Below are 72,089 nucleotides of genomic sequence, written 5' to 3'. Positions count from 1 at the left end.
GAAGGGGCACTGCCCCTAACCCCGCAAGGGGCATTGTCTCACGATCGTGCCCGAAAATCGCTAAACGGGACCACCGAGGAGTTATGACTCATAAAATTGATAAAACAGTAGTAAAATTATAGAAATTTATGTAAAATACATAATTTAGAATTATGTATGATATTGTGATGGTCATGGCCCAAAAACCCCAATGTGATTGGTTAAAATTGTGTTGTAATTCATAATATGGCATGTGCGCTATTTTAGTATTGTGTGTTGTATATGATATGCGACCTGCGCGTCGTGCCTCCCTTATTATATTCCTATTGTAAATAGATTTTAGACTCGAATGTAACTCGAGTTTCATATTTGTAATGTACAAAATGAAGCGGTGGAAGGTCTACTCAAGAAGGAGTTACGAAGAGGGTGCTGTCAACACATGGCGGTCAAAAGGAGGTGCTTGAAGAAGTCGTTAACCCTAGGTTGACCGTCCGATCTTTTCATTGGCTTGAGAAGATCGTAGTAGGGTCATGACCTCATCACAAATTAATTAATAAATGTATATATATATATATATATTCATTGCTTATGTGTATATGATGCATGTTAATGTAGGGTAATTAGTGCCTTAATGCGTATATGATACACATTCATGATTAGATTAGATCTTAATCAAGTCAACTTGAAATGCCTACCAAGTTTTGATACTCATTACTACCTCGATCATTTGTTGTTGTTGAATCTGCCAAAGCAGAGCAACGCATATTATCTTTGTAGGGTGCGGAGGGACAATCTTAGTCCCGCCTATCAAAGCTTGGGTGAGAACAAACTCAATTAGATTGAGTATAACTAGTTAACTCAATTAGATCGGGTAAAACTATAGGCATTTTCCAACAGTTGGGAAGATAGTATAAACAAGAGTTGCATAAAGATGTAATTGGTAATTAGTTATCTACCGATCATACTAAGTCTTGGGCGATTTAGCCAAAGCTAACTCAAGGCGTAGTATGATGTGGATCTTGTCCCGCGAGAATTATAGCTAATTGGTATGAATGTAGTGTGGTTTGACCACATCCATGACTTGATTCTACAAAAGCCCTATAATTCAATGGGAGCATCATTTAGTTAAAGGCCTAATTAAATGATAAGTGGAATATGATATTTACTTTCTACTTTATTTATGTTGTAAATTGCCATGTCGACGAACATGAATATTTTCTCCCTGCGTTTTGTCCTTGACAAGGACAAGCTCAATGGAGCTAATTTCCTGGACTGGTACAGGAATCTGAGAATCGTTCTCACACAAGAAAGAAAACTGTACGTCCTGGAGCAGCCCATTCCGGAGGCACCTCCTACCACTGCCATGCGAGCCGACCGAGATGCTTATAAGAAGCATCAAGATGATGCATTAGATGTGTCATGCCTCATGCTCGCAACCATGAACTCTGAACTTCAGAAGCAACACGAGTTGATGACTTCTTATGATATAGTTGAACATCTTCGTCAACTATATCAAGGACAAGTAAGGCACGAGAGATTCGAGATCTCTAAGGCACTGTTTCAGTGCAAGATGCAAGATGGGGCTCCCGTAGGTCCATCATATGTACTCAAGATGATTGGGTACATAGAGAACCTACAGAGGTTGGGATTCCCACTTGGCCAAGAACTGGCCACTGACTTGATCTTGCAATCCTTGCCAGAAAGTTACAGTCAATTTGTTATAAATTACAACATGAATGAAATTGATAAGCCACTGCCTGAGCTGCTAAGCATGTTGCAAACTGCTGAGCTCAACCTTAAGAAGGTAAAGCCCAACTCCATTTTGATGGTGCAAAAGCATAAAGGCAAGGGCAAGCCTAAAGGTAAGGGAAAGTCCCAAGCCAAGGGAAAAGGCAAGGTAATGAAACCTAAACGAGGGGTTGCCAAGGATGCTACCTGCTTCCACTGCAGTCAGACCGAGCACTGGAAGAGGAACTGCAAAGGATACCTGGAAGATCTTAAGAAGAAGAGAAATGAGATTTCTACTTCAGGTATATATGTTATAGAAGTCAATCTCTCTATTTCTTCATCGTGGGTATTAGATACTGGATGTGCTTCTCACATTTGTACTAGTGTACAGGCGTTGAGAAATAGCAGGGCATTGACGAAGGGCGAGGTGGACCTACGAGTAGGCAATGGAGCACGGGTTACTACTGTTGCTTTAGGAACTTACTTTCTATCTCTGTCCTCTGGGCTTGTACTAGAATTAGATGAATGTTGTTATGTGTCTGCTCTCACAAAGAACATCATTTCAGTTTCTTGTTTAGACAAGAAAGGCTTTTCATTTATAATAAAGAACAAATGTTGTTCTGTTTATTTGAAAGATATGCTCTATTGTAGTGCACCTCTGATGAACGGACTCTACATTCTAGACTTAGAGAACCCCATCTATAACATAAGTACCAAAAGGTTCAAGTCAAATGAAATGAACCGAACCTATCTCTGGCATTGTCGCTTAGGTCATATAAATGTGAATCGCTTATCCCAGCTCAATAAAGATGGTTTGCTGGACTCATTTGCTTTTGAATCATATGAGACATGCGAGTCATGCATACTGGGCAAGATGACCAAGAATCCCTTTAGTGGGCACAACGAAAGAGCAACTGACTTGTTAGGACTTATACATAGTGATGTATGTGGCCCTTTCAATGTCACTGCCAGAGGTGGTTATAGGTACTTCATTACATTTACTGATGACTTCAATAGATATGGTTATGTGTATCTGATGATACATAAGTCACAATCCTTTGAAAAGTTCAAATAATTCAAGAATGAAGTACAAAACCAGTTATGCAAGAGTATTAAAATACTTCGATCAGATCGAGGTGGTGAATACCTTAGCCATGAGTTTAGTGACTATCTAGCTGAGTGTGGGATTCTATCTCAACTCACTCCTCCTGGAACACCACAGTGGAATGGTGTATCTGAAAGGAGGAATCGTACCCTATTAGATATGGTACGATCTATGATGAGTCACACAGATCTTCCTATATCTTTTTGGGGATATGCTCTAGACATTGCAGCCTTTATACTTAACCGTGTTCCATCCAAAGCTATGATAAAGACACCATATAGGATATGGACTGGGAGAGATGCCCAGATATCTTTTATGAGGATTTGGGGTTGTGAAGCTTACGTTCGATGTCACGTCTCGGACAAACTGGGACCCAAATCCGATAAGTGCTATTTTATAGGATATCCCAAGGAAACGAAGGGATATTACTTCTACATTCCCAGTCACCACAAAGTGATTGTGGCTAAGACTGGGTATTTCTAGAAAAGAACTTTGTTTCTAGAAAAACTAGTGGGAGTACGTTCGATCTTGACGAAGTTTAAGATATGGACCATAGCACTGAAGTCTTGATGGAAGTTGAACTGGAATCACAAAATGTTGTGGATGATGAGATTGTTGCACAAGGAGTTGAGGAACAACAACCAGTTCAAGTAAACCTACCTCTTCGCAGGTCTGACAGGATACGTCGTCAGCCTGAGAGATACTCATTTCTCTTGTCTGACCATGACGATGTTATGCTCGTTGAGAATGAGCCTACCTCCTATCAGGAAGCTGTGATGAGACCAGATTCTGAGAAATGGCTAGAGGCCATGAAATCCGAGATAGAATCCATGTACACCAACCAAGTATGGACTTTGGTTGATCCACCTAAAGGCGTCAAACCCATTGGGTGTAAGTGGGTCTTTAAGAGAAAGACTGACATGGATGGACTTATGCATACCTATAAGGGTCGTTTGGTAGCTAAAGATTTCAAGCAAATTCATGGTATTGAATATGATGAAACTTTTTCTCCAGTAGCGATGTTTAAGTCCATTCGGATCATGCTTGCTATTACAGCATACCACGATTATGAGATCTGACAGATGGATATCAAAACCACGTTTCTGAATGAAAACTTGCTCGAGGATGTGTACATGACACAACCTGAGGGTTTTGTAGATCCACTGTATATTGGCAGAGTATGCAAGCTGTATAAGTCCATTTATGGACTAAAGCAAGCTTCTCGGAGCTGGAATCTTTGATTCAATGATGCGATCAAACAGTTTGGTTTCATCAAGAATGAAGATGAACCCTGTGTCTACAAGAAGGTTGTTGGGAACACAGTTGTCTTACTTGTATTGTATGTGGATGACATACTACTCATTAGAAATGGCATCCCTTTGCTGCAGTCTGTAAAAACTTGGCTGGGGAATTGTTTCTCAATGAAGGACTTAGGTGAAGCAGCCTGTATTCTAGGTATAAAGATCTATAGAGATAGATCGAAGAGATTGCTTGGCCTAAGTCAAAGTACGTATATTGACACGGTATTACTACGGTTTGTCATGCAGTGTTCCAAGAAAGGATTTCTGCCGATGTCACATGGTGTGAGTCTTTCAAAGACTCAAAGTCCCTCTTCTAGAGAGGAGAGAGACCGCATGGATAAGATCCCTTATGCTTCAGCCAGAGGATCTATCATGTACGCCATGCTATGTACTCGTCCTGATGTTTCGTATGCTTTGAGCATGACGAGCAGATACCAGTCAAATCCAGGTGAGCATCACTGGATAGCAGTCAAGAATATTCTTAAGTACTTGAGAAGGACTAAAGAATATTTCTTGATATTTAGAGGCGATGGCGAGCTAGCTGTAAAGGGTGAGAGTGATGCCAACTTCCAAACTGACCAAGATGATTATAGATCGTAGTCTGGGTTCGTGTTTTGCTTGAATGGTGGTGCTATGAGCTGGAAGAGTTCGAAGCAGGACACAGTTGTTGATTCTACAACAGAGGCCGAGTATACTGCTGCATCAGAAGCAACAAAGGAGACAGTTTGGATCCGCAAGTTCATTATTGAGCTTGGGGTGGTTCCTAGCATAGCCGATCCTATAGAGCTCTATTGTGAAAACAATGGAGCAATTGCGCGGGCTAAGGAACCTCGCTCATAATAGCAGACCAAACACATACTACGGCGCTTCCATCTCATTCGAGAGATCATCGATAGAGAAGATGTGAAAATTTGCAGAGTACCCACAGAGGCTAACGTCGCTGATCCCTTGACCAAGGCTTTGGCACAGAGAAAGCATGATGGTCACACTAGGTCATTGGGTGTTAGAGCCTACACTAATTGGCACTAGTGCTAGTGGGAGATTGTTAGTGAGAGCCCTAGAGCCGATCATGTGATGATTGTTGTATGGACTCGATGTATCATATTCCTATATATTTATAAAGTCATTTCTTTATGTTATTAAACTTACTTGTATTGATGTCAAATAACTGAGTATAATATCGCCCTTAAGTAGAAGGTTCTTATCTATATCAATCGATTGGTTGAATTGATAATGAGATGATACAGAGAACACTACTCTTAATCATTCCTGGTCAAGTATTAACATTCAAGGACAATGTTAATGCGATGAGACTAGCATGTAGGTCAACTTGATGACTTGATCTCACAAGTCATGGATATTAGATATCAAGTTGACACATGGGTATGCATTGGAGAATGTATACTGAATGACCCGCCATGAGAAAGTATCATGGATCGTTATATGAGTGTCATATACTTTCTCATGTGACTATTAGTATGACTATCAGTCCTTGGACCTGAAGTCACCATCGTTCCCTACATAAGGAGTTGCATACTTTGGCTTCGTCAAACATCACCCGTAAATGGGTGGACTATAAAGGCGACAACTGGATATGTAACAAATTATGTGGAGGGATGTGAGTGATGTAGAATGGATCTATCCCTCCTATATGACGAGAGTGATATCATGATTCTTGATAGAGTGAGACCACTAAGTGCATGACCATGCCCAAATAAGTCAATATGAGATATTGAGCTCATTTGATTAGAGTGAGTCTACTTGGAGTTCAAGCCATAGATTGATTAGAGGATGACACGGTCTATGCCTCAATTGATCAATTTAGATGTCAAGGATAGAAGGACATTATCACATATTGTGAGAGTCACAATTAGTAGTCACAATGGTGATGTTGGATTTCAACATTCTTATAACTTGGGTAGTAATGATGTGTTGCTAGATACCGCTCATTGCTTATGTTTCTAAATGGGTTTAGAAGCATTGCTAACGTTACAAGAACCTATAGGGTCACACACAAAGGGAAGTTAGATGGAGATTAGGTTCATATGATGGACCAAGAGGATTAGGTTCATGTGATGAACCAAATTGGATTAAGAGTAATCCAAATTAGACTAATTGAGTTGGACTCAATTTGATTCATATGTCGAATGAGTCTAATTTAGACTATGGTTCATTGAGTCAATTTAAACCAATGAATAGAGATTCATTAAATTAAATTGATTTGAATCAAAGGGTAAATTTGATCAACCATGGGAGATAAGAGGTCAAGTTTGACTTGACTTGAGAGGGAAGATGAAGGGTCAAGTTTGACTTGACTAAATGCCACCTCATTGTGACTTGGCATGGGTCGGCCAATGATGATGTTCCACATCATCAAGGCTACATCATTGTGTGCCACCTCATGATGAAGACCAAGAGCCATGACTCTTGGTATTACATGGAGGTATAAAGTGCTCTAATAAGTGGCCAGCCACATTGATTGAATGAGAAAGGGTGATTATTCAAGGTCTCTTCTTCTTCCTCTCTTGCTTTCTCTCCTTCTCCTCCATTGCCGGGACCTCTCAAGAGTGCTAGCACACTCTAAGTGGTTCTCTCCACCTTTTGTCCGTGTGGATACGTGTAGAGGAGTGTACACTTGACACTCTACGAGATCCGGCAACCATTTGGACGAGCTGGATAAGTGAAGGGCATCGCTACAAGGGTAATACTTTTTTTTTCATGTAGATCTAAGGTAGATCTAGTGTTGACAAACATGTATATGAATATTTTATTTATCTATCTTCACATGGATCCATAGCTAGCTTCGAGGTTTCCGCAACGCAAAAAGCAGTTTTTGCGGCTCGAAAGTTCTAACATCTAGAACAACCAATTTTGAACTTATAGGTTATTCTGACTCAGACTATGTTGGCTGTAAACTAGACCGTAAAAGTATAAGTGGTGGATGTCAGTTACTTGGCCCATCACTTGTCAACTGGTTTAGTAGAAAGCAACATTGTGTTGCCTTATCTACTGCTGAGGCAGAATATATAGTAATAGCAGAATGTGTTGCACAATTATTATGGATGATGCACACTCTAAAAGATTTTAATTTAAACTTTACTAAAATAAAAATACTAATTGACAACGTTAGCTCAATTAATTTAACAAAAAATCCTGTGCATCATTCAAGAACCAAACATATTGAAATTAGACATCACTTTATCAGGGATCATGTCACTAAAGGTGACATTGAACTCAATTACATTAAGTCCAAGTCAAACTTAGCTGACATATTCACCAAACCCCTCCCTAAAAGTGAATTTAGCAACTTACGACGCCAGTTAGGAATGTGTTTAGTAGACTAGGATCAATATGTTTAATATTATTTTCAACATTTCCAAACTCTAGGGTAAAACTCTTTACTTATTTTTTAAAATTCTCTTATTTTTAGAATTTTTAAAATCAATTTTAACCTTAGCCTAGATCGAACCCATAGAAAGCATGTTCCTATAGATTTATGACTTGAGCATCTCACCAACACATTAGTGTTACCTTGTTTGTGTATTCCAAACTTAGAAAAGGGTGAGATGTATAGGCAGCTTACCTGAACTTAAGATGCTTATATCAGTGCATTAACATAAGTCTGGGCGTTAAAAATCAAATCTACAGCAATCAAGTTAAGTAATCCAAGTTAGTCAAACACTAACTGGATACAAAGACCTAACCTGACTAACCAAGTGAACACTGCTATCTTCTGATAGTTAGCTAGTAACTAACGGTTGATTAGATTATTTTAAAATAATGTCAGGCTCAGGGGAGGAAAAATAAGTCATCAAAATTTTAAAAACATTCCATTTTTTCATTTTATTACTTGTCTTAAAAAATTATTTTGAAAATTGTTTCAATTTTGTTAAACTACTTTAAAACAAGTTTATATATTGCAGCATTTAGCATTTTAACCTTTTGCTTTTAAACTTTTAAAGTTTTTTCTTTGGAAAAACTTAGCAAACCTTAAAGTTTCCAAAGTTAGTAGATTTTAAAAGCATTTTTCAACTTTATCGCTCTTGTAAAAATACTAACATACAATGTTTTTAAAATTCATTTTGAAAAGTGTCTTTAAAATATTTTTACTTTTCAAATAAGTTCAAATAAATTCGTGTTGAACAAGTTCTTTTCAAAACTCATTTCTTTACTTTGAATTTTTTTTGTTTACGTTATTCTCTTTATCATTTTGAAAGACTGAGTGGTTTCAAAACTAATTTTAAAAAAAAATTTTAAGTTTTTATGGTTATACATTTTTTCTCCCTCAAAGTAGTCCTGAAACATATGTTTTCTTACTTTTTCTAGCAACTTTCTGTCTATTCATGTTTTTTGATGAATGCTAAAGGGAGAGGGTTAAGGGGTTAAGTTGAAACAAATTGAAATCCTAATAACTTAAACCAAATCATGTTTCTATTCATACTTGTATTTTTTTTCCTAACTTAACCCAAGTTGTCATTACATCAAAAAGGGGGAGATTGTTGGTGCAGCTTGTACTAATGGTCTAATCCGAGTTTTGATGAATGATAAACAAGTTAAGTTAGGTTGTGTTGTGATCTAAGCACTTAATCAAGTGTGCAAGAAATCCAGCTAGGTCGACGGACCGACCGGATAGCTGGTACAAAATCCAGCTAGGTTGACGGGCTGACTAGATAGCTGGTATGAAATCCAACTAGGTCGACGGGTCGACCGGATAGCTGGTACGAAGTCCAACTAGGTCGACGGGCCGATCGGATAGTTGGCACAGAGCCTAGACAGGTCAACGGGCTGACCGGATGTCTGGCAAACTGGTAAGTTAAGATAAGTCACTGGAGGAGAGTGACCAAGTGAGGACGCGCCCCGGTTGAAGAGATGGTAGGCATCGGTCCAGTTTAGGTCCATTGGGGATCCCTAAGCTGAGACCTTGAATAATTCCTGGTCCTGTGAGATAGGAACTAATTAATACTACTCTTTATTATTATTAAATTGTCCTAATACTTGTTTTGCAGGGTATTTTGGACTAACATTGTTTTGCAAGGCAAAAGGAAGAAAATTGCCTTCGAATGAATAGTGTCCGAAGGCGCCTTCAAGCAGTGAAGGCGCCTTCGTACTGTTCATAGAAGGCGTCTTCCATAGCTATGGAAGGCAACTTTCGCAGGATAAATGTTGCCCAAAGTCATGGATAAGCATTGAACTGATCGGGATCGATCTTGCCTCATTGGAGGCACCTTCCATGCCTTTTATAAGGCCATCTCTAGAAGGCATTGAGACACAACGATTAAACGGGCTACTACGCGTTCTTTTGATATTCTGATTGCTCCAAGCTCCTGCTACCACTTTGCTACTTAGTTGTTGTGCCCAACAACTGCTCCAAGGAGTTTCAATCATGGCCAGCAGACCGACATCGACACAAGCACTTCAACATCAATCTCTAAGTGTCGGTAAAATTTTATTTTGTGTATTTAATTACTACAAAAGGACAAGTGCAGGGTGTTGGACTTGTTCTAAAATTCTTTGTATTCGATTCCCTCTTCTGGAGGTACTGAAAGAGATTTTTAGTGGATTACTCGATGATAGGTCCAAGGGACCTGGGTCTTGGAGTAGGAGTCGCCGAAGGCTCCGAACCAAGTAAACCCGCTTGTGTTTTCCTGTGCTGCTTCCTTTTTAATTTCTATTGTGCATACTCGTGTTTAAAAAAATGTTAAAATAAGTTTTTAAAATCACATTATTCACCCCCCTCTCACGTGCATAATCGATCCAACAGAGAACAACGAACTTTATTGTGGTGGACGCTCTGTCTACTTACAACGTCATATTAAGTTGACCGACGCTTAATGAATTTCGAGCGGTCATCTCCACATTCTACTAGAAAATCAAGTTCCCCATGGTGAACTCGGTCAGGAAAGTAACGGATGACCATCTGGTGGCCTGTCGGTGCTATGTTGAAATGGTGAAGACTGATGTGCGGGCCGCCCAAAAAGCCCAGCGGCTGGACGTGAATACCATACTGGAGGATCCTCCCGCACTAATCTACGAGGAAAAAGAGGAGGTCTAAGTTCATCATAGATGACTGGAGGCCACTACCTTTATAGCAGTCGATCTAAGCATGGAGAAGAAGGCAGAGTTGGTTGCCTGTCTAAGGAAAAATTATGATTTATTTACCTGGGTAACTCACGAGCTCCTGGGTATCTCGCCAACCATAACACAATACGAATTGCACATCCAACCAAATGCTATGCCAATGAAGCAAAATAAAAGAGATTTCAGTTCAGACCAGAATCAAATCATCCTAGCAGAGGTGGAGAAGTTACTTGAGGTCAGGCACATTCGCGAAGTTCAATTCCCAAGCTAGCTCGCCAATGTGGTGTTAGTCTCCAAGCCGGGCAATAAATGGTGGATCTGCATTAACTTCTGAGACCTGAACAAAGCCTGCCCAATAGAATACTACCCGTTGTCACGTGTCGACCAGATGGTGGATTCCACGTCTGACTACGAGCTGATCTGCATACTGGATGCGTACCAGGCCTACCACCAAGTTCAATTTACTAAAGAGGATCAAGAGAAGGTTAGTTTCATCACGACCGACGGGACCTTCTGCTATAACGTGATGTCGTTCAGACTGAAGAACACCAGAGCTACCTATAAATAGTTGATGAACAAGATGTTCTGGAGGTAGATCGGCTGAAACATAGAGGTATACGTCAACAACATTTTGATAAAATCTCGCTGAGCTATTGATCTTTATGCAAACATAGAGGAGACCTGTCAAACCCTGAGGGAGTATGGAGTCAAGCTCGACCCCCAACAAGTTCCTGTTCGGAGCAAAGAGTGGATGATTCCTCGATTACATCGTAACTGAGTGGGGGATCAAGGAAAATTCAAGCAAACTAAAGGTATTCCGAGACATGCCTCCTTCGCACAACTTGAAAGAGGCTCAGCGACTGACTAGACAGATTATAGCCTTATCAAGATTTATCTCCAAGTCGTTCGATCAGAGCCACCCATTCTTCAAGGTTCTGTGCCGAGCTACAAAATTTTAATAGGATGCGGAGTGCGACAAGGCACTAGAAGAACTCAAAAGTTATTCAACTTCTTTACGTGTCTTGGTAAAGCCCATCGTCGGTGAGCCGCTTTGGATGTACCTGTCGTCCATAGAGTGAGCAGTCGGATCGGCGTTGGTGCGACAAAATAACTCTGAACAACAACCAGTGTACTTTTCAAGCCGCTTATTGAAAGATGATGAATGTCACTATACTTGTCTCGAGAAACTAGCGTACGGGCTAGTCCATGCCGCTCGAAGGTTACGCCCATACTTTTTATTGCATCCCATAATTGTGTTAACTAACAACACTCTAGGAAGAATCCTCCTCAACCTGGAAGTGTCCGACCTGCTAATTAAGTGGACCATGAAGCTGAGCGAGTTCGACATATAATACCATCCCAGATCGACGATCAAGGCACAAGCCACAAGCCTTAGCCGATTTTGTGACTGAAGTGCAGAATGTCGAGCTAGAGGCAACTTGGAAGATATATGTGGGCGGGTCCTCCATCCAGCAGGGCAGTGAAGTAGGCATATTGTTGATATCACCACTAGAAGAGTAGTGCAGCTATACGTTCGGCTGGACTACTGAGCTACAAATAATGAAGCAGAGTACGAAGCACTAATCGTTGGTCTATAAGCAACTAGACACGTGGGGCCCACCCAAGTGTTTATCCACTCGGATTCCCAATTGCCAACACAGCAACTCTCAGGTACTTTCGAAATAAATAACATCAGGTTGAAATTATATGCTGAGGCTTTCGAGAAGTTAAAGGCAAGATTCCAAGAGGTAATCGTGTAAAAAATCCCCCAAGCGGACAACCAGTACGCGGATGAATTGGTCAAGTTAGCAAGTTCCTTAAGCCCTGTGGTGTTGGAAGAACCAATTGAGTAGGTGATGTTGGTGTCTCATATTGAAAAAATGGCAGGATTGGAAGCCCCCACTATCTGGAGGACACCTTTGATCGAGTTCCTCTGATCGGGTAGTGCTCCAGCCGACTGGGAGCAAGCTCGGTTAATAAAAAAGAGAGTCAGGTGGTTCACACTAGTTGAAAATCACCTGTACAAAAGAGCCTTCTTGAGACACTTACTGAAGTGTATCATATCAGAAGACATTCAATACACCCTACAAGAAGTTCACCAAGGCTCTTGTGGTAGGCATCTGGGCGGTAGTTCATTGCCAAGGAAAATCCTGTTGGCAGGCTATTCTGGCCTACTTTGCATGATGATTCTGTTTGGACGGTAGCAACCCGCTTGTCTTGTCAAAAATATCAGAACATACCGCATAGACCTATAGAAGAGCTGAAGGCATCTATTATCTCTTGTCTTTCGACTAGTAGGGCATGAATATTGTTGAACCTTTCCCCTTGTGATTAGATAAAGGAAATTTCTCCTTGTGGCTGTAGATTATTTCTCTAAATGGGTGGAGGTCGAGCCGCTCACTAAGATAATCAAACATATGATCATCAAGTTCTTGTGGCAGAATATTGTGTGCTGGTTCGACGTCCCTCACAAACTTGTCTCCGATAATGGGAGGTAGTTTCAAGGATGGAAACTCAGAGAGTGGTGTGTCGGTTATGGTATCACGCAAACCTTCACTTCCATAGCTTACCCCAAAGCAATGGCCAGGTGGAAGTTACCAACAGAGAAATTCTTAGAGGACTCTAGACTCGGCTCGATCACAGTGGAGGAAGCTGGGTGGATGAATTGTCAGGCTTGTTGTGGGCCTACTGCACCACACCTAGAGAACCCACCGGCATAACCCCATTCCACTTAGTATATGGGGGGAGCAGTAGTGTCGTTCGAGATAAGAATTGAGTCCGATTGGGTGCAACTCTACGACGAGGAAAATCTCAAGTGGCACCTTATGGAATTAGACTTATAATAGATGAAATCTAGGATATAGCAACCGTTCGGCTGATGACATATCGATAGAGGATAAAGAAGAACTACAACAGGAGGATAATCCCAAGGTCCTTCCAAGTCGGCAACTTAGTCTGGAAAAAAGTAAATCGGCCAACGATGTCAGCAAGCTAGAAGCACCTTGGGGAGGACCGTACAAAGTAATCCAAAAGCTCAATTCAAAATCCTATTATTTATAATATGAAAATGGAAGGAATCTAAAACAGCCTTGGAGTGCAAACCATCTGCAGCCCTACCAGGTTGGGTAGTAAGTTTGTGATTAAATTCATGTAAATTATAAAAAAATATTTGTTCTATAAATGCAGGAAAGTTTAATCAAATATTCACAAAGTGTCAAAGAGTTTCGACCCATTTGGGTAAGTTATAAGTAAACTAAGCTCTCACGCCTCCAGACTCTTGAGTCATTCGGCCAAGTTATAAGCGAACAAAACCCTTACGCCTAAGTGTCAAAGACTCTAGACTCATTCGAGCAAGTTATAAGTGAGCTAAGATCTCACGTCTCTAGACTCTTGAGTCATTCGGCCATGTTATAAGTGAGCAAAGCCCTCATGCCTAAGTGTCAAAGACTCTCAACCTGTTCGGGTGAGTTATAAGTGAGCTAAGCTCTCATATCTCTGGACTCTTGAGCCATTTGGCCAAGTTAAAAGCGAGAAAAGCCCTCACTCTTAAGTGTTAAAGACTCTCGACCCATTCGAGCAAGTTATAAGTGAGCTAAGCTCTCACATCTCTAGACTCTTGAGTCATTCGGCCAAGTTATAAGTAAGCAAAGCCCTTGCGCCAAAGTGTCAAAAACTCATGAGTCGTTTGGCCATGTTATAAGCAAGCAAAGCCCTCACACCTAGGTGTCAAAGACTATCAACCATTCGGGCGAGTTATAAGTGAGCTAAGCTCTCATGCCTCCAAACTCTTAAGTCGTTTGGTCAAGTTATAAGTGAGCAAAGCCCTCGTGCCTAAATGTCAAAGACTCATGAGCCATTCGGCCATGTTATAAGCGAGCGAAGCCCTCGTGTTAAGCGTCAAAGACTCACATGCTGCTCAGCCGTGTTATAAACGAATGAAGACCGCGCGTAAAGTGCTAAAGACTCACAAGTCGTTCGGCCATGTTATAAATAAGCGCAATCTTGGTTCTACATATTACACGAATGAAGCAAAAAAGCTAAGTCTCCAGTGCAACAAGTAAGCTAATAGATTGCAAAGTTCTAAGAATAGAGGATTTAAAAGCGCTAAACAAGCATGCATGGATGCATACTTAGATAAATTTTTACATGATGCCTTGAGCAGATACAAGAAGCTGCCAAATTTACAAATAAAACTATGCAAGGTAGTCGAGCACGTCATCTTGAATTCACATTCTTCTCCCTTTTAATAATGTTGTTTGAAAGCTCGGGGGAGAGGTAGTTGTCGTCCTTCAGCTGTTGGAGGGTGTCGTCAATATGGTAGTTAAAGAGACGAAGAGTCCGATCGATGAATATTTAGTTGAAATCGGGGGAGTGAACGTACTTCACCCTGAAAGATATTGGCCGATAAAGCTCCTCGTCCTTAAACTTGTTAAGTTCTGCCTTGGACGCCTCCAATTCAGCCTTCAGTGCAGCCAGCTTGGCGTCTTTCTCACTAATTATTCATTTATACTCCCTGAGCTGGAGCTCACTCGCCATCTGCTCAATGGTTCAGCCAACCTACTCGGCTGCTAACTGATAAGCCCGATTTTGTCATGATTTGGGTATCAAATAATTTCACCGAACTCCTTTCTACACTAATGCAGTATAAGATGACTCGGATCGTCTCTCTCAAGGAATGTAAACAGTAGGATGATAGTCTTAGGATCAATTATTGTTGGCTTGGGTTTTCTAGACAAATTGGGATTTAAGAAATGACTTATGAACAAATAGAAGAAATAAGAACCAAAATTTATGCTACATTTGCAAATTCAATTCATGGAAAGTAACAAGAAAAGAATCTACTAATCTAAACTACTGCATTGAAAGAAATAATAACCAAGAATAGCCTATTGCAACCATTAAGCAAACCTAAATTGTTTAGACATCAAGAACAGTACTCTTAATCGAAGGTTTCAAAGCAATAGCAAGAGAATTTGAATCAACTATTCATTGATCAACTACAACAAACTAAAATTCAAACAGAGATAAAGAAACTATCATTTAGAGGATTCACACTAATCAAATTGGAGAAACCCTAGCTTGGGTTCGGTCTACATCAGATGAAGAACTCGGCGTTGAAGACAAACAAAGTAACTCAGCTGGAAATGGATCAAGATCAGAGAAAAGGAAGAATCAAACACTTTCGATGGTTCAGATGGGTGCGGAACTTCAGGAAAGGAAGATCGCCGGCCGGAAGACAAAAGAATCGGCTGAAACCACAGAATCCTTCACCTTCGCTGCTTCTTCCTTCTCCATGAAGTCGCGGCAATGATTGGAGTCAGATCTGGAAAAGAAGTATGAAGTGGCATCGCCGGTTGCTAATGGATGGATCTCAGTTGGAGGAAGGGATGCCCTTGACCTCTCCTAGCCACCGGCGGTGGAATGGGTTGAGGAAGGAGATTGCCGGAGCAGATCGCTCCTCTGTTCCTGACGCTCAGTCCTGTAGCAATTCACGAACGAACTGTAGCTTCTCTTGTGATTTAAATCAGATCTCAGATCTATGATAAACGGCTGTGATTCTTTCGAATCGATCCAACGGTGGATCTTGCTCCAAATCTGATCCAAATCTTCAGATCTTGATCACTGGTTATGATCTACTTCCCCTTTGCTTGGATGGATCAGATTCTTCACGGATCTATCAGATCTCTCTTAATCTTGAACGAACGGTTCATGTGGCTTCAAAGCTTGATCTTCCCATTCAAGCTCGGATTTGAGTTCAATCTGGTTTGATCAATCTCGGATCCATGATCTCTTGATGCCTACAAAGATTATATCCAAATATTAGCATCAAATACCACAAATATGATATAATTTGTAATTAAGTCCACAAATGACTCTAACTCATGAAACATGGTGTAAACATGACTTTAACATATGAGAAGATTAAAATGTATGCCTATATGGATCAAAATGTTATGATAAAATGATAGTTATCAAATTCCCCCACACTTATTCTTGCACGTCCCGGGCAAACAAACAAAACAAAGAAACAATTAAAAATCATCTCCATAATAATCTCCTAGCAATACCTAGAAGATAGTAAAAAGAATTTAACTAAGACCATCTAAAAATCACAAACAATCATGAATTCAATCCCTACAATAATCAGTAGGTATGATGGTTCCAATCCAATCGAAAAATTAAGCAAGATGCCATCTCACAAGGTATTTACCTATCTAACTCTCACACTCAAACATGAATGAAAGTGGAGCTCAACTCAATGTCACTCACAACATTTCACTACCATAAGCTTGCTTATTTTCTACTTCTCCACCACCATAAAACATAGCATACATGAATCAAAAGAATTTTATTAAGAATTGAAATAGAATTAAAAGGACAAGTGGAATGAATGTAAAAGGCAAAAGAAAAAGAATCAATGAAGAATTAAGAGCATTGAAAAAATAATAATAATAACTTGATGAGTTGACTAATTTGAGATGTATCAAAGAATTTATTATGGGGAATAGAGAACACCATTTGTCGATGCCAAAACAAAATATCAAACCAAATTCTTCTTCAATTTGATCACTACCATAGAATCTTGGCACACTATCCTCTCTATTTGATACTCTTCTTTGCTACTGTTTTTGTTCTTTCCAATTCCAAACCTTATGAAAAAGAGCTCATGCATCCCCCCACACTTAAAATATTGTCCGTCTCGGACAATGGAACATATTATGCTATCCAAATACTTATACACCTCTAGTTGTGCTAGTGTTTTCTTTCCTTCCTCAACAAGGAATCATCCCTGCCTTCTATTTCTTTTCTCTGTACATACTGATCAGAATTCTAAAAATTTTGACAAGGTCAGAAAGAATCTCCAACGATCACAAAAGGGCATGAACTTCTTCTGAAGTTATCATTAGAATAGAACAGAAATAAGGTTCGGCAAACACATATTCAACTTGATACATACTCCACATCTCAAAAATATGATTCTGTTCTTCCATGTGTGCTTTTCTTTTCTAGCTCTTCTTTTCCTTCTTTTCTGGTATCAATCAGTCCCCATACAGCTTGAAGATGTGTATATTACATATGCCTAGCTTTACTTGAACCTTCCATTGATTTAAGAATTGCAAAAGCAACGTGGCAAACAATAGTTGATACAGATTATGTTTTCTGTAATGCAATTTATTCCTGTGTTCCCTTAGCATCAACAAGAAGAGTGTGCATTTCATTAATAATTTTCAATGAACTTAGCGTAACAGGTTTCAGAATATACAGCTTAGAATTCAGGTCCAAGGAAGTTGCAGGCTTTGAGTCATACAGAAGTTGAACTTCAATTAAAACATGAACCAAGTGCTGAAATAGTTCGAAGTTCTGAAATAACCATTCTATTTCTACATTTGCTCAGTAACTCATGTTTCATGAATTTTATAAGTTTCAAGTTTGCAACTCTAAAAAACAAATTTGCATAAAATTGTAAGCATCTATATCTCAGTTGATTCCTCAGGAACCTTTTAAAGACAGCTAGGTTCTTAAAAGTCTGAGAAACTGAATTTTCAGCTTCGAAAATGTTAAAACACTTGCTCTTCCTTAGGATCTGAGAAGTATGTTTTACATTATTTGTTTTATTGACAACCCAAGAATAATTTCCTTCAAATTAACTAATGTTTACTTCAAACAACCTAACCAGGTTGTGCTTCTTTTATTCCTGAATTATGATCAGTACATTAACAGACCAAGGAATTCCAGGTTTGGCATCTTGACATGATAGAAAATGTTGTAACACCATGTTGATACAATCCTTCAGGTTACTGAGAGGGTCAAATTTAAAAAATCAAGTTTACATCTACAACAAAACTTGAATATAACTTCAGGTTCATTAGCCCAACCTAACTAATACAAAATCACAGCTTGTGCAATTCAGCAATTAGCATCCAGGTTCAGAAATGGGAACTTGAAGGAATTTTGATTCGAATTATACAGGATTAAGTTCAGAAATGGATTCCACTTGGCATTAAATCTATTGGAATCTGAACTTCAAGTGATGGTGATTAGAAACTTTTCCAATAATTGTCACAAAAGTGAATCATGCTCTTCTATGTTAATGCATAAGAAAGTAATGCTAATCAATTGGAATGTCACTTTATTCAGATTTTTTTTCCTTTGTAGATGATGCTCATCCCTTAATTTGCTTAGTGGGTTGGTACCAAATTCTTGTTGCCAGAAATCACCAATCTCATAATTTCTAATTGATTTCCACCTCCATAAACTTCCAACACATAACATCCCCCACACTTAATCCTTTGTCCATCTTGCAAAATCTAACTCATCAAGAATTCAACTAAGCTCTCAAAAGAATGAAGGCAAAGCAAGTATGGTGGAAAGTAAAATGTTGAGTCTATAATTTGAGAAGGGAAGAAATCAAAGAATTGAAAAAGAAATATCCTTCATTTCCATGCATACATATGCTATTATGATTTTGAAAAGAAGCAAAGCAAGTTCTAGAGTTTAATTTGCTATGAGTGCATGCCACACAAAAAAAAATAATAATAAAATAGTGTGTAGGCTTAAAGTGGTCCTCTCTAGGTATATTTATGCAATCTATCTCAATTGATCAAATTGGAATCCACCACCAAATTAACCAATATCATGCAAGTAAAGTATTCAATCATGTCCATTAACCTAAAAATTGATGGTCAAACTTAAAGAACTTTTACCATCTTAAAAGTATTACTAGAACAATTCATGGAGAGTTTTATTCAAAATAAAATGCTATGAAGACTACAAAATGCAAAGCATTAAGCAAAATGAAAATGTAAAGTATGAAACTAATGAAAAATATAAAGCAAAAAGAAAAGTAAGGAACAAACTCCCCTTTATTCCGAGTGGTTGCAAACGATTTAGAAGTAGAATCCATGACGGTAGTGCAATGGACCTTCCCGGTGGTTGGAGTCGGTTGAGGTACAAAATCCAAGTTGGAAGTGGAATGTTATGCTTTGAAATTAAAATCTCTCCTTCCACCATATGCTCTTTGAAAATTTGCCCCGACGGTTGAAGACGGTTCAATTTAAGCATCCACTCCGGTAGCCTATAAAGATGGAAGGTAGACATCCCTCGCAAGCATATAGGGTAAGAAAAAGATGTAACAAAATTAGTCCCTATAAAGCATGTGTCAAGAAATGCATCACATCCAATAAAGTCAATTAATGGCACCTCTATGAAATTCTCTGATGAATTACAAGAAATACTAATCTTTTCATGTTGAAAGGTACCTGGAAATTTTGGAATGGTAACTGTGACCTCATCATCATCAGATAATAGTTCAAGCTCTGGCTCAGGTGGTATATCTAAGGGCAGTGATTCTTGGGGCTCTGCTTCCATAGCGTAAGTCCCTACACTCTCATCATCAATATCTAGTTCATGTGATTCTTGGGGTATTGCTTCCACTATACAATCCCCTACACTTTCCTCATCATCCACATCAGTACCTGCATCATCAACAACATCTACAAAAATAGTATCAGTAGAGTTAAAATTCCTTACAATTACAGAATCATAACAAGAAATACTAGAGGAGTCTTGTGAAGTAATAAAATCAAGATCAGATCTGTCAAAAACACTACAATCCCTTTGCTCAGGCACTTCTACATCCTTAGGAAGAATCTCATCAACTCTTATGATAACTGGTTGTCCATTTCTAAATTGTTGAGGGTTGACAACCATATTTTCCAAAAGTTTAATAGCTTCATCAAGAGTCTTGTCAATCAAAGGCCCTCCACTAGCTTTATCCACCATGTACAAATCAAACGGTGACAATCCATCATAAAAATGTAAGATAAGCATTTGATCACTGATTTGATGTTGAGGACAACTAGAGCAAAGTTCCTTAAATCTCTTCCAATATTCACTCAATGTCTCCTCCTTGAATTGTTGAATACCACGAATTTTTTTCCGCATAGCTATATAATCATTTTGAACTCCCTATGGTCTTTGATATACTGGGTATGACTCATCAAATTGTCCTTGTGCAAACTCGTATCTGAAACTTGCATAATCCACAGGTGGGTAGTACTGATGTTCAGACTGATAGAACCAAGTCTGAGGCTGATAGTATTGATAATATGGATCCATGGTCAAATAAATTCCTGTTCTTACACTGAAACACTAGCAGATAAGATCAGATAATGCAGGAGCATAAAAGATCAAACACATGGATATATGAATATGAAAGCACTCAAACAAAAAAAAAATTAGTTTTCAAAATAGAGAACAATCCTAAGATTATCAAACACCGCTACAGTCCCCGGCAACGGCGCCAAATTTGATAAGCTCGATTTTGTCGTAATTTGGGTATCAAATAATTTCACCGAACTCCTTTCTACACTAATGCAGTATAGGATGACTCGGATCGTCTCTCTCAAGGAATGTAAACAGTAGGATGATAGTCTTAGGATCAATTATTGTTGCCTTGGGTTTTCTAGACAAATTGGGATTTAAGAAATGACTTATGAACAAATAGAAGAAATAAGAACCAAAATTTATGCTACATTTGCAAATTCAATTCATGGAAAGTAACAAGAAAAGAATCTACTAATCTAAATTACTACATTGAAAGAAATAATAACCAAGAATAGCCTATTGTAACCATTAAGCAAACCTAAATTGTTTAGACATCAAGAACAGTACTCTTAACCGAAGGTTTCAAAGCAATAGCAAGAGAATTTGAATCAACTATGCATTGATCAACTACAACAAACTAAAATTCAAACAAAGATAAAGAAACTATCATTTAGAGGATTCACACTAATCAAATTGGAGAAACCCTAGCTTGGGTTCGGTCTACATCAGATGAAGAACTCGGCGTTGAAGACAAACAAAGTAACTCAGCTGGAAATCGATCAAGATCAGAGAAAAGGAAGAATCAAACACTTTCGATGGTTCAGATGGGTGCGGAACTTCAGGAAAGGAAGATCGTCGGCCGGAAGACAAAAGAATCGGCTGAAACCACAGAATCCTTCACCTTCGCTGCTTCTTCCTTCTCCATGAAGTCGCGGCAATGATTGGAGTCAGATCTGGAAAAGAAGTATGAAGTGGCATCGCCGGTTGCTAATGGATGGATCTCAGTTGGAGGAAGGGATGCCCTTGACCTCTCCTAGCCGCCGGCGGTGGAATGGGTTGAGGAAGGAGATCGCCGGAGCAGATCGCTCCTCTGTTCCTGACGCTCAGTCCTGTAGCAATTCACGAACGAACTGTAGCTTCTCTTGTGATTTAAATCAGATCTCAGATCTATGATAAACGGCTGTGATTCTTTCGAATCGATCCAACGGTGGATCTTGCTCCAAATCTGATCCAAATCTTCAGATCTTGATCACTGGTTATGATCTACTTCCCCTTTGCTTGGATGGATCAGATTCTTCACGGATATGTCAGATCTCTCTTAATCTTGAACGAACGGTTCATGTGGCTTCAAAGCTTGATCTTCCCATTCAAGCTCGGATTTGAGTTCAGTCTGGTTTGATCAACCTCGGATCCATGATCCCTTGATGCCTACAAAGATTATATCCAAATATTAGCATCAAATACCACAAATATGATATAATTTGTAATTAAGTCCACAAATGACTCTAACTCATGAAACATGGTGTAAACATGACTTTAACATATGAGAAGATTAAAATGTATGCCTATATGGATCAAAATGTTATGATAAAATGATAGTTATCACTAACCATCTTCTGCGTCTTCAAGTTTCTTTGTCAAGACCCGAGCCTCCTTGTTTCTGATATCCCGGTCTTCAATGGCTCGAAATTTTCTAGCGTTGGCAGAATTTATCTTTGACTCAAAATGATGAGCCTCTTGGTTAGCCGATCAAGTTGGAGGGTCTAATCATGATTCTTGTTCTTCTCCACGGTAAGAGCTCGCTCAGACCCCCAATAGCTGCTCAGAGCTCATGTTTAAGTCTGTTTTGAGTTGGGTCACCTCCGCAGTTAACTGCTCAAGCCGAGCCCACCGGATATTTGCTTGCTCGATCAAGGCTCACAACTGCTGGTTCTCATGTTCTAGGAACGCTAGCCTCTAGCACATAGGCAAACTCTCCACCCAGAACTACAGTCGGAAGAAGCTAGTTAGCGTCGATTGGGAAAAGTAAAGAAAAGAATATGTTAAACTCACCCAATTGATTTCTGAGTGAAACCATCAACGAGCTCCCCGGGTGGAATGGTCGCAGCTCTGGTCCTAGCGTCTGCCTAGGCCTACGCTAGGGGACCTTGTATTTTAACTTGGTTCTTTAGGGAGCACAACTCGGCGTCATCTGGATGGCACCACTGGTTGGTAGGCAAGCGGATAATGGTCATGATGTGTCTACGACCGCTTAGATCCGAAGGCTTTGAGGTAGCCTTGCTCGGGGGCTTGGACATGGGGGAGGAACTTATTGGATCGGAAAGACGCTAGAGAGGGGATGAATAGTTTTCATTGCTTTCTAAAAAAATGAGAGTACGCAGCGAAAAAGAAATATGAAAATTCAAACACTAACACAAATAATTGTTTATTTAATTCAGATCCTTCGACGACTTCTACTTCAAGGCCCGCATGTGAGAGTGCTTTCGATAGGCAATCATTATCAGTTCATAAAAGAGTTACAAGGATCTGAGTACAAGAATTGAAATGTAAATGTTACCAATAAATAGAAAGGAAATTGAAGAAGACTTTGTTCTTCAAAGTTCGGAGTAGCCTTTTGGTGTCATCGGAGCCTTTTCGGAGCAGCGCACAAATATTAAAGTCATAGAAGATGATTATTTGAAGCTGCTAGTCGAAGGCCTTTATATAGGCCCATTCCAAGTGCCTCTAACCCCTTCGAGTGCCTAGACCATTGCCGACATAGCGATCTCTTGTCGAAACTTGATCCGTCAAGTTTATCCACCTCCGAGCGCCTGTACCCCTCCGGGCGCTTAGACCGTTGACGTGGGTTTGGCCAATCATCACACTTCAACTTAGCTTCTGGATGATTTTTCTGGTCCGGGCGCCTAGACCAGCTTCGGGTGCTCGGACTGCTTGGGTGCCTAGCCAAGCCACTCGGGCGAAGTTGGTCCGAGCGCCCAGAGTCTAGGTGGCTATATCACTCTAGGCACTTGGATACCTTATTTTTAGCCTTTTCCCTTTTTTCCTACAAAAAGGTTAGCATACAAGAAATAATAAGAAAAAGGAAAAGTAACAATTTGACAGTCTCCAGACTGTCCAGTCTTGGCCTTCAGTTTCACTGTAACCCTCAGGTCGGACTGATGTCTACTATTCCCTCGATCGAGAATGTGTCCTCACTGGATCTCTCCTCTAGTTGTTTGCCTCTTACTTATCAACTGCAATCGTTTGACTTGTCTTACTAGGTCTTTCTACTAGTTGTCAGGTCCGCAGACCCAACTACACTTTGGACAATTGTTAGGTTCCATGGACCCAACTGGACTTCCCACTAGATATCGGGCACGGGGACCTATCTGGACTTCGCACTAGCTATCAAGTCTCGTGGATCTAGTTGGATTTTAGCCTAGTATTAGGTCTTCTAGATCCGTCAACTCCTGCACACTTGGTAAAGTAATTAGATCACAAACACTCTAATTTTAGTCTACTTATCATTCATCAAAACCTGAGTTAGATCATTAGTACAAATTGTACCAACAATCTCCCCCTTTTGGATGCAATGACAACCTAAGTTAAAGTTAGAAAAAAAAATAATATTGAAAGACAATATGCAAAATCCAAATAAATGATCTAAGTTAGTTTTTAATTTGATTTACTTGATCAATTGTGTTTATTCTTTTTTTCTACATTAACCCTTACCCTCCCCCCTTTGGCATTCATAAAAAAAACTAAGGTAAAAGATATACATAAGCATAAGTAATGTCAAACATTAATCCAGAAAATAGACAATGCATAAGATCAGAATGAAAAGGAAGTAGCAAAATATAGCAAGCATAATAGCATGTCAATAGTCAAGGTGCGTCATAGAATATACATTCAAAATTAGCAATCATAAGAATAGAAGAAAAGATAGCTAAGATGACTAAGAAGATGATGAAGAATGACCTGAGCTCCTAGAGCAAAACATATCCATCAGCTCAATATGGCAAGTCCTCTCCTCCTCTTGAAGACTGGAAAGGTCCTGTCGAAGATTGGAAACCTCCTATCTAAGACTCGTCATAGACTCCTAGAGTCTGGTAACTCTATAGTCTAGAGTAGGAGTTGGAGGCAGAGGCGGTCCAAAAAGATCAACAATGATATCATGTATCTCTACTTCCTCTCTTGGAGCTAGGTCAGGCTGAGGTCAGGCTGTGGGGTCAGGCTGTGGCTGGGTTGCAGGGTTAGGCTGATGTTAGGCCTCTCTCCTCCAAGATAGTACACCCTAATCATCTATATGGATGTCAGCTAAGGACAAGTTCCTAGCACCTATTTTGTCAAACTCATTTAGGACTCTGACATCACTCATGGTGACATCAATACCTAATGATGCTAAGTAGGAAGTTAAAATATGACAATAAGTCATATGGACTCGTCTGCTAGTGGTAATACCCGCTGAATAAATGATAGCATGAAATATATGCAAACTAATGTCTATGTCAAGCCTCTGATATAATGCATACAGAAGGAATGAATGAAATGGATGCATCATGACTACATCACGGGTAGTCAAAGGTCGGATGCACATGAGTAGGACCCTATAGAGAAGATAGTCCTGAATCCTAAGGGTGACAAATTTAAATTGGGTCATAGTAGGTACACGCTATCCCCCTAAAAAATATGAATATATTGTATCAAAAGTGATATATGAATAGGGATCATCAAATGATAGATCCCTAGGGAGTAGCACAAAAAAGGGCATGCAGAGGGTCACAATCCTAAAAAGTCTCTAATGATAATAGGAGATAGCGTAATGTCCATACCGACGACCTTAGTAGTGTATGTAATATCATTGACTTTAATTAAATTGTTGTAGAATTCAGCACACAAACCTATGTTTACTAAACTAGAACAATACACTAAACTCTACAATGTATAGTAGTCAATGATCTCTACACAGGGAATGCATAATCGCAAGAAGAAACCCCCATCTCGATGTCTAGAATGCAACGGAACATATGAAATGGAAGAAAATCTAAGCTTGAGTTCTTCTGTCAGAAACCTAGGGTCTGTATTAGGAGTTTGAGAAGGACCAACATCAGTATTTGGCCTTTTCCTAATTAACAATAAAAAATTCTTGAAATAAAATTCTTAATTAAACAAACAAAATTTAAGTTTAAAATATTACCGACACATTGTGAATATTTATAAAATAAGTGACGACCTCGGTTGATCCTTTACAACATGGCTTGAGAACTGGAGGAGAAAAGTTCAAGGCTTGGTGAAAAAAAAAATCCCTTTTTTTCTTTTAAAGACTCAATGAAGAGCCTTTGCAAAAGAAAGGGGGAAGTGTGAGTGAGGGGGTGCCCCCCCCCCCCAACGGCCCCTTTTATACGATGGTCCAGGTGCTTTGACTATGCGTATACTAGACCGAGAGGCGGTGTGGGGTGCTCGGATAAGGTCCAGGCTCTCGAACCCCTATACTGAGGGCGCCCCAACCCTTATACCAGGGTTGGTTTGCGAAGGCGAGGGCACTTGACTATGTCCAAGTGCCTGCATCAGCGTAAGCCATTTTTTTTAAATGAATTAAGTTGTTACATATTTAAAAACTAGTTAAGTTGTTAAAGTTTAAGTTAAAAGAAACTTACGTTATTAAAAATTAATTAAGTTGAAAACTTAATTTAGTTGGTAAATTATTAATTTAAGTTAAAACAAATCAGTTAAGTTAAACAAAAATTAAGTTAAAAGAAAATTACTTAAGTTATTAAAAAATTAATTTCAAAAAGTGAATTAAAGTTTTGGGGAAAAAATTACTTTGAGTTAAAAAAAATTGATTAAGTAGTAAAAACAATTAAGTTCAAACATATTTTAATTAAGTTGTCAAAACAATTTAAGTTAAAAATTTAATTAAGTTGTTAAAAGTTAATTTAAGTTGTTTAAAAATTAATTTAAGTTAAAATTTAATTTAAATTGTTTAAAAATTAATTAAAGTTTTTTATCATTATTATTATTTATTATTTGTATTTTTAAAGGATTAAGTTGTTAAATATTTAGTTAAAAAACTTTAATTATGTTAAAAAGATAAGTTGTTAAGAGAAATAAAAAAAACTTAGTTTAAAAATACTCATATAAAATTGGTCCTTGAATGTTTAACCTTTAGTTACTAGCTAGCTATACAGAAGATAGCAGTTTTCATTTAGTTAGTCAAGTTAAGTAATATTATCCAGTTAAATATTTACTGAAAAGGGATTATTTAACTTGATTAATATACTGTTGTATTTTTTACCCAGACTTATATAGATGCACTGATATAAGCATTTGAAGTCCATGCAAAAGGCCTACCCATTTCATGTCAGTCTATATTTTTTAATACATAATCAAGGTAGACCTAATGTGTTTGTGAGATGCTCAATTCCTAAATCTATAGGTTCGATCTAGGCCAGGGATAAAATAATTTTGAAACACTAAGAAAATGATAATTTTTAGAAAATATAAGTAAATAATTTTCTTATAATTTGAAAATTATCTGAATAAATATCCTTCCCCTTAACTTAAGGTCTTAGTTTTCAGATAAAACTAATATACTTATAATTATTTGTAAATATGATAGTTTAATAAGTTTAAATGAATTAATTATTAAATTTTAGATTGATTAATTAGAATTAATTATTTGTAAATATATTAATTATAATTATTTGATTAATTAAACAAAACTATATTTTTGAATTAATTATTTGTAAATATGATACTTATAATTATTTATAATTTAATTTAACTTTATTTAACTTATTTTAAATTAATTTAATTTAATTTAATTTAACCTTATTCATCTCACCAATCTAAGTTTTCAAACAAAGGGGTCTTATGATTTTGTGAGATGAGTTAAGTTGAATTTCAGGATTTGGTTTAACTTGTACTAGATTCAAGTTTAGCTTTGGGTTCAACAAACAGACATTCTTTGGATAAACTTTTAAGCTGTGATGAGTCACCTGGACATCATTAGAGTAAATGTTGGGGTTGCAAGGTTACAAACATAGTCCCACATTGAAAACACATGGAAAAGATCATGAGTTTATAAGAAAAAAATATCTCCATTGGCATGAGGCCTTTTGGGTAAATCCCAATAGTAAAACCATGAGGGCTTAGGCCCAAAGTGGACAATATCATACCATTGTAGAGATATCTAAATTCTTTTTGATCCTTCAATTGGTATCATAATGAGGTTTCTCTTCACCGGACTAATCGCCGGAAGAAGCATGAGCCAGAGTCATGATCCAAGATCGAACCATGTGGGTGAAACCTTAAACAAAGTATGGGAGGCCCTGAGCAGGTCAAGGTGACTCGAGGGGAGGCTCTCAGAAGGTCAAGAGTGACCCGATACTTGAGGGGGACCCTGTGGTCCTTTGTTTGAGGGGGGGGGGGGGGGGGGCAAACATAGTCCCACATTGAAAACGCATGGGAAAGATCATGGGTTTATAATAAAAAGATATCTCCATTGGCATGAGGCTTTTTAGGTAGATTCCAAGAACAAAACTATGTGGGCTTAAGCCCAAAGTGGACAATATCATACCATTATGGAGATATCTAAATTCTTTTCAATCGTTGAGTAACTATGCCTTCAAAATTTTTTAAATAGTCCTATCTACTGAACTTAGTATAAAATTTTGGTCTAACCAGCTATGATTAGTAAGGGGTAGCTTTAGTTAGTAAAGGTTAAGCCAAATGCACCAGGTCGAAGTCATATCTTCTTAGACATGCATAGACATAGTTATCCTAACCTACTATCATCTAAAACTTCTCTAGTGATATTTTTTTAAGTTAAACTTTTGTCTCTTTTTAACCTAGTCCTAATTACCCAGTCAGGTAAACTATTATTTTGGAGGTGCCAACTAATTTGGTGCCTCCTCCTAAATTATTGACTTTGGGTTTAAGTTTTAGGTTTATATCGAGTATTTTTATAGTTATAATAAACTTGATTGTAACTTAAGTTTAGTTTAAATTTGTAGTTATTTAATTTAAATTTAGTTTTTCAATTTGAATTTGATTTGTTTGATTTTATTTTACATTTTAGGTTTGGGTTTGAATTAGTTAGTTTATGTTGATTTGGTTTTAGATAGTGAACTTCAATTTTAGGTACATAGAATTGATTGAGTCTTACTTGCTTAGGTAGACAAGCTTTCGGAACCCAAGCTTTGGGTAAAACAGCTTTGGTTTGTTTTACATTTTGACTTATTAATGAGATGAAAGTTTTGTTTGTAAAGCTGGACTTATATATGAGCCTGGACTTATTGTACACAACTTTTTGTATTTTAAGAATTAGGTCTAAATTTTTTGATCATGTGGTAAAAAATTTTAATAATTCTTTGAGTTTATTAATTTCACCTTTTAAAATTGTATTTTCCTCCTTAAGTTTTATAGCTTGATTTAGATTTTTATTTTCAATTCGAGTATTAATTTTTTCTTTGAGGTGTTTATTTTCCTCAAGAAGTGTTTTAGTTTACTTTTCAAATCTAAATAATTTAGCAATTAAGATAGAAGATACCTCGTTCGAACCTTCGGCAATGAATGCGAACTCGTGGCTTGATTCATCTTCGGACTAGTTGTCTTATTCCGTCTCGCTTTCTGATTCTAGTCCGGATGTTATCTCATGAGGTAGTTGTGATGCTTCTGATCTTTGATGTCTGATTCTTCCGAAGATGATTCGTCTCACGTCGCTTTGAGGGCCTTCTTTCTTCTGGTTGTCTTGGGTTTGTCCTCTTTCATTTTTGGACACTCGTGCTTGTAGTGTCCTTTCTTGTTACACCCGCAGCATGTGATCTTCTCCTTTGCGTCGTTTGATTTGATTACCTTTTGTAAGTCCTTCTTTGTGAAGTTGTTCTTCCTTCTTGTGAATATTTTTTCTGACTATGTTCATAAGTTGTTCTTCTTCGTCGACTTCTGAGTCAAATTCATCTTCTGACTTAAACTTGACTTGAGTTCTAGTCTTTGTTTCTTTTAATGGACTTGCAAGAAAAGTCACACCTTTCTCGACCTGCTTTGAGTTAGTCTGTTTGTGGAGTTCAAGTTCACAAAATAGCTCATCTAATTTTAATTTATTCAAATTTCTCGAAATTTTATAGGCATCTACTATAGATGCCCAAAGTGCATTTCATGGAAAAGAGTTCAAGGCATATTTGATTACATCCTTGTTCTCTAATTGGTGACAAATTAGGTGGAGCTCATTCAAATTCTCGAAACTTTATAGGCATCTACTATAGATGCCCACAGTGCATGTAGCTGAGTAGCTGTTTCTCTATCCTGCATTTTAATGTTAAACAAATTATTTAATAATAAGTCACGCTTCGTTACCTTTACATCACTCGTGCCTTCGTGCAATTTGATCAGTTTGTCCCAGAGCTCCTTGGCATTCTCGAATGGGCCGACGCGGTTCAGTTTTTCTTTAGTAAGTCCGCACTGGATTGTGTTTGTTGCCTTCAAGTTGATCTAGGCCTTTTTCTTGTCTTTCAGATTCCATCATTCTAGGTCGACCGATGCTTTTGTTGCTTCGTCTACCGATGCCCTGTATCATCGTCGAATGATAAATCCATTGATTGATGTCGGTCTTTAGATACACTTCCATCCGTTTCTTCCAATATAGGAAGTCATCCCCATTGAAGAGAGGGGACGAACGGTGTTATATCCTTCATTTTGGGCCATTTAAGAATGGAGCCTTGCACACAAAAAAGAGGAAGAAAGAAATTCCAAGACTAGATCTTGGATTAGCAGTGTAGGGGATAATAAAAGTATAAAAAATTTGATTGGTGTTGCACCATTTCAGAGTATTTTGCAAAGAAAAAATTGTCCAAAGAGGTAATTGTACCAATTTAGATTATATCGAAAAGCTCAAAATCGAAAAGAAAAAGAGAAAGTTTAAAAGTCACCCCCTTGCCTGAACGGTGGTTACACCAATTTAGAGCCAACCTAGCTCTAATACCACTTGTTGGATCAGAAAGATGCTAGGGGGGAGGGGGTGAATAGCGTTTGTTGCTTTTTTTTAAAAAAAATTAGAGTACATAGTGGAAAATAAATACAAAAATTCAAACACTAACACAAGTAATTTTTTACTTGGTTCAGAGCTTTCGATGACTCCTACTCCAAGGCCTGCACGTGAAAGTGCTTTCGATAGGCAATCACTATTAGTTTGTAAAAGAGTTACAAGGATTTGATTACAAGAATTGAAATGTAAATGTTACCAACAAACAGAAAAGAAATTGAAGAAGACTTTGTTCTTTAAACTTCAGAGCAGCCTTCCAGTGTCATTAGAGCCTTTTTGGAGCAGTGCGCAAATATGAAAGTCATAGCAGATGATTATTTTAAGATGTTGGTCGAAGACCTTTATATAGGCTCATTCCAAGTACCTGGAACCACTCCAGGGATCTGAACCGTTGCTAACGTGGCGATCTCTCGTCAAAACTTGATCTGTTAAGTTTGTTCACCTCTGGACACCTCGATCGTTGATGTGGGTTCAACCAGTCATTGTGCTCTAACTCATCTTCTAGATGATTTTTCTAGTCTGGGTGCCAAGACCAGCTCTGGGCGCCCGGATCGTGAGGCCAGGCGACTAGATGCCTTGTTTTCAGCCTTTTCCTTTTTTTTTTTTTTTTTTTTTTTTTGCAACAAGGTTAGCACACAAGCAATAATAGGGAAAAGGAAAAGTAGCAATTTGATAGTCTCCGGACTGTCCGACCTTGACCTTCGATTTTGCTGAAACCCCCAAAACTGACGCCTATTATTCCCTCTATCGGGAATGCGTCCTCACTGAATCTCTCCTCTAGTTGCTTACCTTTTACTTACAAATTACAATCGCTTGACTTGCCTTTAACCCACCAGGTCTACCCACCAGTTGTCAAGTTCACAGACCCAACTAGACTTCGGTCGGTTGTTAGGTCACGCGGATCCAACTGGACTTCTAGCTAGATATCGGGTCCCGCGGACCTATCTGGACTTCGCACCAGCTATCGGGTCTCGTGGACCTAGCTAGATTTTAGCCTAGTGTCAGGTCCTCCAGACCCGACAACTCCTACACACTTGGTAAAACAATTAAATCATAAACACTCTAACTTTAATCCACTTGTCATTCATCAAACTCAGAGTTAGATCATTAGTGCAAATTGCACCAACAAAACAAATTATGGAAACATGGGTTTCTCTGCCAACCGACGAGGGCAACAGATAGGAGATCGGTGGTGCACATATCATCCTGACCGACAATTCAAATAGAGAGGATGTCCGATCAGAAGACAAAGGAGTCGGTAGAGTAGCCTCCCTCTCAAGAATCGCAGTGGAAGAAGTCTCGCCTCTCTCGAACGGAGGTCGGGGAGCAGCTGCGGGAATGGGGGCCTGTAAAGTCGAAGTTGCCGAGCATGAGGAAGACTCCACTTAGTGCCTCTTGCGGTGTTGTATTAGTTGGTCGCCAGAGGTGCCTGACTCAGACGGAACCATGGTCGGCACCATAGAGGGGCGCTCGGGCGGCAACTTGCCAATGGTTGTCGTTGCGTCGTTGGGCACCACCTGACTTCTGCCTGCTTTACCGGTCGGCTCTTCAAAATGCTCAATTGGTAGCAAACCGTGACTCTCCATCTCGGCCACTGCTTTGGCATTGATCTCCACATCGGAAAACTTACACTTGCCACTCAGCAATGCTCAGTTCATAATTTGATCTGCAAAAAAAATAGAGAAATCAGTTAGATTCAAAGATGATAGGAAGAAAAAAAGACGTACTAAGAGGGATGGGCAACCATGTTCGGATGGGACTCAACCCGAACATATATAAGATGTTGGGACCTAGACGTCCGCTAGAGGGGGTGAATAACATCTCACCCAAATCTTTCACTTTCTATAATGTTAGTGCACAGTGGAATACCAAACAAACTAACAAATAGAAAGTTAAACTAAAACAATAGAAGAATGAAGACAAGCAAACCTTAAAGATATGCTCGTTTACGTGGTTCGGAGATAAAGCTCCTACTCCATGGTTGTCTGTAAGGTGGATGATTCCCCAAAGAACTTCCGGCTAACTCACATAGCTCCTTGTGGGTGGAGAAACCTCACCACAACTCGCACAAGACCACACTAGATCACTTAAGCACTTAGAGACTCTAATTAGGGTTAACCACCACTAATTTCATCAACCATGCCTAAGCACCCCGAGCTCTATTAAATAGAGTTCGGGAGGAAAACACCAAGCTATTTTTTTGCCATCAGTCGACTGGTAAAAACACCAATTGACTGATCCTAAGTAGAATTCAACTATTATAGGTCAACGGCTCGATATCAGTCAACTGATAAAAATATCATTCAACTGATTCACATGAGTTGAGCAAATAGAGGCATTTTGTTCACTACTAGTCGACTGATGAAAACATCAGTCGACTGCTACAGTAATTACTACAGTACTGCTGCAGTGATTGCTACATTGCTACTACAGTAATTGCTACAGTAAAATCCTAAGCCTAGGATTTTACTCTGAGTACAATCTCTCATACACTCGTCCTTGGTCGCACAACTTAGACTTAGTCTTCTAGTCTCCTCCATCAGCCTCGCGTCCCTCTAATGCCTACCCATCCTTCACGCCTTCTGGAGCTTCCATCGACTTTATCATTATTGTCGGGTCTTCCTTTGCCAAGAGGTCACACCTCCGGCACTTCATCCATTGCCAAGTCACACTTGGACTTACATCGGCAAGACTATATGCTTGGACTTACACCGCCAAGACTCACCCTTGGACTTTCCTCCTTTACCAAGATCACACTTGGAATCTCCTTGTTGTACCTGTAGGTGATCGATGGTCGTCTTGAAGGGGGGTTGGATAGCTAGGTCACCCCCAGATCGATTGCTTCTCCTATAAAGTTAGTGCGCAAGTGAAAATACAACTAACTAATGAAAACAATAAAGAAAGAATACCAAATCGCTAATAAGCTCAATGTAACGTGGTTCGGAGATTGCTTGCTCCTACTCCACGACGTGCCCCTGAGGTGGGCGAACTCTTGATCCTTCGGTGGATCAATCCCTGGCAATCTCCAGCTAGAGCTTTCTCCTTCTCGGTGGAGCAAACCTCTCACAAAGGATCTCTTCCTCTTTACAATGATGAAGTTTAGGTTTGGAAGGAAGAGAGTAGACTTGGAAGCTTTGGGCAAAGACTAAGAGTTATTCATTAAGCATGAGTATCCTCCTTCAAGCCCCAAAGCTTCCTATAAATAAGAGGAGAGGGTTGATCATCATATCAAATTATCTCGACACCAGTCGACTGGCAAAACCATCAATCGACTAGTGCTACCGTTGGAGGTAGCCAACGGCTACTTCGCAGCACCAACGATTTGTCAACGGTCATTTACCAGCTGATTGGTAAAACTACCAGTCGACTGGTAGCTGATGGCTGAGCGAACAAAATGCTTCTGTTCGCTCCCAATCGACTGCACTAGTCGACTGCACCAGTCGACTACACCAGTCGACTGGTCCCAGTTACACACTCACACTCATCCTCTCCGGAGTCGCCCTTGAATCCCTCTTCCTTTGGCCTTCGCCCCTCAGATGCACCCGAGCCCGTGGCTCCTCTCTGTGCCATCCTTCACATTGCCTTAAAGTCCACTTCCCTCGGCTCCACTCCGTTGCTCCTCGTCCGGCAGTCCCTCGGATGTCTTCTACATCATCATTCACCGACTCAAGGATCCGAGCCCTAGGATGAGCTTTCCAAGCTTAGTCACACCAAGTTCCTCATGTGTTTTACCAAGTCCTGCAAGACTCAAACATATATGAAAGTATAACTTAAACTCTTTGACACACACATCAAAACCATGATCATACCAATCAAACTTGGATCGATTGCACCAATAATTTCCCCCTTTTTGATGTGTGACAATATGTTTAAGTTAGACACAAATAACAACATGAAAATTAAAAGCAATATGTAAACATGAAGCATAATACCCAAGCTCCCCCTTAACATATGCTCTCAATCTTAATTTTCAAGTCTTGGTTTCTACCTTAATTTTCAAGTCTTGGTTTCAACCTTAATTTTCAATTCTTGGTTTCTAACTTAAACCTTCCCTTTTCTCCCCCTTTGACGCTATCAAAAATTGTACCAAACAAGTACACATACTATGGTATTAATATGGACTTACAAATACCCAACATTAGTTCCTTAAAGTGCTAGAAAATAGCTACCAGTCGACTACTAACTGTTGCAGTCGACTGGCACGACCTAATCCGAATTTCAACATTCTGAAGCCAACTTCAGAAATGTATAAAAAATTCTAGAAAATTTAAAAAATCATAAAATTTTGAAACATATTTCTTTTAAGGTCCTCTAACTATAAAAAATATATTTTCATAAAAATTCATTATATTTTTGAAATTTTAACCAAATCTCAAAAACCTTGAAAACTCTCAAGCTTGTATCAATTTGAGCCTTAGTTTTGCAATCATATACTTCAACATAACTATACCACAGTAAATAAATCATAGAATTATTTTCAAAACATTTAAAATATCCAACTATGATCTATAGGCAAAATGTCCATTAATTAAACATTTGCTTTCCCTATAGTTGGCCTATGATCACTAAAAATTGATACATTTCATAACTCATCAAAATGTCATAAGCATAAGTGAATTATTTGTATCATCCTATCATCTCACATCTATGTTTAGAAAATAATGCAAGTTATTGTGAGATTAAAGTAACTTCTGCTTAGCCCTCTAGATCATGAATTTCTATCAAGGCTAAGTGCTCCCCCTTAAGGTCTCAAATCAACCATAAAAAAATTAAAATTATTATTTCAATGGTTGACTTGACCTAAAGTCCTCTAACCCTTGAGAATTGATTTTGGTACCCAATAGAAATTCTTTCTAATTGGGTTAACCAAATATTCCTTGGGGATTCATTTTCTATCTATGGTCTTAGTTTTTGATTGTCCCCTAGCAAGTAGACAATGGTAGATTTTTTCATTGTTGGGTTCATTGTATCCTAACCCATTTTTCTTAAAACTTGCCCTTTAGCTCCCAATAATCATGTTTAGGGTTTTAGAGCCAATTTCAAATTTTCTAAGGGCATTGGTAAGGTATTCTATCTTTTCCCTTAAAGCCTTATTTTCTTCTTCTAAACATGAATCATTTAAATTTATAGAAGAAGCATTCATATCATTGTCCTTAGAACACATGGATTCTAATTTTTCATTAAGTATACAAATATCATTTTTCAAAGATTTATTCTTTCTTTTTGCCTTAAACAAATCATCATTTGTACTTGAAATAATTTTAATTAAATCATGGGGAGGAAGATTATGTACCTCACTTACCGAGAAGTCCGAATCTGATGTTTGACCTCCCCCTTCACTTGAGATCCCTTCTTCATCTTCACTTAAGCTCCTTCCATCTTCTTATTCGGATGAGGTGGAGGCTACATCATCAATTCCCATTAGAACAAAATGGGACACATGATGCTCTTCTTCCTCCGATGACGATGGATCATTCCATGTTGCTTTTAGATTGTGAGCCTTCTTCCCCTTTTCTTTTGTCTTCTTCTCCTCTTTCTTCTTTCCTTCCTTCTTCTTCAAGAGAGGACACTCATCTCTTATGTTTCCTTCTATTTGGCAATTGTAGCAAATGATCTTCCTTGTCCTACTTTTGCTTCTTGAACTTTTCCTAGCATGGGATTTGTTAGATGAAAATTTTTTAAATGCTCTTCTCATTTTTCTTACCATATACGCCTCTTGGACGCTATCCAGTGAGGCGCTTGATTCTTCGAAGTCGGAGGATGGTGGGGATGAAGACTTCTTTTTCTTATCCTTTCCCTTGTTTGCCATAAGGCCTACTCCTCTTGATTTATGGGCTTCTCCATCTAGCCCTTCAACTCTAGTTTTGTGGAGCTCCATTGTTGAGAAGAATTCATCTAAAGAAGATTTCTCTAGATCCTTTGAAATGTAGAATGAATCTACAATTGAGCTCCATGTTGAGGTTCTTGGGAAAGCATTGATGGCTTTCATTATGATGTCTCGGTTTGTAAGTGTCTCACCTACACTTGTTAGTCCATTTAAAATTTCCTTAATTCTAGAATGTAAAATTGATATCTTTTCTCCTTTTTCAAGCTTGATATTGGTGAGTTGAGTTCAAAGGAGGTCTCTTCTTGCTAATTTCGCTTCTGATGTCCCTTCATGAAGCTCCACTAGCTTTTCCCACAAGTCTTTAGTGCTTGTGTAGTTTCCAATCCTAGTCACCTCATGTTGGGGAAGAACACTTAGGAGGTGATGCATTGTTCTTGAGTTTGCTACATGCTCTTCCCTTTGCTTCTTGCTCCACCTTACTTTCTCAATTAACTTATTGTCTTGGTCCCTAGGCATCTCACAAACATTTTCTATAATTAGCATTATATCGAAATCAGTTTCGAAGAATACCTCCATCTTCTTCTTCCACCAAGAGAAGTCTACTTCAAATTTGGATGGATGGATGCTTGAGCCAGCCATTTTGATAAGTGCTCTTCTCGGTGATTAGTCCGTTGAAGGTCGTCCTCGCTATGATACCAATTGTAGGTGATCGGTGGCCGGCTTGAAGGGGGTTGGATAGCTAGGTCACCCCTAAATTGATTGCTTCTCCTACAAAGTTAGTGCGCAAGCGGAAATACAACTAACTAATGAAAACAATAAGAAAGAATACCAAATCGCTAACAAGCTCGATGTAACGTGGTTCAAAGATTGCTTGCTCCTACTCCACGACGTGTCCTTGAGGTGGACGAACCCTTGATCCTTTGGTGGATCAATCCCCGACAATCTCCAACTAGAGCTTTCTCCTTCTTGGTGGAGCAAACCTCTCACAAAGGATCTCTTTCTCTTTACAATGATGAAGTTTAGGTTTGGAAGGAAAAGAGTAGACTTGGAAGCTTTGGGCAAAGACTAGGAGTTATTCAATAAGCATGAGTATCCTCCTTCAAGTCCTAAAGCTTCCTATAAATAAGAGGAGAGGGTTGATCATCATATCAACTCATCTCGGCACCAGTCGACTGGTAATATCATCAGTCGACTGGTGCTACCGTTGGAAGTAGCCAATGGCTACTTCGCAACACCAACGGTTTGTCAACAGTCATTTACCAGACGATTGGTAAAACTACCAGTCGACTGGTAGCTGCTAGCTGAGCGAACAGAATGCTTCTGTTCTCTCTCAGTCGACTGCACCAGTCGATTGCACCAGTCGACTGCACCAGTCGACTAGTCCCGGTTACACACTCACACTCATCCTCTCCGGAGTCGCCCTTGAAGCCCTCTTCCTTTGGCCTTCGTCCCTCAGATGCACCCGAGCTCGCGCCTCCTCTCCGTGTCATCCTTCACGTTGCCTTGAAGTCCGCTTCCCTCGGCTCCACTTCATTGCTCCTCATCCGGCGATCCCTCGGATGTCTTCCACATCATCCTTCACCGACTCAAGGATCTGAGCCCTAGGATGAGCTTCCCAAACTTGGTCTCACCAAGTTCCTCATGTGTTTCACCAAGTCCTACAAGACTCAAACACATATCAAACACATATGAAAGTCTAACTTAAACTCTTTGGCACACACATCAAAACTATGATCGTACCGATTAAACTTGGGTCGATTGCACCAACAGTACCTATATCCTATACACTCACAATGCATATCAAATATAATAATAAATCTAACTTAAACCTTTTCTCAAATATCAAAATCTAGGATACCTAGATTGCTCCAACATAAGACTCCCTCCAAAAGCAGCATGTGTATATGGTACTTCTGACCGACCAAACTCACGGCTGCTTGAAGGTAAGTCGACTGGCCTCAATATCTCCCGAGCGGAGGAGGCTTCGATAATTCTATCTACTAACCGGTCAGAAAGATAGCCCGATCAAGTATACGGATGAAAAATAGTGTTATTTCCAGTGCTTATTCGAGGAGGGCATTTTGTCAAAATAAACAGCGCCCACTCGGGCTCGAAAAAGAAAAGTGCCCAACTCGGATAGCTTTCGATAGTAAAAGTAATGAAACATGCAAGGTACCAGGGGAATCTCGTACAGACAGAATAATACAACAATCCCACACAACAATCTAAAAGAATTAGACACTAATTGATACAATGGAATATGAAAATATCTACAAACTTCTAAGAAATAGGATAAATAGTAAAGCATAGGCCGGCAAAGGACTGGTCTTTGAAGAAGGGAAGAAAATTGTTTGGAGACATACAAGTGCGAGAATAGGCAGATGGAATGATAATTTGGTAATCATCGGGAAAATGATAAATTATTTTCATTCTGTTGACCTCATCACCGTTGAATTTGGATTCGGTGGAAGTATACTACAACTCGGGGATAGCCGGGGATGGGGAAGGAGAGACTGCCATGAAACGAAGATCAAAAATCGCATATCAAAAGGTGGAAAAGGAAGAAGGAGCTTACTGGAGAAGAATCGCTGACAACGAGCGAAAGCAGAAGCGAGAACACGAAGGCAACACAATGTATCAAAAGGAGAATATGAAGGGTTCAAAAATCTTAGGAACGACTGCCCTGAGTCATCTGATTCAGGGCTTTGGAAAGTGAGGTTTAATCTTGGTCGTTGATTTTGAAAAGGTAGTCATCGCATCAAATCCAAACAATCGTCTGTCACAACACACATGTGGCAGCAGGGAAAAGTGATGCGTGACATTCGATTACAAGTGGCATTAATGAGGAGAGAAAGCGCATGATTAAAGGGCATGGCCAAGCATACTTTGTATTAATGATCAGGGATTTGAATGGTTTTCGAGAAATTATGGTGACGTTAGCGGCAATTAAAATGCACTATGTTGGGGGAGCAGTCGAAGCAGAGATCAGAGGGAAGTTAGAAAAATAGTTAAGTGTTGTCCACTATAGATCCGAGTGGCACCAACCTTGGAGTATGTTTAGCTGATCAGAAGATCGACGAAAAATAAGTTCAAAGCTGGTTAAAGCACACGTTATAGCCGAGCGGCGACTCTAAATCCTAGCATCTCCAGGTGGAGAAAAGACAGCTTCTCGACAAACGACAAGAGGCAGGAGGGATGCACGTCATAGTCAAGCGGAGGCTCTAAAATCTAGTATGCCTAGTAAGGGAAAATTCATCTTTTTAGTAAGTAAAAGGAACTATAAAAGTCGAGCAGTGGCTCCAAACCTTAGAGCGCCAAACTAGGAAGAGATCACCTTCTAAAAGAATAGTATGAGTATGGTGATAGTCGAGCGGCGGCTCTAAACCCCAATACGTCCGGTCGACGAGAGTGTTCACAGAGAACACCAAATGTCCACTCGATCGAACTTATAGTCTCCTTCGACTAGACTTGAGGGGAAAGCTTGTGATGAGGTGACGAAGAAGGGCCCCACCAAAGAAGGACAAAAGGGGGGAAAATGCCTGCTAATGTAGAGATCAAGGTCAAAATGGTTAAAGGCCCTAGGCGGTCGACCGGACCAGACGAGTGGAAGCCTCGGTTGTCTAGGCAAGGGTACCGAATGACCATCCTCTAGTAGCGGGCAACTGGAGTTGAGAGGTAGGCAGTATGTAATGAGCTTCCAATCCTAGCTAATTGGGCTTTACAGCCGATCGGACGAAGGTAACCACTGACAATCGGAATGTGGAAAAGGGGGCAAGCCAGCAGCTTTGAGCGGCACAACTGAACGAGAATAGCTAGTCTGAACGAGATCCGGTCGGCCAATAGTGGGGCCCACCTACATATCCTCTCATACTCTTTTGGATGTTTATGTCATGACAACAGAGCATGTCTAGCAGGAGAATTGTACTTTAGAAGCTTCTACCTTATCACGTCAGGGATTTGCATGCTCACTTAAGGAAAGGTGTCAAGAATACGTTTTGACTTGTCTTTTCCTAGGATGCTTTGGAAACACTATAAAAGGATATTCCCATCTACAGATAGAGGTATGTACAACTTCATTATGCTCTAGCTATAATTTTCTACTACTTCATTTGCGGGGATTACTAATTTGAACATCTGAGGACAAATACCGGTAACCCCTTCCCAACCTAACACTAACGCCTTTAATATTGTAAGATCACGCGGAGTGTTCATCCTATTAATATTCCAGCCACATTCCTAACTCTTCATCTTTTCTGTTTTTAACAGGATCAAAATGAATAGGTTAATTACCAATTGTCAAACACCTAAAAACAATTTTATTTTTTTAATGAATTGTAGCCTTTAGGTATTTTGATTTATCATCGATATTTTATTTGTCATCGCTTTAAGTATCGTAAAGATTATTTTTTCCAATGAAAACGCTTTTTTAGATTTTTTTTTCCCAATGAAATGTAGAAATATTTCTTGCATTTTCATTTGGGCTACATTCCTAGCATTCTTTAGGTAGATGGATGATGAATTTCAATTTTTACAGAATTTATCTGATTCTATACTCATATGCAGGGATAGAGTCAAGGGGGGCGATGGCTAGGATTATAAATGAACTAAACATTTGTGAATAAATTTGGTATTCGGCTTGGTAAAAATTTGTTTATGTTCGTTCAATATACATAAGATTAATTAAACAAACAAACTTGAACAGTTCGTTAAGTTAAATAAACAAGTTTGAACACATATGTGTTAAGTTCATTAATATTCGTGAACAACGTTCATGAATCATATTCATTAATAAAACTCTTTTCAATATGCTAAAAAAATAATAAAATAAAATAAAATAAATAAATAAATTTAAATTATCAAGCTCAATAACCAATCAAATAACTAAAAGTTTCAAACAATCAAATAAGCTTGAATTGAGAGTTTGATAATATCTAAACAAACCAAGCTCGAACCTATCTCGAATTGAGAGTTTGATAACATCTAAACGAACCAAGCTCAAGCCAAGCTTCACGCAAGCTCAAGCTCATAAAAAATAAATCAAACCAAGCTTGAACACTTATTTCAAAAGCTTGGTTCATTTTAAGCTCGGCTCGGCTCGGCTTGGTTACCTTATCAAACAAGCTTGAACATAAGGATGGCAATGGGGCGGGGCGGGGCAAGGGCGGGTTTGTCATCTCCATCTCCGCCCTGTCCTCATTTTTTCGAGTTCGGGGATTCCCCGAATCCAAACCCGCGAGGATCAAATCCTCATCCCCACCCCCATCCTCAAATTTAATTATTATTATTATTATTATTATTATTATTATTATTATTATTATTATTATTATTATTATTATTATTATTATTATTATTATTAATGATAATATTAATATTAATAATAATATTATTAATAATATTTTCAAAAAATTTAATATTAATATTAACACTAGTATTAATATTTTTTAAAAATCTTATTATTATTTATTAATAATAATAATAATAATAATAATATTCGGGGCGGATTCGGGGATGGGGATAGTATTCTCATATCCGCCCCATCCCTGAAAAAATCTGGGATCCTCATCCTCATTTCAGATTTTCCTCGCGGGGCCCCGAACCCGCGGAAAAAATTGTCATCCCTACTTGAACACCCCAAAGCTTGACTCGGCTCGGCTTATTTACAACCCTAGCGATGGCGACGATCATCTCCTCATAATTTTTAAGTATAAGAAATATATGAAGTATACAAATAGAGAGTAAAAGAGAGATAAATGGGAGGTAATGATATGGTCATCTGCCCTCAATATAAATACATATATTTCGCTCTCTCAATATGAAATTTCTAATTCCGTCGTGACATACATGAGAATGCTACTCCTAACTTATGAATCATTAGGGTATGAGACAATTGCCAGCTACTTGAATGGAGGTACACATATCTTCTCCTTTAACGAAGCTCCATTGGTAAATTTTAAATGAAACTATTACATGAGTTGCCTTTGAAGCCGGTGCTATGGATATAAAGGAAAATAAATATAGATATACGATTGAGCTTGCGCATAATGTGTTTGTACTTTTGTTGATGGACTTTCTAGTCTTGAGACAATACATGTCTTTAACTCCATTAGCACGAATGCACTTCTTTGGATATAGTTGGCTCCTTGTAAGTATTTAATTTTTCTTTTTTGGACAGGAATAAAAAAACGTCTCAAATTAAGAGAAGTTGAAAGTGTCCTTAAAATTTAAAAAAAAAAAATCAAATGAACATTTTTCTCCTAATGTTATAGTAGTTATTCAATAACTTCTAAGTATCATTGGGTTAAATGATAATTTTGAGATAAAATTATGAAAGAGGCACCCATTTAAATGTTTTAATAAAAAGGGGTCAATTTGTGAAATCTAGATGTCATTTTATTTTCGACCATCTTTATTTTCTCTTTTTGTTTTTCCATTGATTTACTTTATACAATTTTGTGCATGATACAAATTAAAAGCACCATCCGACCCTTTAAATAGTAATTATATATTTAAAGTTGAATCTCAACTACAGCATACTACTGGAAATTTTTTCCAGGACGCTGGTTGTTTAGATGGATATCTACGAACACTTTTCAATTTATTCTTATAGCAGATAAGAAATTCAGTGAAACTAAATCAGTCTATCCTTAGAATTAATCGATTCTAAAAATTAGATATTTGGATTAGAAAAAACAAAGAGCATGTCACATGAACTAAGCAATCAGTCTCTGCTCAAATTGCCATCGATCGTTCTACCCTTGCCTTCCTCCTCCTCCTTCCCGCCGAGGTATAGCCTCCTCACGCGGTCAAGTAGCTAGCTGGCAGTTGTCTCATACCCTAATGATTCAGGAGCTAAGGGTGCTAGCAATGTCTTCCCAGACTATTTTTTCCTCTCACATTTTTCCGAGGCTAAATCGCTTTTTGCGGTCCAAGTTATGATCGCTAGTCATGTATTGGTGGAATAGATGCCCCTACTTATAAAATAGGTGGGGATCATTCATTCCTACCAATACATATCTAGGGACCATCCCGGACCACAAAAAACAATCCAGAGGATCCAAGCTCCATTTTTCCTTTCTTCCCTCGCAAATCTGGCAACTCCTCAACGTCATCGACATCAGCCCCCTTCCAAGGAAAATTGTAGACATAGAACCAGATAGAGAATGCTAGGAATGTTGTAGCAAGTAGAAAAATAAGGTGTTCTTATTACAACACTATAACAAAAAAGGTGTTATAAGAAAAAAAAATTTCAGAAATTTTGGTAGCAAGTAGAAAAAAAGGTGTTCTTATTATAACAACACTATAACCTATTCACTTATTACACAAGTAGAAAAAAAAGGGTGTTCTTATTACAACACTATAACAAAGGGCAAATTTCAGAAATTTTGGTAGCAAGTTGCTCCAATGAAACATTTCAAACTCAAACAATTAAGTAGAATGTCACACCGCCAAAGGAAAGAAAATAGACAAAAGTTAGGTGAATTTTTTCATAATTTTTACTTTGCCCGAATTAATTGATTGTTGAATACCTGAATTATATTTTTAAAAAAATCGAGATGACTACAAAATTATGGTCAGGCATTCCGTAAAATTTCCATTCGGCAACAACTAAGCGATTTGCCTATAAAGTCTCTAAATTAACTTAGTTTCTTTTACCTTATTTTATTTTACAATAGATTTTAATTATATTTATAAAAATTACATATGTTAAGAAGGAATACACTTTTAATCTATTTTTTTATATTATATATAAATTAGTTTGGTAATAATATTAATATTCACTACTTTATCATTATGTTTGAAAGATTTTTTCATTTTAACCCTCAATTAATTGACCCATGATTTGGCTGGTCTCTTTTGCATAATTTAGTTGCATAATTTTTATTTAAAATAAAAAACATTTTGTAAATAATTAAAATTTTAAAATAATATAAAACAATAAAATATTAATTATAATGAACAAACCATTTTATATAATTTAAATAAAAAGCAGATAATTAAAGAACAATCGCATATATATATCTCCGATTCAGACATGGAAAGGCTGCCAATCGCCAGCGTACTGCCCTTCCGGCTGCACCTTGGCCGCGGCGGCGGAGGTCCCGGCCCCGTCGTGAATGTAGGCGTAGTACCTGAGCACGAAGGCGAGCGCCATGACCACCCACTCCATGCAGAAGATTAGCACGCCGAGGGCCCCGACCATCCGCAGAATCACCGCGCCGTCCTCCTCGCGCACGTACGACTTGAGCCCGTCGGCGAGGAAGTCGGCGGTGCGGGTGAGGGCGAGGACGGCCACGGCGCCCTGGAGGATGGCGGCGAGCACGGTGGCGACCATGTGTGCGCCGTACCAGCGGGAGGAGGGGGCGGCGGCGGCGGCCGCCCCGCAGCCGGCTATGGCGGCGGCGATGGTGAAGCCGTGGAGAAGGATGAGGAGGAAGCCGCAGGCTGAGGGGAGCAGGCGGAGGGAGAAGGTGAGGAAGATGCAGCTGGAGGCGGCGCCGAGGAGGACGTAGTTGGAGAAGAGAAAGGACTTGTGCGCGCGGCAGCGGGCGGCAGAGGAGGAGGCGGCCGGCGGGGAAGCGACGGAGAGGATCCCCATTGGTCGATGTGAATCCGTCGCGAGGAATTACTTATCTGTCGAAGAGATTGAGACTTGAGAGAGAGAGATGATCGGTAATGGGAGAGGAGAGGAGAGGAGAGAGTGGTATTTGAAGGGCTTGAGAACAGAGTAGATGGGGCGAATTCGACCGTTGGAAGAGGAGGAGGTGGATGGATTAACGGCTACTTCTTCTTTTTGCTTTTATTACACCGCTATATATTCGGTTCTTTAGGATTTGTATAAAATCAAATATAATTAAGAAAAAAATAAAAACATCTCTTTTATAATAATTATTATTCATCATGCATATGTGTTACATGTATAATATAATATATGAATATATATAAATTAATATCTTAGACCTAAGGATACATCAGACTCCTGCAGTACTACAACATAAGGGCGACATTTAGAAACTCTAACAGTAAGTTATTGTAACGAACTCTCCCTTATAAAAAAAAAATTAATTTTTTATATCAGATATTAAACGGATAAGAATAGATATTATATTTAATCTTAGTCAAAAGGTTAAGAAATGTATGCTTTCTAATGTTGTCAACTGAAGATATGAGATTAAAGAGAATCATGATATTGTATATTTTTTATATAAAAAATAATCAAAAAAAATTATTAATAAATCTTAAAATTATTTTCAATATGAAAAAAAAGATATTAATGTAGTTTTATTTTAGACTTTACCAAAATTAATTAATTAATTTTATATATTTATATTCTGATTTATTCTAATTGTTCATAAAATTTTTATAAAATTGAATTAGCTATCCAAAAATTAATCAATTTAAAGAGTTGGATATAAAAAACAACCAGAAAAAATTACTAATAAACCTTAAAATTATTTTCAATGTGAAAAAAAAGATATTAACATAATTTTTTATTTTAGACTTTATATATATATATATATATATATATATATATATATATATATAGTTATCAAAATTATTAAAATTTATTTAAAAAATTTTCAAGCAAAATTGTTTTAATACGACTGTAACAAGTATGACTATAACAATTATAGTCTTTTGGGGATGAAAAATATTTTTAGGATGAAAAATTAGGATGAGACATCTTTTCAGGATATCTTTTTAACGATGATGAAAATAAAGAGTGCCCTTTTAATTTTTATTTTACCTTTAAATTGATCATGATGGAGAAAAATTTCTAACGTGTATGAGAAACATAAAGGAGTGTTACTAAGGAGAAGAGAAGAAAAAGAGTATTAAAGTTGTCTTACAATCCAACATCTCAAATTTATCATCCTATTAAAGAAAAATATTTACAATCCATCTTAACTAAAAATCGAACCATGAATATTTGGGAGATTAGATGTGCACCCTTGCGGGCAGCCGCCGGGCCGGGGGGTCTTGCTCTCTCAATTTTGATGTTCCACCTTAAATTTTGTCAATCAAAACTTCGAGGCTAAGACGACTCAAGAACATGGACACAGGTTGATATGCATCACCAAGTGTCAAGATTCATGATCTTCATCAAAGATGACCTGTTATTAGCACAACTCACAATTTGGTAGATTTGGTTTTCGTCTAGCTTGTCCATCAATGTTTCTCCATAGAGAACATACAATGAAAGTTCCAACACACTTCATGCATCGTCATTCAAATTACCTTGTTTATAAAGATCCTGACAAGAATTAACTTGAAAGTAAAAGAAAGAACATAAAATGAAGCAAAGCAAATTCAGTAGGAGCTCACAGCAAATTCGGTAAATTTGCTTTCTTGGTGAACATTATTTAGGGTTTACATTCTCGGTTCCTATGAATTCACAAGCCTTTCCATGACAATCCTGAGTATTGCTGGTGCATCCACAGTTACAGCAATCTTCACTGTGGGCTTATTTGACCATTCTGTGACTTCTCCATACCTATTAACATTTTAAAGCAAATTAGTGATACTATAAACCATTTGGAACTTTTGCGATACATTCAAAGAATAGGCATTCTTCTCTAGTTTGTTCTCGTCTTGAGAAAACATGCTTTTTGTGCATATGAACTCAATGAAGAGATACTGAGAGACAAATGAAACATGTTGTTCGCATTTATCTGGCAGCATTTCCTTCAACGTAAGGTTTTCCTACAAAAAACTAGCAGCTTAACAAGAAAATACTGATCTTGGTATGGAACGATCATTGTATCTCATAGTCGATATGAAAGGCGTACAACAGTAGCACCGCAGATATGTCTCAAACATAATGCTAAGAAGTAAATGCACCGTGTAATAAAGAGGGTTACAATCTTAGAAAAGTTTTTAACTTGAGTTTAAGCATTCAAGGCTAGTAGTTGAGCATGACAAGGGCCAATTCTGGCGTCTAGGTAGGTTGTGACATATGCCCTTTGGAAGACAGTGACGAAGAGTGATTCTATTGCAGCAAAAGGTGACTCGTTCAGCAAAAGGTGACTCGTTCACCCAAGCGTCCCTCAATACCGGCCACACAGCAAGATGAAGGGAGTAAATCACGGTGACCGAGTGGTCTCTCAACAAAGAGTGATTCTTCTAGTTGGCAAAAGGTAACTGCGCTCACCCAGCACCCTACCAACTCATCCCAAGGCCAACACAGAGGAGGTAAATCACAGGTGACTACTGGCCTTGGAATAGTGACTGACGCATGAAGAAGACATTTACCTCGGCTATGCCGAGATTCGAACCCCAAACCTCAAGGACAAAGAGTGATTCTAGATAATACGGAGAGTTGCCCATAAAATTGTACTCCTTGGAGATAGAGGTGAAATTGATGTACAACAACAGCCCTTGCTACTTTGATTAATTTGAGTCTTCCAATCAGAACAAATCTGAAGGAGGATGAAGAAAGTTATGTGCAATCTTGTTGAAAAGGACATTGTTTTGAGGGTGATGATTGTGTGAGTTCATGGAAAGAAGGTTATGCTATACATCAAATCTGCGACCTCTTCCTCAAATAAATAAATGAAAACTCGCACTAATACTGAGTTTAGAACAGTCTTGTATTATATTGATTAAAAAAGAACAATTACAGGAATTTGACAGAGCATGGAAGGACCAAATACTTCATTGGGGACCAACTTCAAGTCTCAAGTGAAGTCTAACACCATCGATGTAAATATATCATATGGGACTAAGAGCCAATTTATTGTGACATTCTTAAACTAATAGGGTTAGGCTATTTAGCAGAAACAGAACTGTTTTCCTCAAACAAGATTGAAGTCAACAATTGGGATTTAACTTCATGGTGACCTTCAAGCTGAAATACTGAGCAAAATTTTGCTTCCCTGCTTTTCAAGATAGTACATAGTTCCAAGTGCTCTTTGGCATAGATCACAAAATAACACGAGTATAAACCTTACCCAATTGGACTAGCAAGTATGATAGTAGTATTATTAATGAAAGCCAAAGTTATTTTGTGCGATAGACTTTGCAATGCATCCTTTGATTTTGTTTCTTGCAAGCTATTGTTACTCGACCATCCATTACTAGCAATAAGGAAAATCCATAAACTGGCTATTTGTACATTCATTTTGTGTATTCAGATTAATAAATAACGGGTTTAATATATTCACATATCATTCTTCAGTAGCATAACCTTGAAATGAAAATTAATCATGAAGATGCCTAGCTTGGTATCTGAAATCTCACAATATGTCATTTTAAAGAAAAAATATAATAAAGTTTTTTTTTCACAAAAGAAATGCTTACGTTTTTCTGGTATTGTCAAGTACAGTCATGCCCCTAGTTATACCACTTGTCTGGACTCGTATCACGCCCTCAGTATAAGTCAACAATGATGGATCCACTGCAGCAAGAAGAGCTGTTGGGTCATGAAGGTAAACTCCTGCATAATAACAAAGATTATAATTCTGTCTATATGTGCTTCAAATTTCTCAGCAAAAGTCTGCCTTTGCAAACCTTGTGTTCCATAGGCATCATGGTGATACGAAAAGTAAATCCCTAAAATATTGGACAGATATTGAGCAAGTTTGCCCTTTGATTGTGTGAGCTTCTCAAAATCTGCATCTGAAATATAGACAAATGTAATTAGTTTAGAAATTACAGATACATGTATTGGAAGCATCATTTTGTTAATAAGAAGTTCTAACATCTAAGTTCTAACTCTACTAACAAGTGGTGCAAAAGGATACAGAGAAATAGCACATCTACCTGTAAAAATAACTTGATGTGTCACGTTTAATCCCACAGTAAGAATATCAGCCCCGCTAGTGAACACAATATCAGCAGCATCAGGATCACCAAATATCTGCTTATCCATTTTCATAAAGAAATAAAGGTAAATGGAATAAGATAGAAAAAAGGAATGAAATTATGCACTGTGTTAAAAGTTTGATTCCTCTAGTTAGACAGCAATCATGCTATAAGATGACTATTGACAAGTTTTAAAAGTTCAACTGATTGTATCAGTTGTCAAAAAAAGCAAGTCATAAAATGGTATTTAATTCAAGGTCAAATGGAAGTAATAATGCCACAAGGATTATGACAACATACATTAGCCTCAGCTGCTGGATTAACATTCCCATTCACAGAAAAGGCACCACCAAGGATGATGATTTGCCCTATCGTTTTAGAAAATTCTGGGTCGAGTTCCATGGCCTGAAACATGTGTTAAAACTTTAAAGAATATATGATGAGTTCATTACATGAATGATGAATCATATCAGAAACTAACCAGTGCAATATTGGTAAGTGGGCCAAGGGCAACAACAGTAACTTCTCCAGCAAATTGCTTAGCTTTTTCTACGATAAAAGTTGCAGCTGATTCATCAATGGCCTTTCCTTTTGGCGGTGGAAAGTTCTGGTTTCCTAGCCCATCCGAACCATGTACAAAATCAGCAATCCGAAGCTTTGTACCTTTCTATTCAATGTAAGAAACAATATGAAGGCGTTTTGCGGATGTCAGGTATAGAAGTATGCCTTTACAACAAAGTAATAGTCATCTATTTGTATCAGCTTTGTACCTTCTTGCAAAAAAAAAAAAAAACCAATATGGAGATATTTTGAGGATGTCAGATGTAGAAGTATGCTTCTACAACAAAGTAACAGTAATCTGATGAATTCTTTTGTACTGCCAATTGATACGGTACACATTGTTTTACATATGAATTGTACCTTGTTGCACAGTGAAAATCATTAATTGTAAAGGTCTAACTATGATACAAATAGATTACTGTTAGTGTGTGTGTGTGTGTGTGTGTGTGTGTGTGTGTGTGTAGCTTGCATTCTAGGGAAAAAAAAGGAAGAAAAAAAGATTAAATCCAAACCTTCAGAAATTAAACCCAACTCATAGTAAGGAAATAGGAAAAAATAAATACTTCTATTAAATAGTAGAAAGGAAGAAATTAGGGGCAATCAAGTTCTAAGAGTCAAAGATGAAGTAGAAAAAAGAATTCTTGCCATGTGCAGACTTGGAGTTTATGAGGGTGATGTTGACACTTGGTGAAATTATAGATAATGGTTAGGTGGAAAAGAAGATGAAATGATCATGCTAGAGGTTAATGACAATGATGAAATAGACATGAGAGTGAAATTCTAGTAACAAACTCTAAATTGAATAAGAGACTTTTGGGAATTTCCAAAGGAAGATATGAGTTTTGATGATATAAACCTAACTAATTGTCTTTAATTGAGCTTCCTAGATATGTATTTTCGTATATGTACGTATTTAATGTAATTGGTTATAACTTATATCTAATTGGAGCAAAAGGTGAAACTGTCACCTTAGCAGCCCCTCTAGAAGGGTGTAAATCAAGGGGGCATTTGCCCTAATATAGTGACCCTTTGCATGGGAAAGATCATGCACCCAACAAGACATTTTGTACTCGCTAAGAATTGATCTCAAGACCTATTGAAGCAACCACCCATGCAGATATCAACTACGTCAACCTATGGGGGCTATAACTTATATCTAATGAACTTAATTTGTCAATGAAATAGCATTGATGTACAATTCTAAATGAAATGATATGAACATGTTTAGCCATTTTGGTTACCCTAAGATATGAAGCAATATATTTCTCTTATTTATTTATTATTATTATTTTTTAATTCAGGTATTTGGGCCTTAGGTCCAACTAGTCCCGGAGGTGGACGGCTCGACCTCATTGACCAACCATCAAGTAAATCCTTATGAACCATAATATTATGCTCAATTAATCATATTATGGTATTACATAGGATGTTACACAGTTTTGTGTATATACATATTTTATGTTATTATTAGTTAGGCATTGCAATTCACAATTCAATAGGATTGACTATTTGGAAATTCTCTAAAATGTTCACGGTATAAGCATGAACTTCATAATCTTGTTTTTCATGTATTTGCAAGAGAATGAGGTTAAATATAAATTAAAAAAAAAAATCAGGACTAGGAGTAAATTGATTAGGAGTACGAGGGGTCCCCCTATTAGATCATTATCTCAACTATATGACTACATCTTTTTATTTAATTCTTAAGAGGCAAATATATACTATTGTTTAAAATCTAGAGTCATGTTAGTTGGCACAGATGAAACTTTTTGAGGTTAAAGTCAAAAGGCATCATGCAAGTTTTTATTTAATCCTTAAGAGGAAAATATATACTATCGTTTAAAATCTAGAGTCATGTTAGTTGACACAGGTGAAACTCTTTGAGATGAAAGTAAAAAGGCATGATCCAAGTTTTTGTTTAATCCTTAAGAGGCAAATATATACTATTGTTTAAAATCTAGAGTCATGTTAGTTGGCACAGGTGAAACTTTTGAGATTAAAGTCAAAAGGCATCATGCAAGTTTTTATTTAATCCTTAAGAGGAAAATATATACTATTGTTTAAAATCTAGAGTCATGTTAGTTGACACAGGTGAAACTCTTTGAGATGAAAGTCAAAAGGCATGATCCAAGTTTTTGTTTAATCCTTAAGAGGCAAATATATACTATTGTTTAAAATCTAGAGTCAAGTTAGTTGGCACAGGTGAAACTTTTGAGATTAAAGTCAAAAGGCATCATGCAAGTTTTTATTTAATCCTTAAGAGGAAAATATATACTATTGTTTAAAATCTGGAGTCATGTTAGTTGACACAGGTGAAACTCTTTGAGATGAAAGTCAAAAGGCATGATCCAAGTTTTTGTTTAATCCTTAAGAGGCAAATATATACTATTGTTTAAAATCTAGAGTCAAGTTAGTTGGCACAGGTGAAACTTTTTGAGGTTAAAGTCAAAAGGCATGATGCAAGAAGCTCTATGTTGACTCCTCCTGTGCATTGAAACCGCCTCCTCTATGCCGAAACTCTAGTTTCCTCCTCCAGCATAGACCTGCATGTTGTGACTCACGTTTCTTCAGCAGTGATTCACGTGATGGCTCTCCACTCTAGATAAGCTTTCTAGTCTCCTACTCCTTTTCTTCCTCTTTCTATAACTTCCTTTTTTTTCCTTTCCCCTTCTCCTTTTTCGGCACACCTTTGACACTGATACTCGTACTAATTGTACATCTAGAGCCGACCATGGACTGAAACCTGGATCAGTTAGTTATTTCAATCATTGGACTACTGCGCGTTGTAACTTAAATGACTAGCTGGTGAAAAACTCAATAAGAACAGAAAGAAACTAGTAGATGGTAGAAAACAACAGAGGGACATAAACAATGGCTTCTAAAATTGAACACTCTTTTCTTTAAAAGAAAATAGCTTATAAATGTAAACGATTTGTTTCAAAATTACCAAGATAGTGACATGAGATCCCTCAGCAACTGGAATATCAGCCCTTCCTGCAATTTCCAGCTAAAAGAACAAGGAAGTTCGTATAGGTCAGCGACGAAAGTTTTGATACGAACTATTAAAAACAAAAAACAAGAAAAAAAATCCAAAACATGCAGGATTTTTTGGTCCCCATTACCAAATGCAGAGCATTTTTGGTAGCAAGTTCTGTATAGACATTCCCATAAATTGTCGTCAGCCCGATCACCTCTATCTCCGGAGAATTCAACGCCACAAAGATCGCCATCGCATCGTCTAATCGTCCCAAACACGCGAAAATATTAGCAAAAAGATCTCCCTTTAAGCGCATAATTAGCAAAAAAAATCTTTGACAAAGATGCAGATCGAGATCGAAATCAGATGAAACCAAATCTAACCCACGAAAGTTGCGGATGAGTGATAAAATCAAATCGAAGCCAAAGTAGAAGACGACAAAATAAAAGAGATTTGCTTAGATTGAAGGTTAGGGCTTTGATTACCGATTCCAGGGTCGGTATCAATGATGACCTTCTTCCTCTCCGCCTTCCCCATGCCGCAACGCAAGCGCAGAACTGGAGAGGAAGTGCAGGACGCGTCTGGTGCGGCATCGCTACGTTTGATTTATTCGCTGGAAGATTGCACTGTGCTACCTCTTCTTTAATCATTTTCACAGAGCGGTCTATTGACAATTTGACGTCAAGGACTCAAAAAAAACAGACGTAGAAAGTACAACACTTTGACTCTCAAAGTTTCAAAAATAATAATATGGTCCGTATAATTTTAAATATAAATTTTATTTTAAAAATTAATTTATGTTAAAAATTATTGTTATTAATATATTATTCTGAATTAGTATTTATGAACATAAATATAATTAAAATTGGTACGGTGATAAGGAAGAGTTCATCTGTCATGGATCAATTGACACGGTATTGGCTAAAATCAAGGTGGTCAACATCGAGCTTACAGTTATCCCGGTCAGCAAAGGAGTGGTCGAGCGGACATCATCCGACCAATCGGGGCATCATGAGCCAGCCCGCAGGGAAACGAACCGCTCGGACCACCCGTCCGGCGCAAGGAATGACATTACACATGAGAAGACAAGAAAGTAAAAGAGAGCACGTCGTCTGTCATTAAATATGAGGAAGCCAAGAAGAACGCTATATTTATCATCAATGTACGGAAGTCAAGACAAATAAGCCTTCCTTCGACAATTAATATCATTAAATAAGGGTAGATGAACAATCACAGAAAAAATTATAAAAGGGTACGCTAGTTATGAGGAAGGCAAGATTTATCATTTTTCTTGATTACTCTTTTTTTTTTATTTTGACTTGAGCATCGGAAAGTCAATGTCAGGGACCCCTTTCCTGCTTTGGTTTTATTTTGCAGGATCGAACTATTTTTTCCGTCAGCGGTCACCTCATCCCCGACTTTTCAGCTTCCTTCATTCGGACAAGATCAAAAACTAATAATCGAAATGATATAGAACTATGTTCTATGCTCGTCTGATTATATATATATACTCAAATATCAATTTAATATAATATATTAAAAATAATGATTTTTTTAATAACAATATGTTTGAAAAATCTAATTAATATTAAAAAAATCACTGCACTTAACATATTGAGTCAAATTGATATTTAAAAGTATGGATATAATTAAGAAAACTAAAGAAACACATAAAACCTGATTTCGTACTATTCTGAGCTTTCTAGATCAATCTATCGATATTGTCTAAAATCGATCAAAATCGGCTAATGGACCTAGAGAGCACTGAATGATATGGAGTTAGGTCATATGTGTTCGTCTAATTCTCTTGATTATATTTATGCCTAGGGATGTAAACGAGCCGAAGAGTATTAAGCTCGAGCTCGGCTCGTTTAAGTTACATTCGGTCTCAAGCTCGAATTAAACTTTTATCACAAGGCTCGAGTTCGGCTCATTTTGGAATTACAAGGCTCGCGAACAATTCAAGCTCGATTTGTTATTAGCTCGATTATCATAGTTAACGAGCCTAACTCGTTAATGGAGCTCAGCCTCGTATTGGGGCTCGTTTTAGAGCTTATTTTTTGGCTCGTTTTGTAGGCTTGTTAAGCGAGTTTGAAAACTCATTTGAATAAATATTCAACAAACCTAACAACTAAAATAATATAAACTCAACACGTCATTGAACATCCCAAACTACTACATTAAACTTTCAAACTCAACACATCATTGAACATGTCCACGAACCCTTTAATCGAATCGAGCCCGAGTTCATGAGCCTATAAACGAATATGTTTTGGAGCCCTTTAAACGAGTTGAGCTCGAGCCCGAGTTCATGAGCCTATAAACGAACATGTTCTCAAGCCCTTTAAATGAGTCGAGCTCGAGTTCACAAACCTATAAACGAACATGTTCTCGAGCCCTTTAAACGAGTCGAGCTCGAGTCCTTTAAACGAGCCAAGCTCAAGCCCGAGTTCGCAAGCCTATAAACGAACATGTTCACGAGCTCATGAGCTGAATATCCTTAAGCTTGAACTCGACTTGATAAAATTATCGAGCTCGAGCTCGACTCGATAAGACAAACGAACGAACTCGAACAAGCTTTTCATCAAATCAAGCTCCGAATAGTTCGCGAACCATTTGGTTCATTTACATCCCTATTCATGCGTTCAAACATTAATTTGACCAAATATATTGGGTACCGTGATTTTTTTTTACACGAATTAGATTTTTTAAACATATTTATGTTAAAAAAAATCATTGTTCTCAATATATTATGTCAAATTGATGTTTGAGGGTATAGATATAGTTAAGAGAATTAGATAAACACATAAAACTTGGTTACATATTAATCCTGTCAGAAATCTGAGTCAGACAGAGGCTGGTGGAGATGACGTTGGTGTTGACGGAGAGACGACTTTGATGCACCCTGGAATATTCTCTGGCATATGATAGTTATTCTCTAACTGGAGGTTACGATCCCCTGATATTGTTGTCGCTTATCGCTTTCCGTCCCACCCGGGTTCAGCTACAGATAACTCGGGATGACTGCTCAGAGACACCACCAAGATTGAGCCTTGATAAAGCGGATGAGTTGTGGCGAACCGATCGGGTTTTATCTGAGATTATGGTGAGAGACCCATCTTTCATTCCTTGACTGCTGAAGAGCCGGTCGGGAGTTGTCTTGGTAAAAGTAACAGGACCCCCTATAAAGCCCGAGCTGGGGAAACATGATCCATCAGGGGTAGGTCAACAATTAATCCAAGCTGCGTCTTACGTCTTAGATCTGGGGACCTGCCCTGCCTGTGACCGACCAGGAATTATACGGATGATGACGCGAGGCGATCCGACTCCCTCCTTCTCTTGAATGTTGACCACCACGTTCTCTTGAGTTTTGATTGCCACGCCCCCTTAACTTTTGATTGTCATGTCCACTTGACTTTTGACTGCCACGTTCCATTGACTTTTGACTTCCTGGCATTATCGGGCCTCTCATTTATGCACCGTATCACATATCTTCTGAGCTCTCTAGGTTCATCAACCGATTTTGATCGATTTCAAGTAAAATTAATAGATCGACCTAGAGAGCTCATAATGACATGAAATCAGATTTTATATCTTTATCTAGTCTCCTAATTATATTAATACTCTCAAATATCAATTTGACTTAATATATTGAGTACAATGATTCTTTTAATATGAATTACATGTTAAATTGATGTTGAAGGATATATATATATATTCAAATATTAATTTAACCTACTATATTAAGAATATTTTTTTTTAAACATAAATTGATCTTTTAAACAAAATTAACCTAATGTTATATTATAATAATCGATTGGGATAAATACAAATGGGTAAAATAGGTATTGAGTTCTGTTTTTAGCAATTTTAAAAGTAAGATAGTATGATTTAAGTATTTGACAAAGTTAACTACATGGTTTGATAAAAAAATTTATTTTAAATATTTTAAGGTCAAAGATCGAAAGGACGCCTCAGATTTATCATATGAACATCTCTTTTGTAAGAAAAAAATAATTAAAATGACAACATAGTGAATGCTTTTACAACTATTTAGTAGATTTTATTGTTGTAACTACATGGTTTTCAATATTGTTGTAATAGTCTTACTAGCTTTTACAACTATTTAGTAGATTTTATAATAGTTTTAGATTTACCGAGTGCTTAATAGCTTTTATAATTATTTTAAAATAATTTTAATCAATTTTAATTGATTTTAATAAAATTTAAATAATTTTAACAAAAAAATTATTTTAATATAACAATGTTAATATTTTAGATTTTAGGATTTAAAATTTAAATTTATATAATGGCATTTAATTAATAACTTTTATAATTATTTTAAAATGATTTCGATCCCTTTAAAGTTATTTTAATAAAATTTAAGAAAAATAATAGAAAGTGCGTATATTCTTAGAAAATAGGGTGATTTATTTATTTATTTTTAAACTCTTTTTTATATTTACCCATATTTTAATTTGCTTTTTCATTTTAATACCCTAATTTAACTTATGAATTATCAATTATATCACAAATTATTTAATTTTTTCCAAAAAAAATTAACGATAAATGCTATTTCAATTATTATGTTTATTATTTAATATTACTTTTTATATAAAAATTGTTTTAATAGCTATTAAAAAATAAATAAAAAATAGATAAAATGATAAAGTATTCTTTTATTGATGATTTACTCTATCAATTTAGTATTCTAAGCACCGTACTATTTTAGTATTTTAAGAGGCCCACACTTTTTATCTACTATTAGAATATTTAGTATGACATATATTTAATAATATATTTTAGGTAAAAAGACGCTTTTAAATTTATATAAATCAAAAGGCTGTCTTTGTTTTTTAAAAAAAATAAAAAAATAAAAGAGTACCCCATAAAAATATTATTCCTAAGTTTATCTAACGGTGGTGTAGGGTAGTAAAAGATGTAATCTATCTTTTCATTACTTTTACACGTTTGACACTACGGCTATCTATGAAAAAATAAATAAGAAAATTATAATTAACTAATATGGGGAGATTTTTTTTAGACTTCATAGAGATTCTAATCTTTACCCTAGGATAGCAATTTTGTCTTGTACTAACCTACTCAACCCTACTTGTAGCAGCTATGAGTAGTTGCTTTAACATTATTTCTTACTTTCAATACTATTGTATGTGGTAAAAAAGGTGATTCGTTCGTTCCAGTACATGCTCTCGCCAACCTGTCCTTATGTCAACATGGATGAGGTAAATCGCTGATGACCACTAGTCATCAGTGCAATAGTCAAGGTATGAGAAAAAGTATACTCAGACATGCTAAATTTCGACTCTAAAAACTAATATGATAATACCCCATATCTCAACTAACTTATCACTCCGAGGGGATACTATAATAGTATTATAGCAACTATGACTAGTTGCCACAATTGCTTTTAAAATATTTTTGATTAATTTAAAATGATTTTATTGGAATTTAAATAATTTTGATAAAAAGTTTTTTTATATAATAGTATTTAGATTTTAAAATTTAAAATTTTAGATTTTGCTACAATATACTACTATCGCTAGCTATTATAACAGGTAAAAACTACTCAATAGCTACTTAATATAAAAAATTAACTATTTAGTTTAATCAAAATTAATACATATACATTATTATTATATTAAGATTTTATTTACCAACTTAAATTATTTAAACTTCATTAAAATCATTTAACATTAATCAAAATTATTTTAAAATAATAATATAACCAAATCATAAATCTTAAACATTAAATTATAAATTTTAAACCCTAAAATCATTTGAAAATGATTACACTAGTTACTAGATAACTTTTATAAGTGGCGGATCTAAAAAAAAGTGAGGGTGTATTTAAGTACCCTCTTTCTTCTAAAAAATTTTACTAGTATATTATAGTCCGGGGAAGTGAGAAGGAACACAAGCTCTAATTTTCTTCTTTGAGTATTTTTTTTTTTTTATCGGCATCAGCCACTGACTTATATATATATTTTGCAATAGCTATATACATGTTATAGCTATTTGTTGGATAAGGAATATTCGAGTAATAAGATTTTTGATATGCGCCGTTTTGATGTTTTTTAAAAAGACATTGTTTTGCAGATTTGCATAATTTAGAGCGCTATTTTAACTTTTACTCATATATTTTTGTCTAAATAGCAAATTGTCTAATTGTGTATTTGGGTGTCGAAATTACGGGGAGCAAACTGAAATTTTCCCGACCAAATGAGGTCATCACAGAGCAATACTCAATCAGGTCCGTCCATTTTCGCTTACTCGTAAATCGTACCGTCCAATGTGGCATAGGATAAGCGTCGGGACGGCCCTGATCGTTCCACTGCGAGCTGTCCCCCTCCACTCGGTCCGGTTCGATGAAAAGTCATCGCATCTCGAGGCGGCGGCCGAACCCTCTCTCTCTCTCTCTCCCTCTCTGGCTTTGTGGCCGTTTCAAAAAGATTCGATTTTGGCAACGGATCTATCGAGAACGATTGGGCGAACAGCCATGAACGCAGTTCCAAGGTCAATGGCGAAGAAACTGGAGGCTAAGAAGAAGCCAGTGGCATCGCATCCGCTGAAGGAGCTCAACAGAGGTACCTTTCTTCCTCCTCCTCCAGCCCCTCCTATTGGCGCCGCCGGGGCATCCAAAGGTGGGTGCTTTAGATTCTTTGATTCCTCTGCTAAAGAACCGCCCGCCCGATCCAAGCCGGTGACGGGAACTCCCCGTTCGGCGCCTTCGAACACAAGGAATGCAACCTTCAACCCCAAGAACACCGCGAAGGCTTCCGGGTCTCGGACCTCCCAAAAGGGCGCATCAAGATCTGGTTTTGGGGTTCCTAAGCAGATTGTTTCAGGCAAATTCATCAAACAATCAAACACCGATCTACTCCAGAAGTGGAGTAAGAGGAAACCTAGCTCTGATGTAAAAGATCCCTCCCCAAAATTCGATCTTGAGCCTGTGGGTTTATGTCCGGCTTCTTCTCCAAAAAGAACTCTGCTAAGCTTCAACGCTCATGAGGAAGCGGATGAAGAGAAGCAGATGCTGACGACCACACCGACTTCGACCACCACTCCTCCCGTTGAAGCCTCCATTTCGCCGGAGGTCCCCATGGATAACCCCTCAATCACACCTACGTGTTTTGCTGCAGGCCATGTGATCGTCGGAGTGCACGACCGACGAAAATGTAGACCTAGAGGTATTCTCTCCATCGGCGGAAGACAGCTGGAGATTCCAGAGGTCAGCCGCAGAGTTTCCGATCCCACTAGGGTTTCTCTGACACCTCCGCCACTATCGGGTGCTTCCATCCATTGGCTATCTTCGCCTCCAGAGAATGCAAATTCCGGTCATCGTCGCAGTCTTAGTTCTAGTTCTAGAATTCGTGTGGCTCATTGTCCTGTTGATTCTTGGAAGTTGTCTCCTAGTAATTGTAGCAGTTGTAAATCACCGGAGCTTTCGGGATTGCTCGATCTCAATTCTCCATGCTTGGAAACAACACCATCACCTGGTGTTATGGTTCAGAGAACTCCTAGCAGTGGTGGGAGTGTTAGTCCCTTCTCTTTGATCCTAGAGAAAATTGCAAAGACATCCAGAAGAAATAATCATCTGCTTTCCCAGAACTATTTGATTGAAGACCATGTTACCGGCACACCTTCAACGCGTTCCAGTTCGATAAATAGCAACGGTTTCAGTGACTTCAAGGTCGATGCAGCTGCAAATGTTCTAAAAAATGTTAGCTTGTCATCAAGGCAGCAGCAAAAGCACAATGCGAGCTGTCAAACGACATTCTCTGGGCTTAGTTTCCAGTTTGGATCGGTCGAAACTTCCTCGAACTCGGTAGATTTGAACCGTTTCCAGCATCCGCCGCCGGGCAACAATTGCGCTGAGGAAGAAGTTCTGGGAGGTGCTGAAACAAGGATATCTTGGAGAGAAGGACTGATGAGTAGGATCTTTGAGATGGGCAACTTGGATGGTTATCGATGGTTTTCAGACGATGAGGAGGATCTCAATTGCCTCGAAGAAGATAGAGTAGGATCGATATCTGATCTTAAGTTTGACATGGAAAGTAGTAGGGCCAATGTAGAGAATCTAAATGAACACAATGCAGCTGGTTTTGGATCCATCGAATTTATGTTCGAAGCTGAAAAAGGTGGAGCTAAAGGTCCTGCACAAGGACCCATCTTGTCTGCAGAATCCATTAGCATGGAGGGGATTGGGCTCGCCGCCTCTGATGATTCCGACTGGACATTTTCTTACCAAAACCACTTGTTTGAAGTATGATATACTTTCCCTTGTTCGTGCTCTCTTAGATGATTATCTCTTCTCACTTCTGAGGTTGGAACATATATCTAGCTTTTCATTGCTTTGTACTTCCTCGAACGTTTAGCGATAACGAAGTACATGTATTCTGGTTTTCTTTGATCCATGTATACTGCATTCTTCTGTGGCTATTTCAATTTCTAAGTTCTAGAACTGGTTCGATCGATATGTTTTTGTTCTCAAACAAACAGCTTAGAATCATTTCAAGATATGCTTTGCTTTACTGTCTTATATCTGACTTGCAATGAGGCGAAAAAAAACTGGTTCATCTTTCCCTGAACTAAACTTTTGAGTGTAGTTTGTTTTAGATGCATCTCCTGATTACTAACCTCACTACCTGCAGGTAAAGCTTGAGTTGGCTACTGCGGGCTGCTTGCCACATAAGGTCTTGGAATCGAATCTCAAGACTGGCGGGACGTAAATCCTTGCAATCTGTGTAAACTCACTCCACCTGTTACTTGCATTCTTAGTCACCGTGATTTACCTCCTCCGTGTTGATCCTGGGCCGAGTTGGCGGGGGGCGCTGGGTCACCGTGATTTACCTCATCTGTGTTGATTCTAGGCCGGGCTGGCGGGGGTGCTGGGGACGAGCGTATTCGTTTTTTGCCACTTGAGTTGGCTACTGTGGGGCAACACTTGCTACAATAGATAGGAGTCTATTCTCGGTAAAAGATGAACGAACAACTCTCCCCCACAGTGGCCAGTATAACTTCTCAATTTACCTCTTCATAGATGGTCATGGGATTGACCTGTGAGGCTGTTGGGGTGGTGGATTCCAACTTTTGCTATTTGCTACAATTGTTTGATCTACCTCGGACCCCCACGGGTATAGCTGAGGTGGTAAATGGATGGAGGTTTACCACTTGAGATTGAGATGTTAAAATTACATAATTTGCAAACCATATACCTCCGGCCATTGTTTTTGATCAAGGAAGACGACTGCAACAAAATTTGATGCTTCCGACCCTTTCTCCACACAGAAATGATGGTGTATCTTTGTCTCAAGAAGAAGACACGAGAGGAGTAGGAACTAGGGACCAAATTTATAGCATGCTCCAATATTCTGCCATCATAGAAATTTTGGAAGCAAGGGAAGGTAGTTACAGCAATTTTTGGAACTGTTTCAATTGCTGGAACTGTTTTCACATTCCAAATACATAGACCAATAATTGATTGGTTGTTCCATGGCCAATGGAGTCAAAATTTAATCAACATTCTCCCACTTGGTCTATGTATATTCACTGTATAACAACATTAACATATGGATCATGGCGACAGTTCCTCTAAATATGAGTATTATCATCCATGTATCATAATATGTTACACTTCTCAATATCAACCCCAAACCAAATTAAAATAAACCCAATGTTTATTGTGGTCCAAACATAATGATATTTTTCAAACAATAAATATGTACTCAAGAGAAAAATATCCAAACTAAATAAGAGTTTCATTAAAGAAACAAAAAACATTACATTATGGAACTAAGTCCCATACGCACTACATGATCCCTGAAACCCTTTGGTGGCATGCCCTTAGTCAGAGGATCCACGATCATCAATTCAGTGCTTATGTGTTCAATAACCACTTTCTTTTCTTTAACACGCTCTCTTATGGCTAAGTACTTAATGTCGATATGTTTACTACGACTACCACTTCTATGGTTCTTAGCCATAAATACAGCAGCTGAATTATCACGATATAATGTCAGAGGCTTTGAAATAGAGTCTACAACTCTAAGCCTAGATATGAAACTCTTCAACCATACACCATGCGAGGTTGCTTCAAAACAAGAGACGAACTCAACCTCCATAGTGGAAGTAGCAATCAAGGTCTGCTTGGCACTTTTCCATGACACAACCCCATCGGCTAACATAAACACATAACCAGATGTTGATTTACATGAATCAATACAGCTAGCAAAGTCTGCGTCACTGTATCCAATGACTTCCAACTTCTCATTTCATCTATACATGAGCATGTAATCCTTGGTTCCTTGAAGGTATCTCATAACCTTCTTTGCAACCCGCCAGTGGTCAACACCTGGATTACTCTGATATCTCCCAAGCATTACAACAATAAATGCAATGTCAGGCCTAGTACAGACCTGAGTATACATAAGGCTTCCAACAGCTGAAGCATATGGAATGATTTTCATTTGTTCCTGTTCGAGCTTATTTTTAGGACACTGATTCAAATTGAATCTATCACCTTTCACAATGGGTGCTACACTTGGTGAACAATCCTTCATTCGAAACCTCTCTAGAACTTTGTTGATATAGGTCTCTTGAGACAAATCCAAAATGTCTCTAGATCTATCTCTATGAATCTTTATGCCAATGACATAAGATGCATTACCCATATCCTTCATATCAAAGCTCTTAGAAAGAAATTGTTTTACCTCATATAGCAAACCCTTATTATTAGTCGTCAGTAAAATATTATCCACATATAGCACAAGAAAGCAAATTTTGCTCCCACTAACCTTCTGGTATATACAAACATCCATGATATTTTCTTCAAAACCAAATGAAGTAATAACATCATGAAATTTTAAATACCATTGACGAGAGACTTGTTTTAATCCATATATGGACTTATTTAACTTGCAGACTAAATTCTCACCACTACTAGAGGAAAATCCTTCTGGTTGTTTCATATAAACCTCTTCCTCTAGATCACCATTAAGAAATGTTGTTTTTGTTAGGACCAAAAGTAGCTAGAGGGGGGGGGGGGGTGAATAGCTCGTCGCGTGCTCGTCGCTTGCCGTTGCTTGTTTCTTCAAGGATATGCAGCGGAAAATACAGAAACAAATACAACCACGCTAACACTAGGATTTTACTTGGTATCCACCTCCAAAGGAGGTGACTAATCCAAGGATCCACACCACGCACGCACCCTCCACTATGAAACACTCCTTTTCGGTAACTACCGAGGGCGGAGAAGCCCTACAAGACTCTCAGTACAAGAAGAAGAAAGGGTAGTAAAGATTAAGTAAAAGCTTACAAGAAATGCAGTGAAAACCCTAACCCTAACTTCTTCCTCTTGCAATGGATCCGCCTCTTAACTTGGAAAGCCTCCAAGAACCTTCAAGAACTGGCGATCACGTGCTTGTAGAGAGCTGTGGAGAAGCTGGTGAAGAGCTGGAATGAATCGGTGAAGAGGTGCTCGCAGCCATCGCACGCCTGCAGCTATAAACCCGACGCAACGGTCGGATCCCGATCGATTCGAATCGATCGGGGAGACTTTGGATCGATCCACGGATCGATCCAGAGCGCCTCTGTGCTCAGGAAACGCGCCTGGATCGATCCACGGATCGATCCAGCGCTTATCGCGCGAAGCAGCATCGTCCCGATCGATCGGCTGATCGATCGGGACCTCTGGATCGATCCACGGATCGATCCAGAAGCTTTCTGTTCGCTGGGAAGAATCTGGATCGATCCACTGATCGATCCACATCCTGGATCGATCCACGGTTCAAGTCCAAACCTCCTAACCAACATCCGGTCAACCTCGACTGTTGGTACATCATGCCTAGCATCCGTTCACCCTCGGACTCGCGCAGCAAGTGTCCGGTCAATCCCTTTTGACCCACTTGGACTTTTACTCGTCGTGCCAAGTATCCGGTCACTCCCTTGACCTACTTGGACTTCCCAACACCAGATGTCCGATCATCCTTGATCCATCTGGATTTCCTTCCTTGCCAAGTATCCAGTCAATCCTTTGACCTACTCGGACTTCCCAACACCAGATGTCCGATCATCCTTGATCCATCTGGATTTCCTTTGTCTGGCTTCACTCACCAGGACTTTCACCTAGCTTCACTCACTAGGGTTTTCCATCTGCCTAGCTTCACTCACTAGGACTTTCACCTGGCTTCACTCACCAGGATTTCCTTCTGCCTAGCTTCACTCACTAGGACTTTCACCTGGCTTCACTCACCAGGATTTTCACCTGCCTAACATGCCAGTTAGGACTTCCCAGTCAAGTATCCGGTCAACCTTGACCTACTTGACTCTTCTTCGATCAATATCTTATTGTCAAACATCTAAACCCAAACCAAGACTCAGCTTGGTTAACCAGGTCAACCTTGACCTGAGGGATGTTGCACCAACAGTTTTCACATCATCTATCCGATGCAGCTCTAAATCAAAATGAGCTACTAATGACATGATCACACGGAATGAGTCTTTCTTAGATATAGGAGAAAAGGTATCCGTGTAGTCTATCCCCTTCCTCTGAGTAAATCTTTTGGCAACAAGTCTAGCCTTATGTCTCACAATGCTGCCTTTTGAGTCTTTCTTAGTTTTAAAGACTCATTTACAACCAATGATTTTTACATCATTATGCAACTTGACAAGATCCCAGACTTTGTTAGATGTCATAGAATCCATTTCTTCTTTCATGATTTTGTACCATAAGTCAGATACATTAGAACTCATGGCTTGTGAAAACGTTTCAAGATCATTTTCGGCTCCAACATTGTAGTCACATTCTTGTAGATACACAACATAATCATCAGAAATTGCTGATCTCTTAGTCCTAGTAGATCTCCTCAATGTTGCATCAACACTCTCCTGTGTAGCAGGATCATGTTGCTCAACAGATTGTTCAACAATTTCAAGTATTTGCTGAACCTCAGGGTTTACTGAATTTGGATTAGCAGTTTGTGGAACCTCTTAGACCTGTTGCTCAATATGCACATGAACACAAGGCGCATTATGAATTATAACAATTGGTCTACTAGTTGAAGTGGAGCGTTGAGTCTCTTGATGATCTTTCCCAAGACCAAGGTCTTGAAAATGATCACTCCCACTGATTTAATCATTTTCAAGAAATTTGACATTTCTTGATTCTACAAACCTAGTGCTGTGAGAAGGACAATAACGTCTATATCCCTTGGATCTTTCGGCATAACCAACAAAATATGCACTTAAGGTCCTCGGGTCTAACTTCCTTTCATGTGGATTATAAATCCTCACCTCGGTTGGACAACCCCAAAAGCGTAGATGTCGTAAACTCGTTTTCCAACCTTTAACCAATTCAAAAGGTGTCTTTTGGATAGCTTTGGTTGGAACTCGGTTTAATATGTACATCGCCGTCTTTAGGGCTTCAGTCCATAAGGACCTAGGAAGTTTGGAGCTAGCAAACATACTCCTAACCATGTCCATTAAAGTTCGATTTCTTCTTTCAGCTATACCATTTTGATCTGGAGAACCAGGTAAGATGTATTGGGCAACACTCCCACAATCTTGAAGAAACTTTGCAAATGGACCGGTTGCTTGTCCACTCTCAGTGTATCTACCATAATACTCTCCTCCTCTATCAGATCTTACGATCTTAATTTGTTTGTCACACTGTTTCTCTACTTCAGCCTTAAAATTTTTGAAAGCATCAAGTGCTTCACTTTTGCTGTATAATAAGTAGAGATACATGTAACGTGAATAGTCATCAATAAAAGAGATAAAGTACTTGTCACGGTATGATTCTAAATCAAGACTACAAATGTCTGCATAAATTATTTCTAACAATTTAGAACTCCTCTTGTCACATTTCTTTGACTTGTTGGTCTGCTTACCTTTAATGCAGTCTATACAAGTACTAAAATCGGTCCAATCAAGAGCACTAAGTACTCCATCATGTACCAACCTCTTAATTCTTTCAATGGAGATATGACCTAATCTCCTGTGCCACAAATTAGAGGAACTCTCATTAATGACACATCGTTTACCACCAACATGCATAGAAGAATAGTGATTATCATTTTCTAAATTAAGACGAAAAAGACCATCAAACAATGTACCACATCCAATAATTTCAGATTCATAAGAAATACTGAAAGATGAATTTGAAAAATTAAAGGAATATCCAACAGATACAAGTCTTGAAATCGAAATTAGATTCCTAGCAAAGCCAGGAATATAAAATGTCTTTTCCAAACTTAAACTAAAACCACTATCTAAAACAAGCTTGCAAATGCCAATGACTTCCACATGTGAAGACATTTTGTTTCCAGAATAAATATAACATTCACTACCCACTGGTTTCCGTAGGTCCTGTAAGCCCTGCAAGGAGTTGGTAACATGAATTGAAGAACCAGAGTCAATCCACCATGTGTCATGAGTAACATCAATCATGTTAGATTCATAACAAACAAAAGAGAGTTGAGTACCTTTCTTGTCAAGCCACTGTTTGAACTTGGTGCAATCTTTCCTTAAATGCCCTTTCTTCTTGCATAAGTAACATTTGGAACTTTTCTGAATGTCCCTTTTGGCAGGAATCTTGCCCTTGTCCTTGGCTTGAAATATCTTCTGTCACGCCCCGGGAAAGTCCCTGTCTGAAGAAATTTCGACAGCACCTCCCCTGTACGGCGGACAATCTGAAACTTTCTACATACACAATATACATCAGCCACATGCGGCTGGAACATATACACAACCACACAGTTATATATATCATCCGCCCACTCGGCTGGAACAAAACCAACAATCATGGAAAATAACAGAAACCAAATACAAACTAAAACACAAAAACTGCTAGCCGGCTAGGCTTACACAACCAACAACCAATACAAAATACCACATAACAGCATCAACACTCCAAAAACAAAACCGGAGTACAGAGCTAAACAAACTGATACATAAACAAACAAAAACATAAGTGAAACCGATAAGTTTTCTGATGTGACGTGGGGACCAGTAGACAGGATACTCCAAGCGACACCATAAACAGCCTGGTACCTGAAAAAGATAGTGTTCACGGGGGTGAGTTCAACAACTCAGCAGATACCTAGTTGACATGTATAGTAAACTATAACCAATAGTAATAAGTATGGAGTACAGTATCCTGAACAAAAGAAGGTAATGCATAACAGAAAAGGCTGAAGAGTCTTGACTCACGGGGCCACCTATCGAATAATCATGTCGTCGGAACGGAAGTGTCATAAATCCTGTATGTCGAACATACGATCCATCCAAATGCATATAAGTGCGTGAAACACAAGCGATAAATGTATAAATGCGTATGATGCCAATGATGGTCACCCCTGACGCTAGTCACCATCTCACATATAATGGTGAGACCGAGTGGGTAGATGTGACAACAGTGCACTCTACCATCACTACACCTGATGAGTGTGGACGGAATGCTGTCGGAGTACTCCTGTCCTCGACCCCAAATCATAAATGGGGAGCTCAATGCTCTCATCTCCGTGACACGGTGGCGGAAGGTATCTCTGGCTACCACCGAGTCACGACCAACGGAGCCAACAGAGTCCACCGTCGGCTACCTGCTACACTAAAATGCCGGTGAGCCAACAGGCGGGCCTGCCGGCTACCACGAGTCACCGACCAACGAGCAAACAGAACCGCCACACACACGATATACCACTAATCCATGAGTGGTGGTGTGTGCAGTACATGTAACTGGCGATGTGCTCAACCATAGTGGAGCCGACAATCGCGCAGCATGCAATCATGATGCATGACACTAAGCATAGCAGTAAACTGATCAGCATAACCATATCTATATATATATAAAATGAGTACCGTAATATCGATGGTCACATACCAAGATCTAAAGTACACAGGTCAGATAGAATATCAAAAACCTAGGTCCTGAACATAACAAGCATGGTATGTCACTACCCCTCTGAGCATATATATATAATCATGTGGGTACTAGCATAAAATGCATAATATGTGAGCAAACAAGCATGTAACAGGTATCCAAAAGTGACATACCGAAACAATGACGAACATAATTATTACTAAAAGCTATGACCTACTAAAAATATCAACAAGACATATCAAAAAGATAAGTCAAGGTACCCGCCTCAAATAAGAAGGTCCAATCTTTCCAAATCCAAAGTCGAGATGCTCGTCTCGCGTCAAGGTCCTGTGTCACCAATATACATACATTTTATTTAGCTAACTCAAATGTATAGCTAAATAAAATCCTTAAGGCTAAATTAGGGTAAAACCCTGATCAATCTAGCCATCTAGCAATCCAATTTATCTCCAATTCGATACAATTACATATCCTCCAAATACTCATAGAAATACAACCAAAACTCCACACATAGCTTACCTTAATCAACGGTTGTGATTGTTGATCCATAGCAGGGAGTGTTGATACTGACAACAAGATGGCTACAGATGGAATAGCTACCAGAACCAAGACCCTCCACCTAGCCCAACCTCCTTGCTGGATACTTCACTGTTCGGATCAGATGAAATCAAGATGGATACGCAATCAAGCAACAATCCTAATCAACAACTGAAGCTTACCTCAATTTGAATTTATCACTGTTGATCCAAAGTCGAAGATGTTGGCTGCCGAAACAAGCTAGAGGTCCTGCTGGAAACAAGAAACAACACCACAGCCTGAGATCAAACAATTGGGTGCTCCACCAATCCAAATCCATAGGGCACAAACTCACCTTGTTGGCTCGGGTCTAGGGCACGGCTCAAGAACAAGGAGTAGGCGGCGATCAACCAAGCAGCGCACAAGGAAGGCTGCAGTGGCCGCGGGATGATCACCTCCGACCGAGGTGGCGACAAGGCGGTAGTGAAAGGCAACCGGCGATGGCGACAGGGCAGGGTGGCATCGTCGGACAGTGACAAGAGGGAGGAGGACGGCGCTAGGGCAGAAGGTGCGGCGACGGTGGAGAATTAAGGCACAGGGAAGGTAGCCGGCGCTAGGGCATAGGCGACGGTGGCTCGGCTAGGGCACGACGTCAGCAGGGGTAGCGGTGGTGCGTCACTCAGCGAGGAGGAAGAGCACCCGGCGGTGCTGTCGGGTGGAGAAGGCGCAGAGAGGAGAGGGGTTCGGCTCTTGATCAAGCGCCGACGAGGAAGAAACCGCCAAGGCCGGCGATTAGGGCAAACCGGCGGGCTCGGGTGCGCGAGGGAAGGAGTCGGCACTCGGGAGGTTTCGGCGGAGTAGAGAAAAGAAAATAAAGAAAATAAAATAAAAAGGAAATGTAAATATAAACATTTCCTCGCTTAAACGGGGTAGCCTAAATAGGCTTTTCCGGGCCCCATTTTTATCCCCGTTAACTCATCTATACGAGCTCCGAAAAATTTCCGAAAAATTCCCAAAAATTCCGAAAAAAATTACCTTATCAATATTTGCCTATTTCCGGTATTTTACATCTTCTTCTTTCTAGGTGTAGTCAAATTTACCTTCTCACCCTCTTCCATAGCAAGTCTACCCTCCTCTTGAACACACATGGTCATAAGTTCATTAATTGACCATTTCTCTTTATGTGTATTGTAAGAGATTTTAAATGGGGTATATTGTGATGGTAAAATATTGAGAATGTAATGCACTAGGAAAGAGTCAGACATCTCCACCTCAAGTCTCTTCAATTGAGCCGCAATGTCCCTCATCCTCATAATGTGGCCATGTAAACCGTGTATCCCACTTAGCTTCATGGATGAGAATTGGTGAATTAGGGTGCTAGCTAAAACTTTGACTGAAGACACAAATTGATCATCGATTGCCTTCAGTAAGTCACGGACATTGTCATAATGCTCAAGGGAACCCCTAATGTCATCTGAGATCTTGGTCTTTATGAACATTATTGAGAGGCGATTAGATCACTCCCATTTTTCATAAAGAGCAATATTTTCAGGAGGCGGTTCATCCTTCCTTATGGCGTAATCAACGCTCTTGCATCCCAAATGAAGGAGAGTTCTCTCCTTCCAAATTTTATAATTGTCCCTCGGAGCTCAGGAACATTACATATCATATCAGAGAAATTAGCAGGCTGACAAACTACAAAACAAAAAATTAATCATACTCATGTTACAAAATTTGAAGCTAATTAAACAACATGACATATCTACCAATGTAAAATATGTCTAAAATATGAATCTACTGACATAAAATTTGGCTGTGGGCTAAAGCATTAATTCAATTAGATTCATAAAATAATATGATAAAATTATCAAATCATTTCTAATCCCTGTGGGTAAATTAGAAAACATATAGTTGATATTTTATCCAAATCCATCACATAAAATATAATAAATTTTCTTGTGGGATAAAATTTATTACATTTTATATAATGAATTAAAAGTTCAATATCATTCTACACAATTTTTATCCAAATCAATTACATAAAATATAATAAATTTTCCTGTGGGATAAAATTTATTACATTTTATATAATGAATTAACATGTCACAATGATTCTACAATTAAATATAATTAATTGGCCATATCATAAAATCGAGAGGATAATTAATAAGAAATTAATTAGCATGTAGCCTAATAAGAAATTAAACAGAATGGAAAGTTTTTTTTTATAATCAAATATGCGTTAGGTTTCTGCCCTATTCCCAACTTCACGACGCGGACACTGCTTGCCGCCCATGCCAGCCGCTGCAACGCCTGCAGCCTGCGCTCACCAGCAGCCCCGCGATGCGATGGCTTCGCCGACGCCAACAGCCCCGCGATGCGATGCGTTGGCTTCGCCGGCGCCAGCAGCGTTCCAAAATGCATAAATTGCGATTTGGGACAAAGGATTGGCGGGGAAAGAAACTCAAAGTTCAACAACGGGTAAGTGCCTTTGCAAAGCACCATCTTTATTGACTTTGCAAGGAAGAATCAGAGGCAGAAGGAGTAATTTCAACTACGACTAAGCATAAAAATGAGGCAGAGGTAGTATTGCTCTGATACTAAATGTTAAAATTACATAATTTGCAAACCATATACCTCCGACCATCGTTTTTGATCAAGGAAGATGATTGCAATAAAATTTGATGCTTCCGACCCTTTCTCCACACAGAAATGATGGTGTATCTTTGTCTCAAGAAGAAGACACGAGAGGAGTAGGAACCAGAGACCAAATTTATAGCATGCTCCAATATTCTGCCATCATAGAAATTTTGGAAGCAAGGGAAGGTAGTTACAACAGATTTTGGAACCGTTTCGGTTGCTAAAACTGTTTTCACATTCCAAATACATAGACCAATAATTGATTGGTTGTTCCATGGCCAATGAAGTCAAAATTTAACCAACATGAGAAGTCAAATCTTGGAACTAGCAGGGTGTAAATCCCTACACTCCATATAACTCACCAACATCCACTTGTCGCCTCAATCATCATGATTTATCTCCCCCATATTAATCTGGAGGTGTGCTGACAGGGGTGCTCGGGCGAGCGATTTGCCCCCTTTTGCCATTTGTTTGATTACCTCGGTGTGTTTTAAATAAATGTTACAGCATTGGTGAAAAATCTCGTTCTGTCTATTGACCGACACAAAAC

The 72,089-nt window shown here is 38.4% G+C and overlaps 3 protein-coding genes, 1 long non-coding RNA gene and 1 pseudogene across 5 annotated transcripts; 1 reads left to right on the top strand and 4 right to left on the bottom strand.

Annotated features, from left to right (window-relative positions):
• Window positions 1–43,412: 43,412 nt before the first annotated feature.
• On the bottom strand, window positions 43,413–44,819 carry LOC122049157. The gene has a single exon (XM_042610590.1). The coding sequence runs from the start codon at window positions 44,740–44,742 to the stop codon at window positions 44,173–44,175; it is 570 nt and encodes a 189-aa protein (XP_042466524.1). The 5' UTR covers window positions 44,743–44,819; the 3' UTR covers window positions 43,413–44,172.
• Window positions 44,820–45,105: 286 nt separating this feature from the next.
• Window positions 45,106–45,283, bottom strand: LOC122049768 (annotated as a pseudogene).
• Window positions 45,284–46,341: 1,058 nt separating this feature from the next.
• LOC122045739 (probable uridine nucleosidase 2) lies at window positions 46,342–53,118 on the bottom strand. Its single transcript, XM_042606086.1, has 9 exons — window positions 52,971–53,118; window positions 52,631–52,746; window positions 52,456–52,515; window positions 49,429–49,614; window positions 49,248–49,352; window positions 48,906–49,002; window positions 48,654–48,761; window positions 48,444–48,579; window positions 46,342–46,638 (listed from the first exon to the last, which is right to left on the bottom strand). The coding sequence occupies exons 1-9, from the start codon at window positions 53,020–53,022 to the stop codon at window positions 46,530–46,532; spliced, it is 969 nt and encodes a 322-aa protein (XP_042462020.1). The 5' UTR covers window positions 53,023–53,118; the 3' UTR covers window positions 46,342–46,529.
• Window positions 53,119–58,944: 5,826 nt separating this feature from the next.
• Window positions 58,945–60,984, top strand: LOC122045738. The gene is made up of 2 exons (XM_042606085.1): window positions 58,945–59,090; window positions 59,646–60,984. Exons 1-2 carry the CDS (start codon window positions 59,003–59,005, stop codon window positions 60,773–60,775), a joined length of 1,218 nt encoding a protein of 405 aa, XP_042462019.1. The 5' UTR covers window positions 58,945–59,002; the 3' UTR covers window positions 60,776–60,984.
• A 7,657-nt stretch (window positions 60,985–68,641) lies between these two features.
• Window positions 68,642–69,750, bottom strand: LOC122049156. 2 transcript variants are annotated; one of them, XR_006130860.1, is made up of 4 exons: window positions 69,255–69,750; window positions 69,103–69,172; window positions 68,903–69,031; window positions 68,642–68,710 (listed from the first exon to the last, which is right to left on the bottom strand). It is a non-coding gene; the product is annotated as an uncharacterized LOC122049156 (long non-coding RNA). The 2 variants fall into 2 exon arrangements; XR_006130861.1 differs by having other exon boundaries at window positions 69,103–69,169.
• Between the last annotated feature and the right edge of the window lie 2,339 nt (window positions 69,751–72,089).

This window comes from Zingiber officinale, chromosome 2B (assembly GCF_018446385.1).
Source record: "Zingiber officinale cultivar Zhangliang chromosome 2B, Zo_v1.1, whole genome shotgun sequence".
NCBI classification, from domain to species: Eukaryota; Viridiplantae; Streptophyta; class Magnoliopsida; order Zingiberales; family Zingiberaceae; genus Zingiber; species Zingiber officinale.
Note: the sequence above shows the minus strand (reverse complement) of the source record. Positions and strands in the feature narration are given on the sequence as shown.

Coding starts and splice junctions, on each gene's coding strand:
- LOC122045739 (XM_042606086.1), bottom strand. CDS start 53,022: ATGGGGAAGGCGGAGAGGAAGAAGGTCATCATTGATACCGACCCTGGA. Junction 52,516..52,630: donor CCAAAAATGCTCTGCATTTG/GTAATGGGGACC, acceptor TTGTTCTTTTAG/CTGGAAATTGCAGGAAGGGC. Junction 46,639..48,443: donor CTTGACAATACCAGAAAAAC/GTAAGCATTTCT, acceptor AAATGTTAATAG/GTATGGAGAAGTCACAGAAT.
- LOC122049157 (XM_042610590.1), bottom strand. CDS start 44,742: ATGGGGATCCTCTCCGTCGCTTCCCCGCCGGCCGCCTCCTCCTCTGCC.
- LOC122045738 (XM_042606085.1), top strand. CDS start 59,003: ATGAACGCAGTTCCAAGGTCAATGGCGAAGAAACTGGAGGCTAAGAAG. Junction 59,091..59,645: donor GCTGAAGGAGCTCAACAGAG/GTACCTTTCTTC, acceptor GTTTTGCTGCAG/GCCATGTGATCGTCGGAGTG.